This window comes from Tubulanus polymorphus, chromosome 6 (assembly GCF_964204645.1).
Source record: "Tubulanus polymorphus chromosome 6, tnTubPoly1.2, whole genome shotgun sequence".
In the NCBI taxonomy this organism is placed as follows: Eukaryota; Metazoa; Nemertea; class Palaeonemertea; order Tubulaniformes; family Tubulanidae; genus Tubulanus; species Tubulanus polymorphus.
In genome coordinates, this window is record NC_134030.1 from 4724591 (window position 1) to 4796679 (window position 72089).

General features: G+C 38.6%; 6 protein-coding genes across 6 annotated transcripts; 2 read left to right on the plus strand and 4 right to left on the minus strand.

Annotated features, from left to right (window-relative positions):
• Nucleotides 1-1927: 1927 nt before the first annotated feature.
• Nucleotides 1928-3366, minus strand: LOC141907231 (uncharacterized). The gene is made up of 2 exons (XM_074796814.1): nt 2498-3366; nt 1928-2012 (listed from the first exon to the last, which is right to left on the minus strand). Exons 1-2 carry the CDS (start codon nt 3364-3366, stop codon nt 1928-1930), a joined length of 954 nt encoding a protein of 317 aa, XP_074652915.1.
• A 727-nt stretch (nt 3367-4093) lies between these two features.
• Nucleotides 4094-6535, plus strand: LOC141907493 (4'-phosphopantetheine phosphatase-like). Its single transcript, XM_074797156.1, has 8 exons — nt 4094-4447; nt 4639-4736; nt 4813-4991; nt 5069-5300; nt 5390-5482; nt 5550-5727; nt 5920-6107; nt 6194-6535. The coding sequence occupies exons 1-8, from the start codon at nt 4336-4338 to the stop codon at nt 6281-6283; spliced, it is 1170 nt and encodes a 389-aa protein (XP_074653257.1). The 5' UTR covers nt 4094-4335; the 3' UTR covers nt 6284-6535.
• Nucleotides 6536-6546: 11 nt separating this feature from the next.
• Nucleotides 6547-9531, minus strand: LOC141907497 (uncharacterized). Its single transcript, XM_074797161.1, has 6 exons — nt 9438-9531; nt 9165-9197; nt 8864-9040; nt 8470-8619; nt 8162-8343; nt 6547-7925 (listed from the first exon to the last, which is right to left on the minus strand). The coding sequence occupies exons 1-6, from the start codon at nt 9472-9474 to the stop codon at nt 7674-7676; spliced, it is 831 nt and encodes a 276-aa protein (XP_074653262.1). The 5' UTR covers nt 9475-9531; the 3' UTR covers nt 6547-7673.
• A 1646-nt stretch (nt 9532-11177) lies between these two features.
• Nucleotides 11178-12513, minus strand: LOC141907232 (putative methyltransferase-like protein 24). Its single transcript, XM_074796815.1, has 4 exons — nt 12401-12513; nt 12069-12140; nt 11671-11842; nt 11178-11501 (listed from the first exon to the last, which is right to left on the minus strand). The coding sequence occupies exons 1-4, from the start codon at nt 12511-12513 to the stop codon at nt 11178-11180; spliced, it is 681 nt and encodes a 226-aa protein (XP_074652916.1).
• Nucleotides 12514-16453: 3940 nt separating this feature from the next.
• On the minus strand, nt 16454-35847 carry LOC141907233 (cell adhesion molecule-related/down-regulated by oncogenes-like). The gene is made up of 19 exons (XM_074796816.1): nt 35784-35847; nt 30893-31204; nt 30266-30421; nt 29840-29983; nt 29041-29325; nt 28654-28809; nt 27606-27768; nt 27207-27499; nt 26436-26837; nt 25487-26335; nt 24802-25029; nt 24508-24689; nt 23942-24161; nt 23426-23610; nt 23172-23337; nt 22391-22650; nt 21740-21887; nt 20761-21114; nt 16454-20313 (listed from the first exon to the last, which is right to left on the minus strand). The coding sequence occupies exons 1-19, from the start codon at nt 35845-35847 to the stop codon at nt 20123-20125; spliced, it is 4758 nt and encodes a 1585-aa protein (XP_074652917.1). The 3' UTR covers nt 16454-20122.
• A 34878-nt stretch (nt 35848-70725) lies between these two features.
• Nucleotides 70726-72025, plus strand: LOC141907234 (uncharacterized). Its single transcript, XM_074796817.1, has 2 exons — nt 70726-71623; nt 71717-72025. The coding sequence occupies exons 1-2, from the start codon at nt 70726-70728 to the stop codon at nt 71812-71814; spliced, it is 996 nt and encodes a 331-aa protein (XP_074652918.1). The 3' UTR covers nt 71815-72025.
• The last annotated feature ends 64 nt before the right edge of the window (nt 72026-72089 follow it).

A 72089-nucleotide genomic window follows, 5' to 3' on the forward strand; every position in this document is an offset into this window, starting at 1 on the left:
CTTCCACGAAATTCCAAAGAATACAACCGACGCTGAACGTATATGCCAACATTTCGGAGGAACGCTAGCAATGCCAAGGATTCCTAAACAATGGGCCTTTCTAAGGACGATAATAACCGATACGCCATATTTGCGAAACGTCCCGCTGTGGTGTTTAGGCTTCGTCGATCCTTACAACTATGGGCAGTTGATAGGCGTCGACGGTTCGTACGTCTTGCAGGAAATAATGATAGACCCTAACACTAGGGGGCACTGGGTGTGCATTGACGTCTGGATGAATTCGACGAACTATACGACCAGCCAAACAGCGTCGTTTATTTGTCAGAAGCCATCAAGTAAGTACTAAATACGAATTTAGATATGTATGTAATATTTTCTATCAAAATATTTATATATTATCATTGAAAAGTAAACTCAGTTTCTAGAGGTGCAAGACAAATTCCTACTTCGCATAATTTTAGGTACCCGCGGTTGTGCTAAAATACCATCTGGTCCCGTTGATACTTACATCCTGAATACGTCTGTGACGTTGTGTATTGAATATTGCCGTACATTGAATTTATCATCGGAAGTCTACGTCACTGATACCGGATGTTCGTGTAAGCGAATGAACCCAGATATTACACCGTGCCCAACACCGCTGAGTGAATGCCCGGGCACCTACGCCGGACGACAAATATGTGGAGCAAATAAACTGGCGGTTATTCGTGACATCAGTTAGTATACTAAACTTGAAATTCTAATTGAATCAGAAAATACAATGTATATTTCTAAGAGTGATGCAGGACTTCTGATTTTTGTAATTACTCAATCGTTATCTCTTCTATTCCGATTTTAGGTAAATACCCGATAGCACCGTCCTGCAGTCTGCACACAATCTATAAGATTGCAGATAAGGTTAAGAACGTCACCGTACGCATCAATGATCGTATTTTATATGTAAATTGCGAAGATACGACTGGTAAGTCTATACACCTTTTGTCATTCCATTCGTCTTATACCATGTATAAAGTGCGTATTATTTCAGGCGTTTGCGAGAATCAGTTGGGATCTTATGAAAATGGCCATATTCAACTGAAATCCCCATATTTGATTATTGGATTAATCGGAAAAGGTAACATGAATGTCGTTGTGTGAACAAAAAAAACTTGCAGATAGGCCTACATATATTCAGAAACATTTATTGATTTGTTTTTCGATCGCCCATTCTCCATTCTATTTGGGACTCATTCCTTTTTTGTAAATTGTAGCTTTCTTCGATGGAGACATCGCGGAAGAAACGGCTGATTTTACATTCGCCGTGGATATTCAGACGGACGGCCAGTGGCTACCCGCGTCACAGGCTGGCCGGCAATCTACAACTTTTACCATGGTGATAATTACATGTACTCTACAGTGAAATTTACTTTTGGAGTCTTTCTAATAACCGAACAAATTTAAGCTTCAAATACAAATCATGATGTAACTTTCTGCCGTTCTTAGTTCACATCCGTCATTTCTTTTCAGCCAAGAAGAAATGTCACGAAGCATTTCTGGTTCAGCGCGCAATACAACACTTCAATGTTACAGATCAGGCCGATTGGTAACGTTAGCATGGTGCTTAAACATCAAATGTCGTTTTATGGAATGGGCTGCATTAAACAGTTGAACGGTGACAATCATTCGAATTTTTCTCTTAAACTTTTCCTCAAAACCCTATGATCACATTTTGATGATTCGATAACCACTGCCCGATATAATTATACAAGACATCGCTTTTTAGTAACAAATGGATACATGGTTCAGCGTGAAGGCTGCTTTGTTGACCAGCCTCCATTTGAATCTCAGATGGTGACAGTTGAAAACCTGCAATCGTGTCTGGAACAATGTCAACTTTTAGGATATCCATACATTTCTTATAGAGGTAGTCATTATTTCCTATTGCATACTACAGCAACATCTCTAAGGCCAGCGTATATTTTCCGTCGCGTATAACAACAATCGTGTTCTGTTTTACTGGTTTCACGTACATGCTGAAATACATTTGCAGAGAATTCCGAAGGTATAAGATGCGCTTGCGTAATTGAATTTGGTAAATACGGTCGTTTGAGCGATTCTGCCTGCAGCGGACATTGTCCGAGCACTGATTTCTGCCCACCGGGTAGTCAAGTTTACACCGCGTTTCATCTACCGGGTAAGTATATTATTTTAGTCGGTGCTGGTGACTCCATCTACTTAGATTACGATCATAATATCTTATTTTTGATTAAGAATATGATTTAATCATGTACATCATGGAAGGCAGTTGTGCATTTTTTGTACCGTAAGTATATATTTTGTTTACTATGTCTCGCAGAAGTATCTTTAATACGAAATATTCTGATGTAGTGATGTTTAGGATATAGCCATTATAATAACCAGTCAAAGCCAGCCGGTAGGTATTTCATCAGTCATGTTTTTTGGTATACTAAGGTTTGATATTCACCATTTTCGCGTACCACCGCATACGAATATTGACCTAAGATCATTTCTAAAGCGTTTTCCACCTCCGACGCAGTACAACAAAAAGTTAATACCGTGGTTCACGTACAACATGTCATGCAAAATCTTTTCGATGGTGCCGTGGAACGTAAATGTTGCGCAGTTGGTCCTTTTAAGTTTAGGGTATATCGAATTGTAGACGAGTTTGATAGTGAACGGACTGACTAGAATCGTGAAAGTTATAGACACTAATAGCAGCGTCCTTGTTATTTGCGTTTCACTGAAACTGTCTTTGCCCTTAGCGCCCAGGTGTCCGTCGCTGGTTCGTCGTTTCCTGATACTTGCGATGATCAACACGTTACACATGAAGACGATCGCGCACGGTCCGACCGTATCAAACGCTAGTTTGACGACGGTGTCGACAAAGCGCACCGTAGCGGTAAACAGCTCGGAGCCGATGCACGTGTTCCAACCGGATAACACGTCGATTCCAGTCGTGAATACGAAAAAATAATGAAAGAACCGCGCCACCATGACTCCGTATAAAACCACCACTGAAATCTTGACATTGCGCATTCTGCATATTCGCATCGCTTTCAGCGGAAAAAGAGTCGCAATACTCCGCTCTATCGTCATGAAAGCTACTAACCACGCGGCCGTCGTGACGCCAAAACTGCCCAGAAATACACCCAGCTGACAGTAAAACGGGTGCGTATTAGTGTCGTGAATACGCGCCGCCCACAGATAGTTGTGCAGGTACGACAGAAGTGGAATATTGTCGACGAAAGCAAGATTCGCCATCAGGAAACAGATCGAACTCGCGCGATTCTTCTTCATAGTCATCACAGCCAGCGCCAGACAGTTACCGATAATACTAGGCACGACAAGCCCCATACGAATGTGCATGATGATGCCTTGGACATTGTCACAGTTAAGCCGACTACTTTTCCCGGTTGTGGTGTTCGGATGCAACATCCTCTTTTTCAAATCCCGCGCGAATGAAGGTGGAAGATCACTCTCAGTGTAACTGAGAATGCGAACACGTTCTAATATCGGCGCATATTTACCCGTGAACGCCTCGAGCAACGGAGCTCAATAATTGCAGTCATTTTCGCAATATCGAAAATCATTGAGAACAAAATTATTGCCATCTTCTAAAACGACGTATAAATAAGTACCAGCCAGTTTTACGACGTAAAACGTCAATCCAACCGGGTACGAAAAAATTATCATTACATGTTACTTTAGAAAACTTCCGCGGGGAAGAAATCTGTACACAAGTGAAAATCAGGATCGATAACAAGGTGCTTTACCATCGTGTTGGAACCTAAGTAGCACTATTCATATAACATTTTCACTTTAAGTTCAGTAAAATGACAAAGCTTTACTGACCGTAGGAAAAGTGGTGGCGCAGCCGAAGTTTATTCCTAATAAAACACATTACCTATGCTTTTCTTTTCTTTTTAATGAATATGTGGAACTTTGTCCTTTCGTTTTTTTTAAGTATCCTTCAGATATGTATAGGTAGTAAGAGATCTAGGTCATTTCAAACGGGTTAACTTTTTAATGATTGCTTCGTACTGAAAAGACCAAAATATTCAAACTCGTAATAATTTTCATAATTGACCGTGTATATACCAGAGTATAGATATACTCGCTGGTAAATCTGATAGGCCTACACGCTGGATTTGTAGATATTAATCCCTGCAGCTCTGTGTGATATATGGATTAACAATTCCAGTCTAATTAAAATCCGCACCGATGGTTTTGCAGCAGTGTTCTGGTATAAATAAAAGTTTGAATTTCCTCACGGAAATGCGCTTATAGTTAGGGACAGACCTCCGTTTGAATAACTCGTTGGCCTATGATGATATAATGCGATGCAGTCAAGATATGTCAGGAGAAAGTGAATTATTTTGTCCTGAATCGGTGGAGTGGCCAGGACTGCGTGTTCCGTGCGGATCTATAGTAGTGGCGATAGACATAGGTAAGTGATAAAAACGTCAACACTTAGAAAAATTTGCTCAAAATATACCCGAGGTTCGTCTTAAATCGACAAAAATGCAAGCGAAGATTTAGGGGAACTTGGCGGCGAGATACGACGATATTGATACTAGCCATCGTATTGAAAGAATATTTTCCAGGGAAAATCAACAATTTTTTTCCTCTAAATCTTAGGATGTAGTCTCATAAAGCTATGCCATTTAGTGGACGATTTGTGTACTGGTAAAAACGCAGCGGCGGACCTGCAAGAACCGTGTATACATTGTGAAAAGGTATCGTACATATTTCATTTACGAATAGATTCTTGAATATCAACATATGGTATCAAAGAATTCATTCAATTTTTAGCAAGAAATCGGGTCAAACGTTCGAATGAATTTCATCAGTTTGAAAAACTCCGACATCGAAAAATGCATGCAGTATATAAAACAGTTGATGGAAACGACAAGAAAAAAACCAGTGATAATCGGGCTCGGAGTTGGCACGTTAAAACACAGAGAACGAATCAAATCTGAACTACGAGTCGAGTAAGAAAACCTCGGAATAACCTCGCAATAATCTATTGCGTTACGAATAATTATACATGCTAATTCATATTCATTAGGCTTCAGGAAAGCGATGAATTCAAATGCTTCGCGAAAGCATTTCACAGCATCTTGGAAAATCAACAGTTGGCGGCATCGTTTGTGCTGCCTTCCGTTGATCCTGTAATCGACCACAGACAGTTCGGTCTGGCTCAACCAACTCCGGATAACTCTCAAACGAACGACGATCAAGCGGATGAAATATTTCCTGCCATATTATGCGTATTGGGCTCCACGGCTAACTTTCTCAAAGTATGTCCTATACGTGTATACGTTGAAAAAAAATAACCGTCAATTTCCTTGTTATTCCAGTCCCCCGCAAAATTACATTTTTCATCCAGATTGACGCCGATGGAAGTTACACATATCTACACAACGTGAAACGGTGCGGTGTATTTTTCTATTCACTAGGCAAAATACTAACTGGTTGTGAGGTTAGTTAATTCAAAATTCGTGACGTGTCACATTGCAAAGTATGACGTCATTGCTCATAATTTTCAGACCTATGAAGAGTTGATGTCGCTGACGCGTGAAGGACACGCCCCTAATTTAACAATCTGCTTGGACGAAATACTGACGGAAAAATACGGCGATGTTGATGGTGTTAGATTGAGCAAATCGCTTCAAAGTCTCGATTTCCGGGCAGAAACGTTGCCTTTCGGTCGGCTGATAAAAGATGGTCAGTTTCAACAGGTTATTCCCATAAACAAGAAACTCGATGACGCTGCTATGCACTATAATCGCGAAAGCTTGTACTTCAAATAAATCTAGTTAACTTTCAAAGGTCTACTTAAAAAGAAACTTTTCTCGCAAAAGGCCGCTTTATTGATGGCGCATGGGTCTCCTTCGTCTGAAATTTATCATATTGTAGATTCATTGAAACCAACTAGAGAAGATATGGCCAGGGCTTTACTTCATACAGTTGCTGACGGTGTTATGGACGTAGCTGTGTTGCTCGCGAAGGAAACACGACTACGCCGGGTGTACTTCGCCGGATCTTTCCTTCGCGAAAATTTTCCCGCACGAGATTACCTTTCGCAAATGCCATACGCATCTATGGTGAGACCGTACACAGATCGAAACTTTCGCAAATGAGTTTAATTGTGGACTTTCTTTTTCACTAAATGGGTTTTCTTACATTTCAGAATCGTTGGATGGTTAATGCCCGGTTTTTACGCCATGATGGTTATATTGGGGTGATGGGAGCCGTTTTGAATTGCGTAGGAAGTCAATGAAAGACACAATATCCGATATAACGATGAACCCGCTCATTTAGAACCATCATTAAAAGACTGAATGAAACTGAATGCGATATTTATTCATGGAATGATGTGAAAAGCGATAAAAAAGCGAATTAGATAATGCAGGAATATATGCAGATATACTGTATAAGCATTTCTAGCGTTATTCACGTTTACAAATGAGAGGTTTCACTCTATTGGATTCCCGAATACATCTGAATCATCTCATTTCAATCGCTAAACAGTCTCCAAAAAATAAATTATTGTGTGATCGGCATAATTGTTTCGCTAGTATATGGAATTTGGTGTCTAATACAGGCTGATTCTTTATTTGCCATAAGTAGACAGAACTTTCTGAAAAAATACCCAAAGTATTAACTTTGGAAATATTTCCAAAGTATAAGAATTTCACTGATCCCATATCGGCATTTAAACTACTCTACAATTGATATGACATGACACGACATGCGGCAAGGCCAGCAATAGTTGTGACATTTTCCAGCAGCACTTGCTACAACGACCTTCTGACTGAAGATATATATTCCGGATTTGATTAGGCTAGACTCGAGACACCAAAACAAGAAATCCTGTATCTCTTCTCCATCCAAACTTTGGTGATTCAAATTTCCGAATCTCATTACGAAGAATGTAATCTATCAATATCAATCATAAGAAAAATTTGAAAAAGAATTCCATTTTTAAGCCAAGGAAATCCTTCATGTCATCTGTAGCCGAACGGCCCGAAGTGCATGCAGCTGCTGCCCACCAGTACGTGCGCGGTGGCTCATTTTCTCAACATCTACGCTCAGAATATGGAACAGGTAATAAATGCTATTATGCACGATGAAAATTGCGGTGCCGAATCCCAACCGTGCATTCACCTAAGATAAATATAGATATTTTACATGAATAAAATAGATATATATGTATATGCTGTAACCAATGAATTAATTAACTTCATGATTCGTGGAACGGATATCTATACAGAAAAAAATATATAACAATTCTATAGGAAATCTAAATTACTCGTATCCAAATGACTGGATTATGAAATTTGTCACGAACGCCAAAACACTGCGAAAAGGGTATTTTATCCTTCGTGTTATTTGATAATTATTTCATTGTACGAACCATGAAGTTAACTCTACCGAAGCGCCACCTACTGTGGAGCTAAGGCGTGCCGTGAGTCCTTATATGGGATTCTCTCAATATCCAAATTATTTTTTTTCCTACAGCTTAGATTCCAAATCGCTGCGAGCACAATCATTTCGTTTTGCAGATAGGTTCTTTTCTTTTGCTTACTCAAATCGAAAAGACATTACTAAAAATAATTATAATGATAATTTTCTCTGAAATCTGGGGTGTTTAAAAAAGTATATTTAGCTTATCGAGAAAGGAATTTCATTAAACCCGCAATGCACACCATCAGCGACCAAGCAAATGGTAACGTGTTAGGGGCAGCATTTTCAGTCGCGGTTAGAGTGTTAACATTGCATCCATCGCTATCATCGCAACATTTCACGGTTACTTTAGTCACACCTGCTTGAAGCGGGCTCACTATTTCGCTCGGGCAGTTGTCGTAAGGAGCGCATCCTCTTAAGTAGAACTTGTCGGTTCCTTTCTTGTATATTGCAAACTGTAAAAAAAACATTCGTTCTCATGTATGCGATTGTAAATTATGTATATACGGGGTCACGAATTCATGGGCGGTATAATCAATCTCAATTAAATAGTCGAAAAACATAGTCTCGAAACTTCTGACAACTAAATGAATCATGAATCATATTAAAACTGAACTTAAAGTCTATATGGTTTTTATTAGTTCAAAGCCTATGTTCTGTCTTATTTTCAACATCGAATGGATATACTTACTACGCATTGTTCAAAAGCATAACACGATTTCGGTGGCGGCGATTTTGCCTCTGCTACACAATTTGGAGACAGTGAATGTGTATTGATTTTTGCGTCAGTTATCCCGGTGATCTGACCTGAAACAGGCCCTGTTTGGTTCCCAGTCGTCCCGGCGCATTGGTAACATTTCTTGATAGTTGGAACTATTATTACAGAAAATGACATGATAACAATGCATCTTACCACTCTCAAGATGGATTCTATAACTTTTTCGATGGGACACTGCGCGATAACATACACTTCATGCGTTTGAAGATTGACTGACTAACCTGGCGGGGGTGTGTACCCAGAGCAGCCTGCAGCCGGACAGCAACCTTGTTTTACAGCTGTAATAACGCCCGGTAAGATAGCTTTCGAGCATTGCGCCTTGGGGACACATGCCTTGATGACAAGGGGTTCTGCGTTAAATGTGTATTCGGCTACCTAAAAAGACACATTGAACCTGGGCGATAAATATTTCCTGCATTTCGATGGTGTCCCATTCTAAGAGTGCTACAGTTTCATCCAGTTTCCACAACGGGAGGATGAATTTTTTGGAAGTTGTCTAATGCTTGCGTGCCATGCTTGCGGATGGTTACGTTTTGAAATACCGATCCGCAACGATGACTGACTACAAATATTAACAATATAGAATCTTGATCTAAAGAATTACTACATTTTAACCTACCAGACATTCATCAGTTGCATTTGTGCAATTTGTAGCGGCAGCACTGGTACAATTCAGGTCGTATTGAAGCGCTGCAACTCCTGTGCCTGCAGTTGTGTTCACGTGGCTTGCCAAAGTCGTAGCCGCTGCCACTGTTGCTGCACTGGTTGTGTTTGACCAACATTGTCGACAACCTTTTCGAAAAAACAAACCATTTATTTAATGGAAGCGAGTTCTGTGGTAGCGATTGAATTTTCTCCCGAGAGCTATTGGGGCCATTGAGAAAAAACTACTAATTTCCGGTTTGCATAAACTCACTTTTTGCCTGGACTAGAATTCCAGTGCCTACAACTGAAAGAAGAAGTAAAACAAACAAATTTATGACATGAAGTGTCTTGCAGATGAAAACTTTCGTAAAATGTAGAAGCTATATTGTTTTACATAACATACATAATATAAAAACCCTATTTCAATTATTTCTTCGGGCATCGATCTATTTCAAATCTTGCTTTCTTGTAAAATGAATATTTGCTTAATTCGATGAATAAAATCGTTTTTCTTTTATCTTTTCTTTCAATGTTCTCAACTCACCCAACAGTAACACGGTAATAATCCCTTTATTGTCCATTCTTGTTGTTTTGTCTGCTTAGTTTAGTTAGTCCGTGTCCTTGCACTGCGCTGGTTAATGTGCGACAACGCCCTAATGGCGAATCATCGGCTTGATATACAGTTTACGAAAAAAAAAACAACCATACTCTAACGCATACTTCAAATACACTTCAAAATCATGTGATCGAGTTATGTGACTTCACGCAATAACGTATGACGGAATTTCTTGAATTGTAATTGTATTATATTATATTCAGCAATATATAGATACCGCGGTACGCGATAGGAAACACCTTTTTGGTAAATCTATTTACAGATCGTTAGATTTCGGTTGAACATCATGATTGATTCTTCTTTTGAATGGCCGTGAAAGATGTTAAAATATGGTAGAAGCCATAAAATACGTCGAGTGTAAGAGAAAGCTATTAATGGGTAATACCGAGACATTCTGGTCAATTATTGCGTCTTCGTGACTTCTTGTTCTGGGAGTAAACTTTCATTCTGCGTAAAATCAACCTCTGTCCAGAAATATATTTTCATTTTCAACTCGAGGGCTCGACAGTTCAAAACGAAATTGAAAATTCGCTCAACTAACTAAATACTTGAGAAAAAATTTAGAGTCTTGTCGTTTCAGGTGTTTAAATCTGGAATGAAAAATCCAATCGTTTTGTGGGTCAGGTACTATCATACTGGAATGTATGATTAAATAAGGGTTAACGCTCAATATAGGATAAGTGTAATTATCGAAACCTATTCATATATATATATATATATATATATATATATATATATATATATAAATCGGTCAAGATGATCTCAACTAAGACGAGTGGGCCTATACGTTTTTCGCTAAACGTGGGTAAATTTTGTTTTCCCTGTCACTCATTTTGTGATCCCACATTCCACATTAACACAACCGAAACCAACAAACAATTATTTGTCATGTCCCTGGCGAGTCGCTATCCCAATTAAATCGAAAAGATTAGCACGAAACTGATTTCAAGGTGATAATTCGGCTTAAATTAGTTAGAATATATAGAGAATTTCAATAAGAATAGAATTTTAGATAATAGAGAGGCAAAGGATGACATCGTGAAATTAACGAAAAATGTTTGTAGCCGAGATAGGATACAAAAAACTTCCGTGAAGAAAGTGCTCGAAAACTGAGGATGTAAAACAATAGTAATACTTTTCATTATCATTCACCCGATGAAGCACATTAGTAGCGAAAGCCCGCGCGTCAAATCAAATAACTCCACCCAGTTAATACGGCTCCTCTACGAATCTGCTTTGAACGCATGCTTGTAGATATAAGCTAAAAAAACAAGACACTCGTTTTTAGTATTATTCAAGTTTATTGAACAATGATAAGTATTGAAAATATGAATGCAAATAAGGAATCGGACAGTCGTTTCTAAAGTTGAAATTACGGCCCCTGGCGGAGCGTGTCAGGGGACCGAATATCATATCAAATGCAAAATACGTTCATTCGGCATCGCCCGTGAATGACTTTGGAAACGTTTGGGCCAGAGTACGATCAACTTAGGCAATAACGCGATACAACGGGATGCTACATTCGCTATAATCTCAGCCAGTAAAAACAATTCGGTCTCGTTATTCTAAATCCCCATTCATAAAAACACATCACAATATCGATCGTCATGAAGGTCTTTAAGTTCAGTAAATAGCCGATCGATTATTGTAACATATCAGAAGTCCGATCTAGTAGGTTGAAGTCGAAGAAACATTACTATTTTTACTATGAGGAAAGAATTTCGTGTTTATGAAACCCATATCTGCTTGCCATCGATAGTTATCGCTATTAGTATTGAATATCTTATTCAGGACATAGAACGGACGGAATCCAATTTCTAGGGTTTTTTTCATATCTGCAGCGTACTGCCCCATGCTGAATCGTTTTTCTCCGAATACGTGGTATTCGACTAGGTACTGTTTTACGATGTTTATCGTACCGTCTGACAATATATTATGCAGGACGTCGAATTCTGTGCCTTCGATATCGATTTTAAAGAAGTCGATAATCCTCTGAAAATACAACAAATCAACGAATAAATCGAATAAGGAATTCTTGAAATACGATTTTATGATTTACGTTTTTGAAATGAAGGATTCGAACCTGAATGATCATATATGACATAATTCCGATATATCGGAAAGAGAATTGCAACGAACATCTTCGTTCTTTTGAACTTACGTTCTCCCGTTTTACCATTTTCAGAATGGATCTTACAGTTCGAACCTTCCATACTTGATCTGATTCGACGTATTCATCCTTTCTCGGAATAAAACTATCAGTGTCTGATCCACCAACTCCCAGATCGTAAAACCAGACTTTTTTCGAATGTCTATGATCCGGTTTATTCATGCTATGATTAGGACGAAAAAACAAAATATAAAGAACATGTAATTTGCGTGTGAACGCGCTCTCTAATTAGGCACGGTCCAAATTTGGCCAGAGCCTGATCGGTGTCAATTTAGCCTGGGCCAAATCTTCTCCGTGTGATCGCGGCTATAGAAATGTCTTAATCGCACATTAATTTTTGGTACGCGTAAAATCAATTTACGGGTATTGCTTATTACGGGTTTTACTACCTCGGATCAAACGCGTAGACTTCACATCCGAATTTTTCCATTTGATCATCAAACTGCCATAAATTAGCGATCCTGCGTCAGATAGAAATAAGAAACAAAATATGATATATAAAATATATGCGCCGGGTAACCCCGGAAGCCTTCTTTGTGCTATAGGGATCGGGACACACGTGTTTCGAGTTCTGGAAACAGTGCGGAATAGTTGAATGAAATATCAAGTGCCCAACACACACGAGGCCCGGAACGCTCGGAAACATGTTTCCGTCTGCTGTTTCCGTGTTTCAATGCGTCGTTTAAGTTGGGCTTAATCAAGCTATTACTACATTACGTACCCGAATGAAAGAGCCAAACAACCAGGTTTAGGTGCAAACGGTTCATCGTGACAAACGTACCAGCTTCCTTCTCCACCCTCGCCATAAATTTTACGATTTTTACACGTATACATGGGGCCTTTATTCATGTACCTAGTGTTAGAAAACAACGCAATCCATCAATGTAATAACACTAATTGTTATAATTGCTCACTCTTCTGAACCCTCTAGCTTACTCATATAAACTCTCCTGAAATTATCAAAAATCATCAACTTTCATTTCCTTCCCCTTTATTTCTTCATTTCCCTATCGTTTTTTTCCCTGGGTGCTTGCGACAGCGGCCTAAAGGCTTTGCTTGGCCCACACTGAAAGCTACTGTTCTCTCTCTCTTTTTATAATTGTGCTTTGTTTAAAAAAATTGTAAATTTTATTTTCTCTCAACCTGTGTACATAGCCTGTCATGCTTTCTGTGAAATAAATTTGAACTTGAACTTGAACTTGAACGCATTGTTAGAACTATACGATATACACGGAAGCATAGATACATTGAGTTTAGAGGCTAACAGAAATATTAATCATCCGCTCTATAAAACACACACACCCTTTGATTAAAGCCTCGCCTTCCCACCATTTCAGCGCAGATACACTTCCTGAAGAATAAAGCGAAAGAAATATTTCGAGATGTTTTCGCGGGGGTGAACCTAGATATTTTGAATTGGACAACACCTCCTAGGCCTTGTACATACATTACAGTACACGAAGAGCGAACACAGATAATGGGGTTTGGGCCCTCCCCAAGTGAGTATGTATACACATAATCGTATGAAGCTTTTATTCGATAAAAAATAGCGATTAAATGCGCGATAAAGAGTAATAGAAATTGAGGAAAAAATTCTTTTCATTGATTTATAAAAAAATGGCAAATGAATAAAACTTTGAATGTAACGCATATTTCCAGAATAGATAAAATGTATGTGCACAATCGATCTGCCGTTATTTACTCATCTGTCATTATCGTTATTATTTTAAACAGCTTTAGCAAATGTAATACGTGCATTCTTTCGACAAAATGTGCATTATCCTGGTGATACAAAATGTTACCTTACCGGGTTGTTGAGCTTCTGTAGACTTAGCACCAGCTAGATTGATAATGGCATACCGTAACGTCGATTCTTTACTTAGCAATTGCTGTGTCGTTAGAAAAATATAAAGAAAACCGAGTTTACGCGAAGCATCCAACCCGGAACATGTGTCACATTAAGACGATTGATAAGTCTTGGCTTTCGTGTCAGCTGACACTATATGAAAGTTAAAGAAAATATGTGAATAATTCTGAATTCCCAATGGTGGACGGCACCATTCGGTAGGAGGGCAGAAGTCGCGGTTGTCGAGTGTCTAAAGCCGGGCGTAGGTTGGCCTTGCGACGCGACGCGATCGTCGCGTTGCGTCATAAGTGGCCGCGCAAGTCGGTTGCGATGCGGTTTTCAGCGACTGTGTGCGACTAGTTGCTGCACGGTCGCGTCGCGTCGCAGAAAGTAGAACATGTGCGACTCATTGCGACTGGCGTCGCTGGCAGTCGCAACCCCGCAAGGTAGCGTAGGTCGGTGAGTCGTTGCGACGCGAACGTCGCTGGCGGTCGCAGTGAGTCGCAAGCCGTCGCAAGGCCGACCTACGCCCGCCTTAAGAGGAGTGGGTAAACCTATAGAAAAGTTCGTATTTCGCATCCAAATGGCTAGAGTTATACTTGATCAAAAGCTGCCACTTGGATGCGAAATAACTACTTATCTATAGGTTTACCCGCTCGCTTAAGGCGGGCTTAGGTCGGCCTTGCGACGGCTTGCAACTCACTGCGACCGCCAGCGACGATCGCGTCGCAACGACCAACCGACCTACGCTACTGCCAGCGACACCAGTCGCAATGAGTCGCACATATTCTACTTTCTGCGACGCGACGCGACGCGACCGTCACAACCGACCTGCGTGCTGTTGCGACTGGCAGCAAGTAGTCGCACACAGTTGCTGACAACCGCATCGCAACCGACTTGCGCGGCCACTTGTGACGCAACGCGACGATCGCGTCGCGTCGCAAGGCCGAATTGTACCGACCGCCATGGGAATTTAGATTTATTTACATACATAAGTTCGATAACTCGTCTCGCCGATGCAATAACGATAATTTGATATAGATCCTGCACTGTCACCGATTGAGTAAATATGATTCCGATAAACGATATGAGATACAGATTAAGTGTAGATTACTGTATAATTCTTTGATGACGTACGTGTACAAAAACTGCCACAACCATGAAAGATATAAGCGCAAGTATGACCACTACTTTTCTAGACAACTGAAAAGACATCCTGCTATCACTCTTATTCCTCAGCGTAATGAAATCTGTAAAATGATGAGAATGAAAAAGAAATTCCAGCTGTCACCCGAAGTCACAGTCATGTTATTGTCAATCTTAGAGCGTATATAAGTCTACATGTCCCGGCAGTTTCCATTTCTGATGGTAAACTATAGTAGTTGTTGTTTTATCTATATTGAGACCTTAGATAAAGACACATTATAGAATCAGCTATCATAGAAAATACTGTCAATTCTAATACAGGTTTCTCCCTATAACAAACTCTAATAGAATATATACATATCATCTTGTATGAACATATGATATTAAGTATGCCCCCGACCTTCCTTGGTAATAACTGTATTTTCAAATCACGTAATGCATTATTATATCATTCTAGTTACTCTGATGATGGAGTTTAGATCCGAAAATCCGAAACTGTCAGACAATAGACGGTTCGATATGAACTTTGGGTTTTTACGTGTGATTAATATTAGTCTTCAAGTCGCCCGTGCCCGTTTAACTTCAAACAAATATATGTCTTACCTGAATCACGCAGGTTCTAACAGATAGAGCCACAGGTTTTAACAGATAGGCCATGTATCTACGTCTGATGTCACGTGGTTATTTATCTATTGAAATTCAGTATTGATCATTGCCTCTGAAACTATACTGGAAAATATGGTGCCGATTCTACAAATGATGTCACATACTTGCATTCTTCTGCAAATATTAGAACACAAGTCATTCTTATATTCAAAATGTGATGCTAAGATTCATCATTTTCCATTTTTGTGGCATTTAGGGTTCATATGAAATTCCGTGTTGTAATTGATGCTCCAGTCATAAGTCTGACATTTGATAATGATATTATTGACCTTATTATCGGTAGACAGATTTTATGTCGATACCGGAACACAGATGGATCGGTTCATTCGCGTTCACACACTCATTAACTTTCGTACCTGGAACTGTCCAATTGGAACGAACCAAATCACAGTGCGCTAAATTGGCAACATGTAGTTATGACTTGCCCCACAAGGTGTCGCCGTGAGTACTTTAACCCGAGATTCGTTGAGTCCCCTGACTGTTATTCATTCAAAAAACTTTTTATGACAGCAGTTTATCATTATATTTGGACACATCAATCAATTGTGAATTCTAGGACATTTTCAAAACAATTAAAAGGGCAACACACACGATAGACATATCTGTTTGCCTACATTCTAAGGCGATGTAGAAATTAAATGTTGTGTGAAAACTAGAAAACGAGAGTCCATGATTTATCGTTTTAGATTCCATGTTTTATCATAATAGTAAATCTGAGTAGTCATGATAGTCCAGAAGCTTATCAGTATAGCGCCTTGGACCAACGATGCTTCAACTTAAAGCTTGATAGATTACGATTTTGGACCGGTAAAATAAGTGTTAATGACAGGAAAATACGTAAGGAACTCACAATCAAAATCAATTAATTCGAAGTTTCGAGTTATCCATGTCTGAGTTAGGCGAGGTTTACAATAGAATGAATATCTTTGACAGGGTCATTTTCCATTCCGTCAACCCGATCAAATCATTACGGGGGGAGGGGGGTGCAGCGACGGCCTTTTATCGACTTGACTATAAAGGGGACTGGGAACTGAGCAGACAACAACGGAGGAAAAATCGATGAACAACGTTGAAAAATTGCTATACAATTTCTTAGAATTTTTTATTTTTACTCTTCATTTAAATAATTACAATATATTTCATTACATTTACATACACATATATAGGTCGTGTATATGTATAATTACACACGATTGATAGAACAACACTTACAGCATATACACAATACCAGTTACTATTGTAAACAAAACTCGGCTGCTAAGAAAAAACCAATCTCGATGACAACTTCAGCCAAATTAAATAGCAATCTTGTTTATCGATATCTTCAAATCTAAAAACTCGAAGTAATTCCGAGGTTTATTGTATTTCGATTTAGGCAATGATATCGCCATCTTGAAGTTGCAATCAAAAAACTGAATGCACAAAAATGAAATTAAAGTCTTAATAAAACAACATATTAATCAAACACATATCGGATACCGAGTCCCATTTTCAGAGGCAAGTCAAGGCAATTAATTGTTCTATAGTTCTATCAACGCTCGGCAGCTGTAATAATATCAATAAAAAACTACATTGTACATACAAAAAGCAAACCATTGTTCACAACCTTTTGTAAAATGAGGTATTTAAAATATTAACGAGGGCAAATATATGTGACTTACATAATCAAAAAAATGTCATCAGGCTATTGCAAAGTGTGGATGAGTTTACTAACGAGCAAAATCTTAAAATTAAGCTTCTTGGTTGGATGATAATTGAACGAAGGTTTGGGACCCGACTCTAAAAGAACATGTAGTTGAAAAGTACTAAGAAAAAGGAAAGCAACTTTTAAGGTTATCAAGTAACCAGCTCAAACACTGCATGAACAAGCAATCATACTACAAAAGTACAAACTAACTTAGGTTAACTTAGTCACTTTCATTCATCCTTCTGACCATAGACTACAGAAGAATTCCTCTTCTATGGTCATGTTCTGACTGTTGTGTCATGTTGTTTGAATTTCGGCTTTAATTCAGTATTAACCTTGGGAGTATCATCGATAAAAAAATAATTGATCTGCTAAGGAAACAGGTTGTTCTGTTCATTCACTATCAAGCAGTTATTGTTACATTCAGTGGTAGCAGCATTTTTTTTAGATTTTTATCTATTACTTGTATAAACTGTTAAAACTACATTGTGAATATTCTTTCTTTATTTTCTTTATCAATATGTCATTATCATTATGCATTGAATTAAAAATCAACCACTCTCTGTAAAATGCTTCGAAATGTTCAGCACAGTAAAAAATGATCCAAATAAGAGCCAAAAATCAAGAAAACTGATATCAGTAACTTGGAAACACAGTAAAAATAGATATAAATGCAATTGTCAATTACTCTGTAAGTAAGTACAATCATTGTTTTAAAAAGATTATCTATCGGTCAAAGATTCAAATGTAGTGAAATTCGCCCGATCGCTCTGCGTGCATAAATACAATGCTGAATTCTCTTCAACATTAAAAATGTAGCAACAATAAGTAGATACGAATTTAGAAGATTGCACCAAAAAGTCAAAATGCAAAGGCCACCCTGCCCTACCCCAACCTTTGTAAGTATCTAAAATCAACTAATGAATTGAATGAGTAATAAATCAATCTCTTAGAAACTAATCTCATATTATTCAGAATAATTGCCATAAACGTCACTTTCAGATCAAAAATTAGATACAAACACCAGGGGCCAGTTGCACAGTCGTGACTTAAGTCCAAAAAGGGTCTTAAATCTTAAGACTGATCTTAAGTTGTTAGATTGGCTATAGAACTAAGTTGGTCTTAGACTGGTCTTAAGTCTAAGCCATGACTATGCAACCGGCCCCAGGGCCCAGTTGCACAGTCATGCCTTAAGTCCAAAAGTGGTCTTAAATCTTAAGACTGGTCTTAAATCTTAAGACTGGTCTTAAGTTGTTAGATCGAGTATAGAACTTAGTTGGTCTTAGACCAGTCTTAAATCGAAGCCATGACTATGCAACTGGCCCCAGAGTGTTATATCAAAACCAGGGTGATTTCAAAATCGTATAACTATGAAGTGATTACCGATGCAACATTTAAACTGCAGCCGGACACATAGCTACAGCCAGCATTTATACAGAAACACACTTGACACGTTTACTTGTACAGACTAGAATCAAATAATATCACCAACATTTAGATCACTATGTACACTACAGGTGGCAGCACCACTTGATCAGAAAATGTCGACTTACGATGGAAATGAAACATTTTATGTACACAATTCTTTCTATGATGGTTTAAATGCTCGGTTTTTCTATCAGATATTTCTCCATATACATATATCGTATTAAAGCATTCATTCGAACCATTCACTCTCAATGTCACATGAACAGTGTTGTTTTTCAGAAAATACGATGCACACCTTATCGTTGCGAAGATATTTCATACCTCCATGAAAAAAATAACATACAATTTCTAAATTCATGATTTCATTCGTTGTATAATAAATTACAAATATGTAAATACGATGATTCCGCCCCATAACCTTACTGCAGTGATCAGCGGTACTCGCATACTGAATATCCAACCACAATTACACTGTAGACAACATCAATTTGTACAATTGTTTTTTAAGTACTGTTTCCGCAGGAGTGCCAACAAGCTCTGCATTGACTTCAAACTTCCGATCCATATCATGTCAATGTTGTACTTAATTGAAGAGTCGAGCTTTCCCGTCTATGAACCTCTAGAGAGATCTTTTATTTACAAATGCTGTTTGCATGCTTGGGATGTACCGGTAGTGTCCTTGTGAAGAGATTGGACTTAATCGTATAGATCATTTACAAATGAATATCAATGTCGCTTTTTGTTAAAGCTCTGATCGAGACAGGATTACAGCAGTCAAGAGGTTAACAGAGATTCATAGAGATCGCAACGACCAAGATCAAAAATCCAGTCATAGTAATATAGACATTCAGACCCAACGCCACAGTTGTTGGTTTGGTCTGACTGTAATGTCAGTTCATTTTCAAGTAGTTGTCTGACGGCTGTGGAACTGGATCCAAAAGAGTTAACAATAGGAAGTCAACGAACAATACAAAGCTATGTGCATGAGCCACCTCTATATGAACATCTACAGCATTTAGTTCTAATGATATATTATTATGCACCGACATTGCGCGTAGTAAAAAAAAAGAAGAAACAAGCTTTAAAATCCGATAACAACAAAAATCTTAAAATGCCAACAACATACGCCTTTTTATGGATTGTTGAATGATATGTTTAAAAAAAACAACCATCGATCTACACATACATAATATATAAAATATTGTGTACTGAACTTTAACAGCGGACAACTGCACACATACAGTTACCAGCTACAAAGCGAGAGAGATGAGTTACATTTCTTTCAAAGGCCCAATATAAAATTGAAATGCCCTCTCTACATCAGGTTTTAAGATACGAGATTCATGTCTTTTTCGATTGCTGCGCAAAAAAATCTGTTCACCACCAGACAATTCAGCGAAGATTGAGATTCATTTCAATGAGTGATCTTTGCGGACGCAAAACTGCAGATGTTACGATTCAGTAACCGGTAGTTTGATTGATTGTACCCGGCTGTTATCCGTTGACACTAATTTGCGACGCATATTCATACCAAAAATCGGACATCGTTTATTTCACTACGGGGGCACCGTGTTTCGATCGCATCGCTAATGGCTGCCTGATCGTCGTACTGAAACACGCGAGCTACATCGACGGCACACGATATCGACGTCATGCCATCTATAGACTTTTCACGGAGTTAAATTGTAATCGCTGTAGTCGTGAACTTGTGGAATATCGGGCATACAAACGACAGGACTGCGTCTGTGCTGCATGTACGGGTTCTCATTACGCAGCGCGTCTAATGAACGATACGTTAAACTATGATGATCACTGAGACTCATGTGATCCGGAAACGGGTTATTATTTTCTAACGTCCCTTCTGAAAAATACAAGAGTAAAAAAAAAACATCAGTGGGGAAACACAAATACTCAATTCATTTTCAATCAAATTAGAAATGGCACAATCAAGGGGACATAAAATTCTTTTAGGGCCTATCCCTGATCCCTGAAATTCATGGATGGTTGACAGTAGACTCCTCCTTAATCGGTACTGTTTATCCCGGTACTCCAGTAATTCAGTGGTTTTATAAGCAAACTTTTATCCTAGACACTACTAATTTGTTAACTGTACCGAATTAGGCATAGTCTTATTTACCACTTCTGAATATCTAATTGCCTATTTCTTCAAATAAAATGGAAGGAGTTTTAATGAGTTTCAGACATTTCACTCAATTTAAAGGAGTTTCAAGCACCTTCAATAGCATTTTCCGTTTAGAATGAGTTTTAAGGAATCAAGGAGTTGTAGGGACCCTTTAAAGAATCTTACCATTGCTTCCGTCTGTGTTAGTTGACTGATCTTTCATCGGAGTACGATCGCGGCTGCCATGACGTTTCTTACGTCGTTTGTGTCGTAAATGCGGCGAATCGAGGTCATTACTGAAGTGGTCGTGCGACCCGCTTAGAAAGTTATTCGGTCGCTGATTCGCGTATTGTTCGTGCGACCGCGGTATTTGGTCGTGCGACCGGTAAACGGGTAAATCACCCGGTCTATCGAGTCGTTCGTTCGAACGGTTCGGTATTTTCGACGGATCAGGCGGCTCCGGTTTAAACGTGCTTCCTCGTATGCGTTGATTCAGCTGTGAGTTGAATGTGTTGTTATATTCCAAACGATTAATGTCTTCTGTTCATGAAAAAAAGCAAATAAAACCATTTGTTACATGAGAATAGAGAAACAGAAATTGGATTTTCGACTCCAGGGGTGTTCATTAAGCACATTTGCCAACTGTAGGTCCGGAGATGCTAAGCTGACTTGGAAAGTGGTAGTGAAACGCTCAACAATCTGACCATTTTATGACCTCCTACCTAATGTATGCACATACTTATGAGTACCAGGGTACACACACAAACAAAATCATTTTTGTTACTCAAACATACACGTATACCGAGTTATTTCAACGGTACGATTATTGTTAATTTTTTACAATGTTCTATTACTTTTATTTCAATAGCTACCTATCTATGCAGATCAGTTCTGGGTAGATATTGAAATAAAAGAGATCATAGCTTTTGATTTTTTTGGTCATAAGCAACAGCTTGCATATATGCTTTAAATGAACACTGCACAAAGAAAAAGATACAAATATAAAGATCAAGATCAAGATAAAAATATAATAAAATATGGGTCTAGCGGCTTGAAGCTTCTATATATCTGATTCTGGAAACACTGGATATCAGATCATAGATATAATCCAATAGATACTACATGAAGATTGACAACTAAAATAGCGACCTCTACTGGCCCTTACCTGCACTACTATTACCAACTATACTATGATGTTCGTATTGATGGCGACGATCTAAACTATTATAAATACCACCGAGATCCTCGCGACGTCCACCATTTAATATTTCTTGTAGACTATGAGCCAAATCACCATTTGACTGAAAATAACCGTATTGAAGTATTGAGCGCATGAACTGTGCAAAACCCTTCCAGAGGATATCAGCATATCGCATACGTATATCATTGAAAAAACTCTTAATATTGCTCCTGCATCATAAATATGCCATTATAATCTACCGATAATTGAATGAGGTACTAATCAATGTAAGAAGTAATTGAAACGCAGTAATCCGTTAAAAATATGATTGAGGAAACAACCAAAACTTTGTGGTCACAATAGACCTTCAATTTCTTAAACTTTTAGTCTTTACAACTGAGGGATTAATCTTAAAATTAATCAATACTCTTTAACAACAAGATAAGGAATAAGGCCATGCTCAAAAGGTAGTTAGTTAACTGGTAGACAAATACCATGGTAACAATGCAATTTCGATTGTCACAATGGCATTTATCGACTGGTTAACTCTAACCATCTACCTTTGAGCAACTAACCCCAAAATGGCTTCACAAAGTCAATCATGATTCAGTAAACTCCTACCTGTACATTTTGTATGTTTTCATTCATGAAGGAATGTGTGTCATATTGCGTCATCGGATTCACATTGATGTTCACTTTACTGCCCAACGTGCTGCCACCTAGATACCCGTTACAGATACTACCATTAGCGTAATGTCCCGGGCTGCCGATCGGGTTTATATCGCCGTTCAGGGCGTTCAACGCGAATCCGCCGTTCATATATTTCTTACGGATGCTATCACTATGAATACGCTGTGACGAATCCTGGAATTTGCTGCGGAAATTTGCGTCCAGCGCTGCAATAAAATGCATCAAATATAATACAGTTGAAATAGTTATCCATAAAACAACAAACAGTTTGTATTTTTTTCGCATATCTTTATCTTGATGTTTTTCAATATTCAGTCAAACCTTTCAAGGGAAACGTTCTATACAGATTCAGGAGGGGTAAAGAAGGGGTGAGAACATTAAGATACAAAATGTTATGATACAAAATCGCCACTATACTGGAAACTACTGGTTTTGGATCCACGGTCTGATTCAGGAAGGGGTGTACCCCTAAAATAAGGTATATCATATAATTAAAAGGGCACCGTGGGAAAAATTAATTAAAAAAAACTGAACTAATTTTTGGAAATACAAAGGACAAGCTAACTTTTTAGGTATCAGTTGGATATTTTTCATTTTCCCATAAAATTTCAGGGCAATCTTTAGGGGGTGCGCACCCCGCACAATCCCCTTGGAAATGCCCCTGAACTAGATGAGACAAAAATCTGTATTTTGTGTGTATTTTTGAGAAACTGTATTTGTTTCTTACCCATCATGCGTCTCTGTTGACGCTGTTTCCAACCACACATAACCATGAATATGACGAGTAGTAACATCATTACTCCGAGTACAATACCGAGTACCATATACAACAGAGTGCTACTCGACTGAGTACTCAATTTCCTCTCGACGAAATCATCATCAGTATCCTTGGTCTGTTCAAAAAGAAAATCTTAGTCTCAGAATCTCATTAACTAGCTGAAAAACTAACCATCGAAAAAAAGACATTTTTGAGAAATGTACCTTATTATTTTTTACCTTATTCACGATATCAAAAATGTTGATATCTTTAGAAATGTGGCCGTGACCGTGGCGATTGATTCCAAATGTGTTACTGTGATGATTGTGCGCGTGGTCATGGTGCGATGTGTGGTCATGTTTCGAGTCAACTACTGGGAATAAGCCTGTTTTTGGTTTGCCATCGACAGCTGAAAAACGCAAACAATCCTAACCCATTAACGCCTCATTCAGGGTTCAATGTCTGATAAGCCGCTATTCTGATAGAGCATTCAAAAAACACATGGTCCCTACTAAGAAGACCTACTTTTATGACCTTCCCAAATATCTACGTATATATATATAAGTATGAATGTAAATACCTACAGTATGTTCAATATCATATTGATTGGAAACTTTTCATATTTGAAAAAAGACATCCCCGAAGTAGGGATGCCCTCTTAAAAAAGAAATTAATAATGCAGCTAATACCTCCAACATCTTAACTATCATTTTAGAATCAAAACCTATCTGCTCACTTACGTAAAGTACGTTTAACAACTGTATTGCTGAAGTCGCTAGCTCCCGCCGAGTTGAAACACTTCATTTTGATCTGATATTCCGTATCCGGAAGCAACTGAGACAATACGTGTCGCACGTGTTGACCTCCGAATATTGTACGGCGAATATAATCCTCGCCTGAGTCAAACGGGCGATAAAATATCACAAATCCTTCGATAGCCATCGTGTCGATCATTAGATGCTAAAAACATTACAAAAAGCAAGAATTAATGTTGAGAAATGGGTGCTTCATTGAAGTGAACATCACACTACAGGGAGATTTCAACATTTTAGTGGTGACTGGTAGATAAAGATGATTTTCAAGAAAGATTGCTGAAGAAAGGACCCTTTGGGCAAGCAATTGATGACTCAGAACTATTATTCTAGATGGGTACAAAAAATTTTCAATATTTCTGAATATTCTGAAAATCTATCAAATTCCCAAAGGAAATTTTGAAATTCCTAAGTTTTTCCAATTTCCTAGTACTGTGGAAAACATCGAGAGAAAGAAATTTGAGTTAATGATTTCTTTTAGTTCTAACACAAACCTTCCATCGCAGTGCTATTGCTCCTCCTGGTAATGGATTGACCTCAACTATCACTGGCCCAGCTACCGGACGTTTGGGCCGATGTGCTGGTACTGCTTCCAACATAAACTTGTCAGATTTCGCTCCATCTTTGTTGTCGTTGTTGCTATAAACAGCCACAATGCGGAATCTATACGTATCACCTAAACACAGAAAATAATTGTTGAGTACAACACATACAAGATGAAGTCATATCTCTTTTTCTTGAACATTAGAGTTCAATTCAACTAGGAATGTCAATGAAATCTCCTGTACCTGGTTTTAACCCTTTCACTTCGTATTTGCGGTGACTATCAGCTATGTCCTCGTCAATTGTGTGCCAAGTCGCTCGTTTTTTCTTCTTGCGATTTTTATGGATCGTGCGGTATTGAACGCGGAAGAATGCGATCGGCAGACCGTCATTCAGCGGTACGTCCCACTGGAGCATTACCGACGTGTCTGATAGTTTACTGACTTCCGGGCGAGATGGTGGAACCATTTTCACTATGAAATAGAATATAAATTATTATGAAGACATATATTCGATATCCTGGACACAGGTTCAGGTTTTGAGTTGAGATTGTAAACTAGAGTTAGGCAAGAAAACAAGTAGTATAAGTAGGTCAACTGATCTTATCAGAAACCATGAGCTTTCACTATCAATGTGTGGTAGCTTCATCAGATGATCAGGTAAATTTCGAATAATATCAACATGACCTACATGTACCGGTACTAATTGTTTTCTCATTAAAATTGATAACCAGGTTAACATGGCTCATCTTCAAATCTACTCCAGAGGTAGCTAAATGATAATAAACTAATTCTAACCCAACAGCTAATTCACATCTGTGGAACCAGGTTACACTGAACTGTACAAAGCATCATATAAACAACAATAATTCGTATTAAGTCTATACACAGTTTCACAATTTTTGATTCACAGTTTTCATTATGAACTGACCTGGTACAATCGACGATGGATTCTCTACGTCTGCTGCGGTCGGTTCTTCATCGACGTGTATGATCGACGGTCGTCCTCGATTCCGATTTTTCTTGTTCTTTCGTTTTTTGTTCTTTTTCTTCTTGTTCCGTCGGCGGCCGGCGCCACCTCGGTTACCGCCGCCGGCGTTCTCGCCGAATTTCGCCATCGACGACGACGTAGGGTCAGAGAGGTCGTAGTCTCCGTCGAGCGATCCCCAATCGTCATCATCGATATCATCGACCTCGTCACCTCGCACAACCTCGTTATTCAACGATGCATCCGTTTCATCATTATAATCTTCCTCCCCCCAATGATCGGGTAAAATTCTATCATCTTCTTTAACTCTATTATTCACAGACTCATTATTTCCATCATTGAACGTTTCTCCATTATCATTCCCTTTATCATTACCGTACTCATAATCAGCATCTTCGTAATCATCCACATTTTTCTCTTTATTATCCTCATAATTATCAGGAACCACTGGGTCTGGCTCCTCGACTCCTTCGGGTCGACCTCGTTCGTCGAAATACTCCTTTACAAATTTATTGTCGTCTGACTCTGATTGCTCCTTAGTAGCCGGTGCTTTGTAATCGGCTTCGAAGTCAAAATTAGTCGAGGCGTTCTTTTCCGCCACTGGTAACAAACTCTCTTCTATCAATTCTTTGACATCATCAACATTTTCATCAGCACCAGAAGGACCAGCAGCCTCATCTACTGTTTCATTCTTATCACTGGCAGCATGATTTATAGACTCAGTAGTTGTTGCAACATCCGTGACCTCCTTATTCATATCTGTGACGTGGTGTCTACCAGTCACTTCATCCACTGAAACAATAATAATAATCATAAACATTATAAATGGTAAATTTCCTTCAAACTCTGTAAACTGATTTATATTCATCTGCATCTGATATTTTTAGGGTACCTTTCGGAGGCTGAACATCTTCTACTAGTTCATTGTCCTCTTTGTCATTTGTTTCACTTCCATCATCAACATCTTCCACTTTATCCTCACTTTCAAAATCTTCTTTATCTTCAGCTTCTACCACTGGAGGTTGGGCAGTTACAACATCCTGTTTTTCATTGTAAGCCTTAACATTTTCAACCTCCTCAGGGATGATGGAATCCTCATTTTCACTGACTGGTAGTGGTGGCGATGATGTTGTTGTAGATGGTTTTAATGTAGTTGTAGTGGATATAGTGGTAGTAGTCGATGTTGTTGGAGGTTCTGGAGTTGTTGTCGTTGTAACGGGCAGCTTTTCGTCGATGTCCTGGAACTGATCTTTAGTCGGTGGAATCTGCGACGGTCCCGTGTTAACGACACCAGCTGGAAATATATACCGAAATGCAAATCTAGAGATGAAACATGAATGGTGAGGTATCTGAGTTACATAAATACAATATCAGCATCCAGTTGCTCAAAAGTTTGTTAATGAATGGATAAATACCATAGTAGCAATGTTGTATCGAGTACCTGCTGATGTGTGTAGTAGTATTATAAGTGTGATTGAAGCTCTAAAGGTTTGTATGATTGGCTGTAACAAATCTTGCTAGCTACTGTGATGGTTAGCTCGCTATTTAAATCGAAATTAAGGTTGGGGATTGGGGCTTCCATGTAGTAAGAACTTAAGTTTTTTCAGCTATAGTCGGTATAGAGTTAATAATTGGAAAATATCTGGGTTAGTGAGCAACTTACGTAGTACAATGAGATAAGCAGATGCCGTGGTGAAGCCCATTCTATTGGATGCCAGACAGATGTACTCGCCAGCATCCGTCAACTGCCCATTGAATATTTGTAAACTGCCGGTTGGCGATACGTCATGACGTTCATTCAACGCGTAATCGAGCGGAGTACCGTCCTTCAACCAGCTGACCTTCGATGCAGCATCAGCGATACACAACAGCGTAATTGTTTGACCTTGAACGGAGGTCAAGTTCGACGGCCCCATCGTGATGATCGGCTTTGACACAGCTGAAAATATCGGATTTCAACATTACATGAAAATAAGAGCAGTATTAGAATAATAGTTATAGTTCAATATCTATCATTTGAAAATTACCCGATTCTGGCTCCAAAAAACGCCGTGAAAATGAGTCATCAGGAGCTATTGACTGCGGTTTAGTCGTCGGATCTTTATAGCCCCACTTTTTCACTTTCAGTCGAGCAATCGCGAACGCGTGGCCGATTTTACTCTCAGCAAAACACTGATACAATCCAGCCTCGTCCATGGTCACATCTCTGATCGTCATAGTGGTCGCTAAATGAATGGAAAAAATAATCCATGTAATGAATAAAAATTTCAATCTCGATCTAGATATTACGATCGACAGGCTTGTGGTGGGTAAGAGTTGTTTAGTTTAGTTTCATGCAAAATTTACCAAATGAACTGGATCCCATAGTATAAGCAATGAGCTTGTTTTAATTGGACTCAGAAGTCAAGGTCTAAAGATTTGCTCAGAATTGAAGTTTAGAGCAGTTTAGGGTTGATGAGGAGAGTTCCTTGGGAAACTTGGTCAAACGAACTGGATCCCAGAACAAAAAAAAAGAACAACACTGGGAAAACTGCTGGATCAGAATTTTAAGCTCCATACATAAGAATAACATGGGTGGTGAGATATCTGAAGAACAACAATGAAAACTCAAATAAACGACATTAATAAATGGCTGCACTAGTGATGAAAAGTTAGCAGCAACAGTGATTATTTTCAGGACAAGGTCATATATAAGACACCTGCCTTTTAGAAGATACAATGTATTCCATACTGAAGGCACATCTATAGAACACATTAATGGAATTAACACAAAATATGTAAATTGTGATCAAATCAGCTAAAAAGTAAGTGATTCGATACGCTAGGATTGTAAATGAAAGGGGAACACATCAACAGTTTACAGCGATATATTCCTTACCATTTATACCAAAATCCATATTCCATGCTGATTTAAGTATGCATAAATATAAAATCATCTTTATACAGAATACATGCACCTAAACCAAACATTTTCATTTCAAATTATTTCGCCATCTATTCAATCTAGTTCCAAATTATCATGATTTATTCCATATAAGTTCAAAATGCTCTACTGTTTGAATTAAGAAGTTTGTTGTCATCATGCGGGGGCTACAGTAGTAAATTCTTACCGTCAATAGAGATGAGACTGTCGCGATAAAGAGGTTTCGCGTTATGGAACCAAGAAATACGTGCTCCCGTACGAGCCTCCGGTTCGCATCTAAACGTCACTGAATCGCCTTGCGAAACGACCTGACTCCTCGGCGCACGTTTTATACTGGGAGGTTCTGTAAAGGAGGGAATAAAGAATGAGGATAAATGCTTATACATGTATACATTAACAATGCTTCCAGTCTGTGAGTATCAGAATCAGGGGCATTCAAAAAAATATTCCAAGAAATAAAAATTTCTTTTCAGAGACAGAAAACAGTTGCAGAGACGCTGATCAATTTATAACATCATCACAAAGATGGCATAATCAGGAGCATCAGAACTCGATGCTTAACTTGTACGCTTACCTAACACCTCTAATATAGTATGGCGCGATGTTGGCGCCCCCTGGAGGTTATCGGCTCGACAGACATACGTTCCGCTGTCCTGCACCTGTACATCTTTTAGAATAAGGTTTCCGTATTTTTGTTCGAAACGGCCGTCGGGTAAGATAGCGGCGACTCGCTCCCACGTAACGACCGGCACGGGAGAACCAGTCACAACGCATTCCAGAGTAACGTCCTGACCGCGAATAACAGATACATGCTGCTGCGGCGCCAACACAACTTTCGGGGGTTGATTATCAACCGGCGCTGAAAATAATAACCATTCTTTTCATGAATCTTACCGAAAACAGTATCACAATAATCAGAGTCTCTACAGATCAGTCATTCCTGTATACAAGGAGTTTTTAAGGTAGATAATTTCAGATTTTGTGGAAGTTTCTGCATCACATTCATATCTCGACTACAGTAGACATAAATTAGTACTGTTTATCTGTTTATCAGTACTGTTGATTTGATGGTTTTGTTAGAAGATTTCTATCCTTTACATTAACTAAACTCGGTTTCTAATCCAGTTATTGCTCAATTGGGTTTGAAGAAATTGTGGGCCCAACTATCAATTTAGGCATAGTGTAAAAATACAAACATTTCTAATTGCCTATTTCTCAAAATTAAAGGCGTTTGCTCAAATTAAGGAATTTCAAGCACCTTTAAAAGCACTTTCTATTTAAAGTTTTCAGGTATCAAGAAGTCTTAAGGACCTTGATGATAGTCATTTACTTCAACATTTAGGATTTCCACGAAATGAACATTGGGGTCTTACCGTGTACTTTGAGAGTAACGAGTTGGTGTGATTCTCGTACTTTATCCGTCAGGATATTCTCAGCTCGACACCGATACGTTCCTTGATCAGCCTGACGTACCTCCGATATTTGTAAACTACCCGACGGCAATATTTCATGTCGATCTGCAAGAATTTGTATTCAGAATGAGATTTCATTTTAATAGTACCGAGTTTACAATTGATCAATAGTCAAATTCTAATCCAGGCCCCAGATCCAAAGTTCTGATTTGTATAGTAATGCAAATTTATAGTGATGTCATGGAGTCAGCGTTTCTATTTGCTTATAGTTCTATGAAATAACTCATTCAAAATGAACTAATTTCAACTCCCTAGTTAACTTGAAACTCACAACTGTGGAACTGGATTCAGATGAGAGGAAACAGTGGAACTGAGGGTAGAACTTACTAGAAGCGGAAGCGTCGAAGCGACTTCCGTTTATTTGGAATGATACGAGAGGTTCAGGTAAACCGTAAGGCGGGTGACACGGTATCAAAGCTACGTTGCCTTCCGTCGTATTCACTATTAAACTAGGTTTCTCTTCGCTGTCAAACTTCTTGATATCTGAAATGATGAGCCAACGAAAACATGAAGAATAGGACTGAAGAATGAATGAAGCAGACCTGACTACCTGATGACTGTCACAGGATTGTCAACTAGTGACGGAGTGACGTACCGATGTCGATGTGGATATCTTAAACTAACTGTAATAGTTTTCCTCAAAAATGAGAGTAATTTGGCATCAAAAATTATAATTCAATGGATAAAGAACTAGAAATCATCCCGATCATGACAGGATTTTGACAACTCTTACAAGGCTCTTTCTTCCCATTTACAAATACCCTGATTTTTCCATGTGATTACACAAAATTCCCTGAATAAATCTGAGAAATTTCTAGGTTTAAAATGTAACAATTCAATTATTCCCCGAGTTTTCCAGGTTTCCCAGGTTAAAAAGAGTAGAACAACTCTCAAATAGTAGTCGTAGTTAGGTATTTTTTATAGGTAGCAAAAATATCATATAACTACACTTACTAGCCCTGCGGACCTCGACGGGTCGACTGACGATCGATCCTAAAGGCGTCGTAGCTACGCAGTGATACGTGCCCGCGTGCGGTTTATGACTACGCGTGTGTTTGAATGATTTTATATGCAGAATACCCTTCGTGATGATGACGCCTTGGTTTTCGTTGGTCGAGATGAAGTCACCGTTGTAAATCCAACGAATACGCGCGTCCGACGGGTGGACTTTACAGTGCAATACGACTTTACCGTGAGGTCGCGCCGTCACTGAGTCCGGCTCACGGATAAACCGAGGCAAATCATCTGAAATATAGAAAAAATATACTCAATGATTGTCAAATTCGTTTCTTTAATTTCTTTATTTGCTATGGACTGGATACAGCAAGCACCTTGCTTTTATCAATAATAATCAGGGTGGCCACTTTTATTTGAATTGCCCTTTTCCTGACTGGATCTGCTAAGAATCTAATCAATTAACAGAGTAAAAATATGTAGACAAAAAATGAATAGATGGAAACTTTTTGAATTTACACACGATCTAACTTTCTCAACAAATTCCCCTGACTTTTCCCTGATTTTTAACTTTTTTACAAAAATTCCTGACTATTCTCTGACTGTTTTAAAGAAAAGAAAAGTGGCCACCATGATAATGATAATAAATATAGCTGCAAAGCAGGGATACTGGTTTTCTGCCTAGCTGCACTGCTGTCAGTACAACTGAAGGAAAATACAGAAAATTGTTAAGATAATGATGACAAAAAATTGAGTCCTCATCTGTATTTGGATTTCCTTTTTTTAGAGAAAGCTGTCATTTGGATAATTCCTTTTGATTGTTCCAACTACGACTTTGACTAAAACGAGTTTCAACTGTATTCATTTAATACACCGACTACACTTGATGGAGACACGAGAATCGAATCAGGAGTAAAAAAAAATCTCCCGACGGATTCAATCATCAATCGCTCTAACAGAGAGAGACATCGAATCTATCGATCGCGTTGACATCGACGACGACAACAATGTCAACGTTAATCGCCGCGACGATGAAAATAAGATCATCGATCGGCGTGTCTGAATATCGTCATAGCGATGACAGACGGATCCGATTGAAAATATCCCGATACTTATCATTATAGATAATCAATGCATTTTGTTATTAGATATTGAATCTAAGTCTAGTCGATGTATAGGGAATTTATTAGACCTATTTCAATAACTCAGATGACGGATCCGCCGATGGAAATTTTCGAATAAATGAAAACAAATTAAAATGTTTGTAACTTGCTGAAAATCTGATCGACTTCTTTGTATATAATACATATTCTGTTTGATGAATTATACATATTTTCATCACAATTTCTTTCCCTCCTTTCGGGATATTTTGTCCGATAGTGTTGGTCAAATATACGTTGTTTTATCATTGAGACAAACTCACAATATCAACTCAAACAGCTGTTATTGTTTTACTTTTTCTTACAGTGGAATTCTTCTTTCACCCTTCTCCAGATTTTATTGGAAAATAAACTCATTTTCAAATTAACTCTGAAGAAGGATGTAAGGAAACGTAAGTGAAAACAATAACAGTTGCTTAGATTGATATTGTGGGGTTTCTCTCAATGATGTTCATCAAGACTGGAAATAGTCTCAACTTACTATTTACAAATATGTCGTTTTATTTTTCTTCCTGCTCTGGAAATATGGCTGCTAGAATCCCCTCATGTGAGGTTTTTTTTTAGAAAAACCGGTTCACCGGTTTTAATTAGATAGAATTGTGTCTACTTTGTTGGTCGTTAATCTTTATTACTAACTATAAAACAGCTGTTTCAATATACAACTCATTACGAAATTATTCATGAAATATTCATTCACATTTTCCTCTCATCCACTTATCATCATCATCTTCGACGATGATGATAAGTTTGACCGCTTATCGGCAATGACGTTTTTTTTCTAAATCTGTTTTTGTTTCGAAAAAGAAGGAAAACGTTGAAAATATTCCTACCGTATATGAAAAGTGGTGCCAAGAAAAGCAGTTCGTGAATAAATAGAAAGCGCAAACATTTGTTTGCAATAAAATAATTACAGCGGAGCTCAGACTTCTGACTACAAACCGAACCGCTATACGCGAATAGTTAGTTTTTCTTGCCATGTTATTTGGAATTCAGAAGCATAAAAGCCGTCAAAATAGCCGTGATAGTCTTACGTATAAAAGCAATTGTAACGAACTAACACAATTTATAAAAAAAACTCGAAGCTTCTCATAAAACATATAACAACTTAAATTTACACAGTTGTAAGACTGGAGAAGATTTATTTACGAAAAGAACAGGATGACCTTGGACAATCTGGCATAGGTTTCTACCACCTAGCTCGCGGCAATTAACTTTCTGGCAGATGCACCTCAAAAAACTCAGATGAACAGGCAGTAAAATACCTTACTGTCAAAGGCTTTCACCTTCCTATTTTCTAACTGTTGAACTTTCATATCATATCACGACCATAAACATACTAAGAATCTGCATGAATAGATTGAATACAGCTAATGGGCCTGTGCAGAATTTTCCCCAGGAAGGTATGATGGGTATCGTTGGGTGCGTTTAGTGAATTGTAATGATTTAACATAATAGATTTGGCTCAGAAAAGTAACAGCTGCTGTAAACATTGTATTAGAAGACTCAGTCATATCTAGATCATAAGGGCAGGTCTGGTCTGCCTTTCCATTGAGATTGCCCGATTTATCAAGACAGAGATTTTCAAAACCTGTAAGAACATTCATCAACTCAGAAATTGCATCTATTGCATTCAAAGCGGGGGGGGGGAGCTATGGAATGGCATGCCTCCAACCGCCCTTCTGCCCACCATCCTTTTTTCCTAGACCCCCTGTTCAGTCCCTATTGCAGTCCCCCAGGAATGAATGCTATAAGTAACAAAATTTCAATAATTACTGAAATCATTTATTTTAATCTATCCAAACTTCACAGAGTAAAGCGCTGTATTTTTATATTGTTGTTGATTTGTTAGCAGCTGGTGTAGAAACTGTATCCAATAAAGACAGGTTAGTCTGTGTAATCTATCATTCACTGACAAACTCAATATAACCCATACATCAACATATCTCCCATCAGACACATTCACACTGGATATTGGAACCGTTGGTGCACCATTCTACCAACCAGTAAACAGGGTTGATAAACTTTAATTACTGCTATAATGGGTACAGTCTGATTTGTGGTGGACTAAAAAGCCCGGATCACAAAAGCATTTTTGACCCAGTCCAAATTTGGTCCCGGCCTTGGTCTGTACCTATGCAGGCCAAATCTGGTCTAAAAATGTCAGACCAGACCTGTGCCAAGTTTTAGCATGGGTCAAATTACTTCATATGAATGCTTACTGCTTCTGAAAGTCACTCAATTTCACTTGCTTTTAGAGTAACCAGTGACTGTTAATGAATTGGCTCTGATTTATATAAACATGGGCCAATTTGACTCGGGTCCGGTCTGGGTTAATTCCACTCAAGCCCAAATGCCTCTGTGCGATCAAGGCTTATAGTCGACAAACCTTGCAAAAGCGATTAATGCTGATGAATCAATGCGAATAATTGTTAATGAACTGATAGTTGATTTAGAAAATCAACACCCCTTTATTTTACCTGCAATTGGCCAAAAAATGCTAGAAATGCGAACTTCTCATCAATGGAAACTCGACTCTCGGCGGTTTGATGGGAATTTTTTTCACTTTAGTTTGACCAGTGGGGGTTAATACGTTATTTTGCCTTCACCGAAGCGAGCTGACAGCGCGAGCTCGCCACGACTAGAGAAGTTTCGCCGGGCCCCGTCGAGTCAGTAATTAACCCTACCACGCTGTAGCGAACATTGCTTACATACCAACATCGTTCAGCATCGAAGCGAAAGAGACTAAAATTAACGATCTCCGTTTCGGCCTTCCGCGGAATCAGTGAAGTGTTATCAAACCCTGACTGTATTTCAAACTCATTGAACTTTTCAGATTTTTTATTCTTCCTGTTTTGCAAACAACACCCTGTTTAACCCCTGTTTACAACTATTTACGCGCGTTTGATAGATTTTCAAATTTTGGTAATCTTTTTTCTAATAACAAATACATAGGTACAGAAAAATAGAACAATTTTCAATAAACGTCAAGACAAAAACTATAGCATACTTCTGTCTCCATCTCTCTCTCCCTCTCTCTCCTCTCTCTCCTCTCTTTCACTCTCACTCCCTGAGAAGTAATGAGAAATGTGGGGAAGGAAAGAAAGGTAGACGCGGCATACCTCGAAATCACAAACTGTATCTAACCATCAGCCGTGTACATATGCTGCCATCATTCACGGCGAATTCCAAAACTTCATTAAATAACAGTTATTAATTACGCGTGTTGCTACAGCAGGGCAATAACAGTCAAGGGCACGACAAAATCATACTAAAATTATCCCTCCTTAAAAAATTAATGCCAAATTTTTCACCTCGAGTATTGACCCCATACGAATATCATGATTCTGTTTATCATTTCGGAACAGTCACTTTTCAAGTTTAGATCATTGATGAGAAATTGATGGTGAAACACTCCGATATAGAATATCACATTAGTAGAAAAGGATATCCTAAATTTTCTCAAAAAGAAGGAGAGGCTGAAAAAGCTTTCTTGAGTGAGTTATGCCTGAAGATGACAATCACGAGATACCGCTGCTTGAAGAATTGAAAATAAATCACTTAATTTAGGGCAACCTTTTCGGATGGCTTTCTGAATGTGGAATCATTACAACATGGACATAGTGATTCATCAGTGATTATCTCGCCATCATTGCCGACAAGCATATCTAAGATAGCTGAAGTCTTAGGCCTATATGATATTGTCAAACCCTGGGTTAATCAAAATAGCTTACCGTGCACGGAATCCACTACGGACAACGCTCCGATCACTAACAATATCGGCGGTAAATCAAACATGGTCGACATTCATCATTTACTTGCGACAAATCTGGAGAAAAAAAATGAAAAATGTCTTAACATCATATCATTATTGGTTAATACTATGAAGACTTAACATGAAAAGTGATGAATAATTCAGTGGAACCAATATCCATCTGTTAACATCTTCAGAACATCAGCCTGACCTTAGATGTTAATGTCCTCTGTTCGATGGAGTTATGTGATCAGCAGTAAATTATGACCAAATATATACTACATATAGACCTTGATACATGATACACAATATACAGGAATCTTTACAATAATGAATGCACTAATTCCACTCAACAGATAATTGAATAATTAAGTGCGCATTAAATTAGCTGATTAATTAATAATAAGTGATTAACACGTCTGTATCAGTAGTCATTGATCAAGTGCTGTTACCAGACAATCTGATAGGTAACTTCAAACAACTGCTAGATACTAGACGAGCCCTACCCACCTAACTGTTGATCAAACATTTCACCTGCGTTGTGACAATGATACATAAAGAATACCACAATAATCACGAAAAAAACTTAATATCTTCAACTGTGAAGTAATAGAATAGATTGAATCAGAAGAAAATGATATCGAAAATGGGTGTCTTCTTCTTAAAACAGTGGAGAATGTAGCTGAATTCCGAATTGCAGAGTGCGCTTTTTCCGAAAGGTTTCCTTACACTGTTACTAATATTTTTCTGATCATCAGAAGCTTAAGCTCTTCTCCCTCCCGGCAGCTTATAGCTGTAGATGATGCTCGAGAGTTGATATTATAAATGACATTCGTATATTTACTATTAAACCCTGCAGGGAAAAGAGATAGTTCGCACCAAGTATTAGACAGTTTTACTGATAACTTCAAGTGATATACTTCACCGAGGTCTGATCTCATCATCTCAATAACGTCTTCTTTTACTCTACAATCCACAGAGATAGAGAGAGAGAGAGTGGAAAGAAATTGTTACAACTATCGCGGATAACTTTTTTTGTTTTTCGAGTAAACCGCAGCAGCGGAGTTCAGAGTGAAATTTCCTCACGTACACACTCCTCGCTAATTGACCTGTTTAACCTAACATACCATTAATTACCGCTTACCGATTTTAATATCTGTGACATACGTAGAAAAACCTTCAATTCGACTTCAATGAACATTTTCAGATGCACTAGACACACCTTCCAACGCAATCGTTGTCTTTGAAGTAACATTAATGTACATAATCAACATCCAGATTCATCCAGAAAAAAATCCATAATCTAGCTGATGATCTGAGTGATAATTATACAGTTGTCGGTATATGGTATTGTCATCTATCGTTATTACCATTTATGGGTATTAATAGCAGAAGACGCCTGCGACTATAGCAGGGTAGACACGGTCGATAAATCCATAATTAGCATCAAATTCTTACGCTGTATTTCAAAGGTAACGCTATAATATTATATTACGTAGGTAAAATACGTAGCTAGTAACTGAAATATGACAATTTCTAAGTAAAAATGTATATAAATAGTAAACAAAGTAGTTTTGAAAAGTCTAGTACAAGCAAATAGCACAGCAAGTAATAAAAAATTACTAGATAACCGATATGGTTTTAGAAAGGATTCTTAGAAATTGACATTGTCTCAATAACAGACACAGTTTTATTCATGCATAGACAACAATGAAATCTGTCAGCGGAATTTCCTGTGATGACATTGATTCAAAAAAGTGAGTTGAGTCCAGGATCTTAAGTAAGATGATAAGTAAGCACTAATCAGGGCCTGTCGTAAATTAAGCCCTTAAAAAGTAAGCCCTTTTCAGACTCATTACAAACCCCGATCTATGATAACGATTTGCTCTCCACCTATTTTAAAGAAAATCCCCGGAAAATGTAAATTAAAATTGTTGATTTTCCGCGCTACGCGAAATTCTAGACGAGAAAATAATCTTCGACCGCGGTGAAATTAAACGCGTCATAAATCAACAAACTGCGGAAATCATCGGCTCACGGTAAATCCCTGCGCAGATATAAATCTCTCCCGGATTAATTCCATTTATAGACGAAATTCTTTATACGGATGAGAAACTGCATCGCAACCTGGGAATACGTGGGAAGGGGATAGAATAACAAAGCTTTTTTTTTAAAGTGGAAATTAAACAGTTAAATAGATGAATGTGGAAGCATTTTCTGTTGTTGTTCTACCTGGTGGTAAACTAACAATACCTAACAAGTTTCAAACACATCAGGCTCAGCAGGGGTATCAGTCAATGTATATGTAACATTAACCAGGAAGAGTCATGGTGGACCTGTACAGAGTATTCCTAATCTGTAAATGGCCAAATAAGCTGTATCAGTGGTTCCGCTAAAAATGCTCGAATCTTTAGACTGGTCTTAACAATAATAATAGTAGGTATGTATCTTTTTTATATCCTTTAAAACTATATTTTTCTATAAACAGACCTGGTAGATGAATGGGAAAGGACTAGGCCCATTGCCTAAAGAAATATGGGTTTGTGGTTAAAATCCCCTCGGTAAAAATCCCCAATTATTCAAGGTAGGTCATTTCTCTCATCATTTCCTTTCATAAAGAAACATCGAGCTAGTTAGCCTTCTTACTATTTTGATCAATAAACAAATATTGTCTGTTAAAACAGTTATAAATAGAGCAAGTTTCAACCGGATTCAAAATACAAGATTTGTCTACATGACACCGAGCACGTAGTGAGTAGACCACACTATCCTGCAGCGAGTAACCACGATCCAGCCATCAATCCATCCATCCAGCCATTCATCCAGCCAGCCATCAAACCAGCCATCCATCCATCCAGCCAACCATCCATCCATCCATCCAGCCATCCATCCATCAAGGTATCCATCCATCCATCGATCCAGCCATCCATCCATCCAGCCATCCATCCAGCCATCCACCCAGCCATCCATCCAGCCAGCCATCCATCCTGCCATCCATCCAGCCATCCATCCAGCCATCCATCCAGCCATCCATCCTGCCATCATCCAGCCATCCATCCTGCCATCTATCCAGCCATCCATCTAGCCATCAACCCAGCCAGCCAGACATCCAGCCAGCCATCCAGCCATCCATCCATCCATCCAGCCAGCCATCCATCCAGCCATCCATCCAGCCATCCATCCATCCATCCATCCAGCCAGCCATCTATCCAGCCATCCACCCAGCCGTCCATCCTGCCATCCATCCTGCCATCCACCCTGCTCGATTTTTTTCTACCAACGTCAAATCATAAGTTCGTGATTCCTACAGGTATTCAACTCACACACACGAGCACTGCATCGTTTCTATGGTAACATGCATTTTCTTCACACGGGAATGATCATGCATAATGCACGCGGTGGTCGTTGATCATATCATCACGACAATGAAGAAACGAAAGCATTACCCGTATTACCAGTATTACACGTATAGACAATGATGATTTACTGATTCAATCACGAGTTGCAAGAAAATCTTAAGCTCTATTTCACTATGAGACTTTTTACTCGGCTAGCAATGAAAACCCAGACCGCATTAAAAATGGCTGCTTCCATCATGGTGAAAACGTTTTTTCGTACGTTTGGTGAAGCATTGAACACTTCGCTGAGTGAAGTCACGACTTAGGATTAATTAACATGTGATTTAAGATTCCATACTGCAGTCATCCTTAGATCAGATCATCCTGGTCTCTAATAGCACACCTGACTACCCTTTTAAGTAGTTTTTAGGGCAAATGATAGATATCAATAATAGTAGTTTAATTGAAAATGAATTCTAGTATCTTAATAATTTTGAGAGTAGTTTTGATTTTGGTAATAAATGAGCCCACAAAACTACTATCAGATAGTAATGGTATTCAGGTTTAGTAATCAGACTAAGGTGCAATACTATTCCTTATGCATGTTGTCGTCTTGTACTCGTCCGTCGCTAGCGATGACTCATCGCTGAGATTATTGATTTATCTTCCTCATCCTCCTTATCGATTTTCACCTGACAAATTAATACTGCATTCCCGTCAATGGCTGCTGCTGCAGTCTGTAACAGTCCAGTACTGTAGCCACACATAGCTCTAGTTAGGGGCGTTACCAGCCGCAATGCTAGCGGTTTGTTCTGGAAAAATGCCTTTCACACTTCTGTTGTTCATACTAAACTTCCAGTCCAGAATTATTTGAAAATTGATCTTAAATCTAAGGACTGATTTTAAGTTGTTAGATTGGCTATAGAATTAAGGTGGTCTTTGACTGGATTTAGTCTATGATCTGACTATAGAAGCAGCATCTGCAAGACGGTGGGAATCTTTTCAAAAACGATAGGTCTATTATACACAGTAAAACTCCCTACAGATCCTAATCTATATTTCCAATTCACTTTCCTTACGGTAAGTCATCATTTGGACAAGTCGTCAACATAAAATTCATTCCAACCAAGACATATTTCATGGTCACATTCTTCACCTAAACTACCATAGGCCTTTATTTAACCCTATGAACCTGATCGAGAATGAACTGAACAATTCCCAGGTAAACAATAAAATTGCAGTACTTACCGTATTGAATAAACACAAGTCAACAACTAAACATATTTCAACACACGACTAGTTGATTCTGCAAAACATAAAACATGAGAAATTTGATTAGAAAAATTTATCAAAAGAAAGTTCCATCCAAGATGTCAGGGCTTTTGTCGTAAGCAGCTTTAGTTAGTCCGTTCTCATTTAACCGATACCAATTTAGAATCAGACCAAATCACTGCTTTTAAATACTTGCTGAGCGTTGCTAAACAATGTCACAATTAACAGGCTATTCACAGAGAAATGGTCCATTTCAAAATTCGAAAAACGGACCACACCTCGGTCAGTCTTTTTGGTTAGTCTAAATTGGTAAGTTCTAAAATGGAGTGGACCAATAAAGAACAGACTTTTACAACAAACTGTGAAAACTTCACTCGGTCCATTTTAAATTGGAACTGACTTAATTTAGCCTGTACTGAATAATGAAGTTTGAACGTTGCGGCTAAACTCTCGGTACCTGTCCCCGCAAATTGTTTCAGATCATTGTAATTCCACGCACACATACGACCAACAGTTTCTCTCTTAAAACATATCAAGTGTCGGTCGTAACAAAACACTGAACACTTATCATCCGCGCCAACAATAGTTATATCACCCATGGCAACAATAGACCGTTGTCGGCAATGTATATAAAATGTAGCAATATGTCACCGGATGTATGAAGAGCTCTCAGCGCAGAATATGTGGCGAGCATAGACAATCTACACCAACCCTGGTTATAGAGGTATGCGACGAGTTAAACCAGCAACGGTACGATTATCGTACTGCCACGATGAAAGATGTCACAATTGTCCCGTACAGAGTCGGTCAAACTATTCCAAAATTCTTGGTTGATACCGCTGTAATGTTCGCTCGGACATTACTGAAACTGTTCCCAGTTTATGTTTATCTTGCTTAACATCGTTTGGATCTTAGTTTCCCAAGACTAACCCTATTGGAGTTTTCGCGATGATGGGACCACAGCCTTTCAAGTGTTGCCCGCACACTGTAAGCAACCAGCAGTAATCAGAATGGTAGATCCATCTAGCTGTGGTCACCAACCCACATACTCAAGGCCAATACTAACCACTCAAACTGTAAGCAATATGAGCATAGTAGTCTTCACGAGAATTTTTCAAACGTAACTGATATTATAGAAAATATCAGAAAACAAATCACGAAGATCATTCGTAAAAGTTCGTAATCTATTGGTCAGGCATGAAGCAATCGTATACTGCTGTACGCAGACCTTTTAGCGAATTAGCTTCTAGAAGTTATTGAATTGATTCCGAAACTAAAATCCTGAGAGATTTAGCATCTATACTGTTGTCGAGCAAAGAAACCAAGACGACTCACCTGGAACTCACCTGGGTAGTGAACGACACCTAATATGATATTGAATTACAACTACATAGGACCTGTGCTCCTGTGAAACCCAATCCCTAGCATCACACGTTCTATTCATATTCATAAATTACTCAAAATTCTCTCCTCAAAAATACAAATCACACTGATTCGAGTACCGCTCGAAATAACTGCGCAATATTTTCGAACTCATTTTCATATTGTTTCATCACGAACTGAACTCGCGATCGAACATTTTTTAGCAAAATGTGTCGATATTTTTCGACGACCCTTCGGCGTGCGATAACTTTGTGAAATGCGTCGAGAATTTACCTCGAAAATATCGTTACGTCGAAAATTTCGGGCCTATCGAATGATTGAAAATGTAACCAGATTCCGATGAAGTATGTTAACGTGAAGGACACTCATATCGTGTCAAGATTTACACACATCGTAGCACTTCAAAAAATAATACCTCGTAACCAGCACGTTTTAAGTGAGATATAGGCAATATATATATCACACTAGATAAAAACATCAACGTATCAAATATGCCCCGTGTATTGTCCTCGTATAGCCATCACTTTCTCAACAGCATCAGCCGAACAATCGCACAGGAATCTACTTCGGAGGATAGTTCTCTCACGTTCAAGCAGTTCATATATCCAAACTTTTTTCACTCAGACGGCATATGATACAAAACTGCATGCCCAAGAAGATGTCATCAAATTCGAATCAAATTCTTTTGGAACAGACCCAAAATCCTTGGGGACGCTTTTATGCATTCGGTCCTATTTTCTAACAATTCCCACTTCATGAATCCAGCCTCCAGTACTTCATGAATCCAGCCTCCAGTACTTCATGAATCCAGCCTCCAGTACTTCATGAATCCAGCCTCCAGTACTTCATGGATCCAGCCTCCAGTACTTCATGAATCCAGCCTCCAGTACTTCATGAATCCCGCCTCCAGTACTTCATGGATCCAGCCTCCAGTACTTCATGGATCCAGCCTCCAGTACTTCATGGATCCAGCCTCCAGTACTTCATGAATCCAGCCTCCAGTACTTCATGAATCCAGCCTCCAGTACTTCATGAATCCAGCCTCCAGTACTTCATGAATCCCGCCTCCAGTACTTCATGGATCCAGCCTCCAGTACTTCATGGATCCAGCCTCCAGTACTTCATGCATCCAGCCTCCAGTACTTCATGGATCCAGCCTCCAGTACTTCATGAATCCAGCCTCCAGTACTTCATGCATCCAGCCTCCAGTACTTCATGAATCCAGCCTCCAGTACTTCATGAATCCAGCCTCCAGTACTTCATGCATCCAGCCTCCAGTACTTCATGAATCCAGCCTCCAGTACTTCATGAATCCAGCCTCCAGTACTTCATGGATCCAACATCCAGTACTTCATGAATCCAGCCTCCAGTACTTCATGGATCCAGCCTCCAGTACTTCATGGATCCAGCCTCCAGTACTTCATGGATCCAGCCTCCAGTACTTCATGGATCCAGCCTCCAGTACTTCATGAATCCAGCCTCCAGTACTTCATGGATCCAGCCTCCAGTACTTCATGAATCCAGCCTCCAGTACTTCATGAATCCAGCCTCCAGTACTTCATGCATCCAGCCTCCAGTACTTCATGAATCCAGCCTCCAGTACTTCATGAATCCAGCCTCCAGTACTTCATGGATCCAACATCCAGTACTTCATGAATCCAGCCTCCAGTACTTCATGCATCCAGCCTCCAGTACTTCATGAATCAAGCCTCCAGTACTTCATGCATCCAGCCTCCAGTACTTCATGGATCCAGCCTCCAGTGCTTCATGGATCCAGCCTCCAGTACTTCATGCATCCAGCCTCCAGTACTTCATGAATCCAGCCTCCAGTACTTCATGGATCCAGCCTCCAGTACTTCATGAATCCAGCCTCCAGTACTTCATGAATCCAGCCTCCAGTACTTCATGAATCCAGCCTCCAGTACTTCATGAAACCAGCCTCCAGCACTTCAGATGCGCTTGTCGAAAATGATGGTGTCTGCACTCAAGGGTCAAGTCATGTCAAACGACTGTACCTGAAAACAGCCCTAATCGATTCACTCAGATTAACCAATAATTAACCCTCTCCTCACCAATCATAACTTGTTTCATTTTCGCGCGGCTTCATGACATGTGTTTTAGATTTACGCATTATCATCAAATCGTGTTTTAAGTAATTACGATGACGACGATGGATTGAGTTAACGATGTTAATTAATACGTCGTATTACTATGAATAACGAGAGGAATAAATCGGTTAATTAGACCGTATCCTCATCTTGAATAATAATTAACACAATTCCGACGCGCCGCGCCGATGATGATTTCCGCGGTTTGTTTGTGCAGTGTCAGATTTTTTCCCACTGAAAGAGCGACGACGGCATTCTCAGAAATATAACATTTTAATGAAATTTGAAACGCCATAACAGAAACCTTGCTGATGAATGAGGAGCCATTTGGATCTTGAAATAAGGAATTGTTCTTATTTATCTGATTGATTGATTTTGCGTCCACCACACGTTCCAGAAATGAAACATGTTAACCCGAAGTCAAATAAGTAAATGCGAAGACTAGTGGTAGAAATTTGAAGGTTAAGCAAAACTCAGGTGGCACTTAGATCCGATCTGATTGCCTGCGATTCGATATAAGGAACACTGATGTCTCATTCCTTACGACCCGTCGATTGATCAGATCTGATGCAACCTGAGTTAGACTCTAGGCTTGATTTAATTAAAAATACCAGGTATCAATCAAAGCGCAGTAGCTTCATCGGGTAAATGAGGAAATGAGATCATTTACCTGTTCAATGAGAGTAAAGAGAACAGCCATTGAAGAAGGATCAGGTCATCGCAGGGAAGTTCCAGGCATAGAATTTTTGTAACAGCCATCGTCGGGCTAGGTGAAAATGAAACATAATTTTCCCAAAATGAAATTATCTATTCGCATTGTTCGGTAAGTGCTCAAAAAAGTGAACAACCCTTATTAACGCCGCTGCTCCGGCAAGCGAGCTGTAATGAGTAATTATGTTAAATATGTAACAGTATAGAATTACAGTACTAGGCACAGTACAGTGTAAAGCATAGTTGTTTAGAGGGGGTTGAGTAATGTTACTGTTGTATACATCAACCAAGTTTTCAATAAACACAACTCGCATGCCAGAGGTGGCTCCATTCTATATCAATAATCATAAGCAGCATCCCGAACCTAGAAATTCACAGAGCACAGCGTTCCGTAATTTATGGACCAAATATCAGATTTTATACGTGATCATTTTTTCACGTCTGGTAATTGTTTATTCTATAGTACTATACAATGGACTCCGGACGCGACGCCGATAAACTTTCAAAAGACGCCTCCCGAAAGATTGATACATTTCCGACAACAATCGCTAATAATAAGACAGTAGCGAAGCGAGTTCTTCGAAAAACGCGGGTTTTTCAATAGAAACCATCGCTCAATAAGACAGACAACCCACATTATACTGCCACCAGAAATAACCACGTAATTTCAACAACAAAAATACATCCGACCTATTAAGCCTGGAATGATGACGATTCTCGTAGTAGAATTAATACGATTTCAATCTTCTGATCGAAGTCTCGATAAAAACTGCATTTTTCTTCATTCGCGAAATGAAAATAAGACGATTAAATCGATTCGATCGATAGCGTTCAGACGCTGTTGAGTGTAGTTATTGACGACGACGATTTCAGACCGGGCGAACGAAACGAACGAACAATCTCGATCGAGGCATCCTTCAAAAACCAGTTAGCCATTACCCCTGACTGACTGTAACCACTAGTTTCCATGGAAACCGATTAAAGAATTCATTATCTATGCGAGGGTGCGGAGAAAATATCTAAACTCCGGGAAAGGTTTTTCCGTATTATAGCATTATTGTACCCAGAATACCTCGATAAACTGATACTTATCTGAAATTACCAAAGAGAGAGTAAAGAAGAGAGGCAGGTGCACTTACAAAATCAACATCTTAATCAACGATCAATTTCAGGTCTACATCGATATCATACTCAACAAGGTCATTGAAATTGGGACCTATAATCCTAACAGAGTGGGCACTTTTACTTTCCCTGACTATTCTACTGTTATTTGACTCGTTTTTTCTCGTTGACTATTTATTCCCCGACCTGCATGTTGTTTTCCCTGTCTTGATCTGCATAGAATCAAAAATTCATTAAGTCTTTACGGATTTTTGATAGAATGCAATCATCAAGTAACACGGTCAGAATACGTAAGACATAGACGAAAACTGTTTGATTCAACATGCGATCTAGAAATTTCAACAACTTTTCCCTGATTTTCAGCTTATTTACAAAATACACTGACTATCTTCTAACTTTTTTAAAGAAAAGAAATTCTCTGACTTTTTGCTGATTTCCAGGTAAGTGGCCACTCCATCTAATCATATACGAAATAATCCGGGCAGTAAATACAAACTAAAGGCAGGATGAAAGTTTCAAATAACAGTAGATTAATATCAGCCTGCGGCAGGTATGTAACTAATTTATTAATATCAAAGTCGATGGCGGATTGTTTTTCACGACGTCGCCCTGTAATCAAATTTCATTTCTCAATCTTGAAGATCAAGGTTAGTGAATTGGTATCCTGCTGAAGGAAATTAGTGATTTCCTGATTTTAGCCATTTTTTTCATCATTAGTGTTCAATAGTTGCTAACAATAAGCAGACTGAATTCCTGAGGGTATGAATTTGGTGACAAGGTAATGATGTGGACTTGACTGATGACATCAAATGATAACCAGGGTGGCCACTTTTTATCAATTTGACTTATTTTTTCCCCTTACTTTTGCCTGATTTTTCCCTGACAAATACCTTGACAAAATATAAGACATAGACGGAAACTGTTTGATTTTACGCAATCTCAACAAACTTCCTAGAGTTTCCCTGATTTTTAGCTTTTTTTCACAAAATTCCCCGACTATTCCATGATTTAAATAAAGAAAGGACATTTACCTGATTTCTAAGTAAGTGGCTATCTTGATTATAGATTTGACGATGAATTAAGAAAAGTTGTCAAAGTTCCTTAGATTCAAGTCAAATCATTTTAAAGAACTGTTCGAGGCATCGCTATTTCAGATTTCTGCAGGGAAGTTCAACCCAGAGCGTGGTTAATTTGGCAAATTTTTATACGATGAATGTTCGCATGTTTCTTCACGGGCGTCGGAATTCTAAAGAAATATTTCAATACGGATATAGAAACGCTACGGGCTACGAAGATGTAAAATATATCAATTACCGGTTAGCATTTTCCTCGAATTCCTGTCCAACCGAAAAACCAGATCATTTCCGCGTATAGAAGGTCGCTCCGTAAAGATTTTCATTACACGTGGGCGAAAACAACATACCTTACACGTGTTAAACAAATACCTGCTTTAGGTGATTCAAGGTATCTCAGAAAATACCGAAACATTCTCAGATCAGTGCGGATTCCATTTATTTCTCATCGAAATTCAAAACTTATATGTTTAAGACACGAATGAGATCATACAGTATGAACTATGTGAATTGATTATATTAGAATAGCCACACAGTAAGACGTGCAAAATAGATTATAAGATTAAAACCTAATAAATGAAATCAATCTATGAAGAATTTAAATCTAAAGCCACTATGCATCTGCGTTTGTAAATAATTGAAATTACTTCCAGTCTTGATGAATAATATCATTGAGAAAAACCCACAATAAATTCGAACACCTGCAATTGTTCTTTTTTGATATTTTGGGCGGAATCCTTCCAGTCACATTCAGAGTTTATTTCAGAGTTTTAATTCAAATAAACTCCAATGGACGGAAGGATTGCAACCAAAACATCAGCTAAGAACAATAACAGTTAAATTGATATTGTGGGTTTCTGTTAATGAATTTCTGATCTCTAGAGAACATTGTCAGGGGTGAATAAATAACTTAAGGGGGGACAAATCAATTTGAGTAAATAATTGAGTGAGCAGGCCACTCAGTAACTCATTTGTTCCCCCTCTCATTTAGTATCACTTTACCTCAGATGGTGGTCAATAGAGCCCAAAATGCCTTGTTTCTTAATTCTAATTCTTGGTAAATATATTTCGTTTTTTAATCTTTCAAATTCTGCGTACAGTGGCTTTCAATCTGATTGTGAATTGATTACTTTCGAAAACGCTTGATTACTGACTGCGAAATCGACACAGAAATGAAACGACGACAACGACACTGACTGAGTTTCAATGATTGATAACGCTTTGTTATGAAATCACGCGCGATTAATTCCTCGTATAATCTTATTTCGTCGCAGACCGAATCGAATTAAATTTTCCGAACGCGTTTTATGAAATTTCGAATCCGTGATTCATTCCCCGATTCACGACGTGATCCGCCGTATATAACACTGATGGGAATTAGACGTTCTGACGGGTAGATTATAAATGATCTAAGTAAGCCACAGATAAAGATTCGATCTAATTCCATTTATGACAATTACTTGCTTTGTTTTTGTTCACAGAACTATAAATTATGATCAGAGAGTCAAAGATAAAACTGAAGATGCTTCATCCAAACGTGACAGAAAACAATCATTTTTACTGTTTCTCATGAGAATCACTTTTGGCGTGAATCCAAAGCAAGTATCTACACTAATCAGAATTCTATTCCATATATCCTAATATAAGGATCCCTTCTCCCTATCCCAATCCATTCTCTCCCCCTTCTCTCTCTTAAATCTATCCACCTCCTCTCTCTCCCTCTCCCTCTCTCCCTCTCTCCCTCTCTCCCTCTCTCCCTCTCTCCCTCTCTCCCTCTCTCCCTCTCTCCCTCTCTCCCTCTCTCCCTCTCTCCCTCTCTCCCTCTCTCCCTCTCTCCCTCTCTCCCTCTCTCCCTCTCTCCCTCTCTCCCTCTCTCCCTCTCTCCCTCTCTCCCTCTCTCCCTCTCTCCCTCTCCCTCTCTCCCTCTCTCCCTCTCTCCCTCTCTCCCTCTCTCCCTCTCTCTCTCTCTCTCTCTCTCTCTCAACTGGGATAGCTAAATGGCTTCTCGATCACCAGCTCATCCAGAAGCAGCTATCATCCAGAGACACAGAAGCCCTCAGCCACCCAGCTTTCTAATCTGAGAACTAAGACCCTTCTATTCAGCTGTCATTGTATTTTCACTAAATCAGGAACCCAATTATAAATTGCCATCATCGGTCGATGTACACTAAGAATTGAACAACAATTGCGAGCGAGTACAATAATAAGAATGATTACTAGGAGACAGATATCGACGACGGATATTACCGGAATTCTGATTCAACTTCGATATTATTGGACCTGACTCAGTCGAATCAGATATTAGGTTATAGTGTATACAGCTATAATCCGGCAGCGACGATCTCTATCTCTATTGTTCGTCTGGTAAGAATCGCGCCATGTCACAAGACAGAATCGATAGATTCATCCGCCGGTGACAACTAACGTCTCCCGATTGAATGTTATATAAACGGCAAACTCTGTACAATAACGAGCATCTGCGATCTTGAATAAAATGTCGGAGAACATTCCCAGATTTTTCTCCACTCATTCGTAGAGAAAACCGTGGATAACGGATGGGGCAGCATTGCACAGAACCACCTCATGGTCACGGTCAGAACCACCTCATGAAATCACTTCACCATTTTACAAGATATATTTCATTGACTGAAGTGAACTGATATAAATCTCAATATATAACGATAATGAGGTTTAGAATTAACCTCGAAACCGTTAGAAAATAATATTTTTCTATGAATCTACTGCAGATTTCTTTTTGATATATTTCATTATATCAAATACTCACACGTATTTCATAAATTCTGTTTGACGCTTAATTCATGAATAAGTTCATCGAAATATTCCTAAAATTGTTGAATATTTCGTAAGAGCATTTCCCCCTCGCTGTGAGAAACAGACTCTTCAAGTTCTGAAGCACCAGTCCTTTGTTTATGATTGATGTTAAAATCACATCGGCCAATTTCCTGTCTCGGTGTTTGTGCTTTCGATGCACCGCAGAGAAAAGAGAAAATAACCATCTCTCAAGAAATCGGCAGTCGTAATCACTGAGGAGTCAGTATGCGTGCAACGGTCATCATCATATACGCAGTAAACAAACACCCCAATCAGTCGCCTGTCAGTTCTGGCTGGTTGGATGATTGTTCGAATGAACCGCAACCAAATTTCCAAATCATGTACTTCGATTTAAACAAAATTCTCTGTAAATTCGACTGCAGATCACACAACTGTATCTGTACTTTGATGTACTCCCATTTCCGATTTTCAAAATCAAACCCCCTGTTTCGCTCCCGGCAGGTGTGGTGGGTTTGTAAGAGACACCAAATCAAGACAAATGAAATGAAATCTACTGATCAATTAAATGACATTGATAAACAAGCTGAAAGAACAAATTTACATACGAGCTATGAAAGGAATATGTAAAATTGATAACCGAAAAATCATGAAAACAGCGTGTAACTGAATATGTGAGAAAGGTCGTTTTGCAGGGATCCACTGTAAACACAAGGCACAAGGTAATCAGTATTCGAAAAAGTTTCGTTAAACTTGGTCCAGCAGTCGATTCGACATTCTACCATCGCAAATGGTATTTTCATGTCTTTTGACTATCCCAATCAGCGTCGGGTAACTTAGCTGTTACCCATATCAATATTAGACCCGCCGTTTTCGTAAACAGCGCCAGTGTTTCACATTCTATTGCGAGATAGTTCCCAGCAGATAATCCCCATTATTATCATAACATATAAGCTATTTATTTAGATATAATAGCGTTATTTACCAGCGATGATAACCGCGCAGTTGCTCACGTAGACCGAAGAAAATAAATTTTGAAAAAATTTCCTAATGACAATGTTTATTTTTCTACATTGGAATAAGCTCGCTGCTACGAGGAAGGCATTATTCGAATATGATTTCACGGGTCATTTAGTTTTTTGTTATCACCGACTAAGGACTGTTTTCCTTAAAGTACATCATATTTTTGTAGCTCGAAATAACAAAAGCAGCTCTTAACATAGCGTCCTTTGGGTCCTTTTTATAACGCAGTTGTTGGTTCCTCCGGGCAAACCGTTTCTTTGAGCAGTGCCAACATTCTAACAACAGCACATCCCATATGAAGCTGCTTCATCCTTAAAATCAAAATTCAATAACAATTTTTTCCAAAGGGATTTATAACAATTTTTCCCTAAATCTTTCAAATGACATTAATGTTATTAGACTGAAGTAGACCCTAATCTCACTATCAGCGCTTCCTGTCCAAGGATGGCTTCGAAAAAAATGTGAAAAATATTGTGATTATCATTCAGATTCGGCTGCTGTAGTTTTAATAACAGTCACAGTAAGTGTGTATCTGATTGTTATTAATGTTCAGCTGGGGACGACATTTTTATGTTTTCATGATGAAATCATCGTTAAAACGCTTGAGATTATTATCGCTTTATCAGCGAGCCATATGTCAGGCGTTAGGGCCTGTAAACTAGTTGTTTTATCGGAATATGTATCAGATATATTCTATCATGTTCAACTCTAGTTTTATTACAGAAAAGGCTAATTTTAATTGAGATATATATTTTCGCTTATTTCAATCCTAGAATTACAGAAAATGCCAATTTCAGTTTAGTTATATGTTCAATCCTAGTTTTATTACAGAAAAGGCCAATTTGCAGACTAAAACTCCGTTGCTACATAACCTAACTACCAACTACTGAACACCACCTGCCTGTGTCCATCTCTTAGAATCTACAGGGTCAGCTCTGGACCTAACACCTGCTACCACAGAGGTTTGCTATAACTTCACTCCCAGCATGGACGCACAATGTTCCCTACATCTCAACACAGCATCTATACACAGCATCCCTACACAGCATCCATGCACAGTATTGAGAGGTCAGTAGGATAATGTACTAAAATATAACTGGTCAGTGAGCAGAGATTTCTTCTTTCCACCTTATTGTTGTATCCATAAGAATTCTTGAAATTGCTCAGTAAATGAATAGAGTATGACTATCGATGGTAGGGTTTTTAGAATTGAGAAGTCCTAGCGCTGTTCACCCTGGTCCAGGTGAGCAGGTGAATGGTTATTTGTATGAATAAACTGCAGAGTATTATCAGAATGAACGTTGTAGATACAGTTACGAGCTGCAGAGAGAGAGAGTGAGAGTGAGAGAGAGGAGAGAATGAACAATCTACAAACATTCCAACCCTTAACGTGTTTAAAAGAAACAAACCCACATCTGAAGAGAGAGAGAGAGAAGAGAGAGAGAGAGAGCACACGAGAGAGTGAGGTTAAGAAACCTATAGGCCATTCAGTACATAAATACAGGGGACATTTAAGTACATTTAGCAATGTAGCTTCCACATATCCTAGAATATAGGAAGGATTACCAAACTACTAGACCTAATGATTTCTAGTAAAGGAATGTAGCATCGTAAGGGAACTTATGAAAATTCCCCGAAGCATATAAACCGGCGTAATTAGCTAATATGATTGAATTTGACTATGAATTCATAATTAAGACGGTATTCTGTGGTACATTGTGAGAAATGTTTCAATCCACTGGTCATCGGTTTGTAACACGATTACTCAGACTGTTTCTCAGAATAATCGACCAAACAGCCATAAACACAAACACTGCGGCGCGAATATAGTCAATTAAACTCATAAAATACCCACGAAAACCTTAAACACTAAAACATCGACGGCTTTATACGAACCATAAAAATCCAATCAAATCCACGCTCTCAACATTCCAATTTGTGCATGTTCGTACAGATTTATGTTGGAAGCTTATAAGACGTATTTACGAAGAAAGCTTAGAGCTTTAAGATCCATATTCAATGAAAATGTCATACGTTGACATCATAATTATTTGCATAAACTGAAGTCACTTAACTACTATCCTCTTTCTTTGACCTTTCTTACAATTGATACCATGTAAATCTGGGTAACTTTATAAATATGATACGATGATAAACGTAATTTCATACAGTTGATAGTCATAATGTCACCCTCAATATCTGGAATCAAAACTCGAGCGTATCAAACAATCCCTCTCGAAAATAGCTTACCTACCCCGCTCACATTTCATTACTAGCCCACAAAAAGGCTAGATGTAATTTCTATGGTAACAGTAAATACTCACTTCGCACTGGGTTTTTCGCGGGGATATCTTTTGTCTCGTCTCGAATAAAACTAATCGAATAATCCCGAGTCAGAAACAATAACTATCCGATATACGAACAATGAATCAGGAATAACGGTTCATATACCACTACTCTCCGCGAGTCAAACTTATCTTCGCTCTCCGAATAAAAATACGATTAAGTATTTCACTTATCCGCTTTCCATTCATGCGATGATAAGCTCTACGGTAAGACGACAACCGCGATAAGTTTTTTATTCCCAGACTCTCGGCGGTAAGAGAGAGATAGAGTTATATGAAGAGTTAGATCCTCAGTTTTTCACCAGCGTTGTGATGATGATGATGATGATGACGATCTGATCGCGTGGTGGATACAACTTCTTCTATGCCGGGAGTATCTTTTGTTGCGTTGCTAACACGCTCTATAATTAAGCACAGTGTGTGTACACGCACTCTCTACACACATGAATGTCAGAATAGTTCGTTCTCTCTCGCGAACTCATTATACTCCGTTTCCAATTCAATACAAACTGATACGTAAACAGCCGTGTGCAAAACTAATTCCTTCACCGGCGCGTACAGCGAGGTACAAAACAGACCGGCGCGCATTTTGACCACGGATTTGAGGCCTATAGCGAATTATGTGACTACGATTAAGACATGAATTGTGAACAGGCTTAACCTATAAAGAACCGGTTGGTCACCCCCGTTGGCAAAATCTAAACCGGCAACAATTTGACCTGGTTTTTTTTCGGCACGGGATGCGTCACTTTTCCTTCGAAGAGTTTGACGCGTTAAATTACAACAAATGAACAATGTCGCCATCGTCCGGGCGACGGGCGACTTACAGACTGGTATTGTTGGACTATGGCAACCGCTATTGTCAAACTAGGTCGACGCGGGGTTGTCTCCTCGCGAGAGGCAGCCACGAAAAATCGGAAAATTTCTCATTCTTCTGCGGCGACAAAAAACGAGACAGTTGGACATTTTTAAGATTAAAAATCCATCGCTAATTCAATTTAAATCCGGGAGGCAATAAACACCGTCTCTTTTTATCACGCTTCAGACTTCAAAATCATTACATAACAAATAGAGAATAGAATCGCGTGGTTCCCTGGATAGATCAGCAAATATGAGAACGAGTTAGGATTGATTTACAGTTGTCATCACAGTCTATACAAAAAACAACCCCACAATATTGACCAAGCAACAATAACGACACAATCCGTTTCACTGACTTTTCCAGGATAGAAAAAAACTCAAAACTTCAGTTTCTGAAAATGGCTCATAGATTTGAGACAAAATGTTAGAACCAGGGGCGGATCCAGGGACCACTGTCGAGGGTAGCACAACTTATAAAAAGGGCATTTTGAAATCTAAAGGGCTCTCTGAAATGTTAAAAATCTGCTTTTTGCTGCAAATCCCAGGCAATTAAAGCCCTGACGCGAAGTGCTTTCTAGCATTTTAACTGCATTGAGATGTAGTTTCCAGGAAATAAAGACAAAATCTTGAAGAATTATGTGCTTATTGTTTAAAATCATCTACCTCGTCTATTATTTACATTGGACTCGTCAGAAACCAACAGGATCCATTTCCATATTTGTGAGTTAGTGTTAACTCTGAGTTAAAGTTAGTTCATTTTCAATGAGTTGACTTGAGTCAAATCTTAACTCAGAACTGCGGAACTGGATCCAGTTGTTTTAATTGATATTGTGGGTTTCATTTTATGACATTATTTCTATTCATCTTCAGAGATTAATTCAAGCGAAAATATTTTTTTGAATAATTCTCAGAAAATGGATAGAAATGTCTACAAATCCAAAACATCGAAGTGAAACAGATCGTTGTTTGTCAATATTGTGGGATTTTTTTATATACGCAAGAATGAGTTTCTTATAAAAGGCCAGACATCGCAAAAAATATGATTTCGATTATGAATCAGACCTGATTTTCAGATGCCGGGGAAAAAAGTTAGCTAAGTTGCGTGGAAACTACTTGCTGCGCACTACATTCATTAACCTAACCCGTAATAACAACATAGCTTTATAAACAGTCAATTATACGTTGAAACCTCACATGTAATTAACCCCGTTCTGATACAATTACTATATTAATCACTTTGATTTATAACATCTGTACGGTTTAGGCCTATAGCCATTTTTCCGCCGAAGTACTTTTTTCAGGGCAGGGGTGGATCCAGGGTCCAATTTAGACGATCTCGCCAAAGGAAAAAGTGGTTATTTTCTGTAAAAAAAGACGCATTATAGGAATCAAAGCCATTCACAAAACGGTATTAATATCAAGCGGAACCATGAAACAGTGGCTGATAGAAACTGCGTATCTAACTAGTGGAATGTTGGCCAAATGCCCGTATGCTGTTTCCTGGTGCAATTTTTTTTAGGGACAAGGGCCTCGATCCTCACCTATCAACTCATTGGATTTGATGCGCTTCAAAATCTACTCCTCACGTGTTAAAGATTTCATACACGTTGTCAATTATTTTAGCCTAACCTGAAAAAGGGCATTTCAGATTTTTCCTCCTGGCAAAGCACCCTGGCTGCAACCCTGCAGTTGGTGAGGGTAGACGTATTTGGCGGATGCGATGCGGAGATGGGGTATAGATCCAAAGACACAAACAAACACGAAAGGGCCCCTATGGGTTGAAATATTGAAAGTTTGCAGTAGTGACCAGCGCTGAACTACAAAACAGTATCCTGGACCAGTTTCAAATTACAGTAGATTCTGTTTAGCCCGAAGTCCTCGGATTAATGCGTGCCCCGACAATATATTACAAATAATCTCACTCCAATTCACCGTGATAATGAACAAACCCTGCTCCAAACCCTGCTCCAGAATTCGTATCCCTCAGAGAGAATTAATCGGTCGCCCTAGAGACAAACAGAGTCTAATGTATTCAAAACAATTTGGAAACAAACTAACTTTAACTGCAGGACCTCGAAATGTGGAGATTCGAGACCACGAGAATAAGTAAAGGCAACAAAACTCCTGCCTATTATGAGAGATAAAATCCCGATCGATAGGTTTACTCGGTTCCCGAGTTCGAAGCAGCAGGTTTAAATCTTTTCAAGAAGTGAAACGGGGTAAATAACTGTTCGATTCATTCCTGAAAACAGCATTAACAACCAACAAACAGAACGAAGAAGAAAAAATAATTTACGAGTTAAAACCAGTTGTTTCAAGGATAAATCATCGACTCTTTTCAAGTTTTTCTCCCTCCCATGTGGCGCGGAAGCCATGAAATGCAGATTTTTACCGACGTGTGGAAACGTGTAACAGAAAATAGCGCACAAGCACGCAAACCGCACTAATCCGATAGTAAATAATTCTAAATATAGAGGGCAGTGTTGAAACGCTTACTCGAAGAGATGGAAATCTCGAAGATGTTTATTGATATCTATTGGCAGATTTACGTGCTCGCCTAAAAGTGCGAGGAAAAGAATTTGTACCAATCAGTTCCAACGCAAGTGTGTCTTCAAACGAGTTGCCTTCTTAAGTACTTCACTTTTCCACATAATCTGCAGGGAGACCCAAAGACCAATGATAGACAAAATGTCTGACCACCGACGTATAAACTAGACCAATGAAGGATCCGGCTTGATTTGGTGCTCCCCTGCATGGGCGTCACTGAGGGAGTGCAGGGGTATGAGCGAACCCCTATTTAAATCCAAGTTCCGCATATTTTCTAGTTCCAAATTTCGTATTTTCACATGCCGGAAATTTCAGAGATATTTTACTCTCTCGAGATTCGAATTTCAAAAATAAAGACAATAAGAACATTCAAGCATTTTCGATGATTCAGAAATGCTCGTTTGCCTTCGACGCTCGGCAGATACAGCGCAAAGTATGGCATACAGTTCCTCTTGTATTACATCTGGACCCCTTTAAAAGATCATAGTGACGACCCTGCCCTGATATCAGGGTACAATATGCCCTCTAATGCAGCATCAGCGTTGCTGCTGAGTCGCAGTCATTTACTATGGTATTTTTATTTGTTATGTAATGGAATTGACGTGAGATTATTTATAAATGTCACTATACGAACCTTATCGAATTATACAACACTGATTCAATTATGCACAACATACATATACATATATACCGGTGCTACAGGAATACACCCTGTTTTATTTCAGCCCTAGAAATAAAATAAATGTTCGCTTTTTAATCTAGTCAACAGGCGGGACAATAGACTTACAGGACTTCTACATCGACGTATACCTGAGAAATACTACAATCGGGCTATTTACACGTGAAATACAACCAAAAAATATAGAATTGGACAAAATGCTGTAATCATTTCCAAAATTGTGAGGTATCATTGTGAGGCAGCCGACATAATTAACCCCAATCAGTTGTTTGCCAGTTCAGGTTGGTTGGAGATTGTTTGAATGATCAGGTTGGTTGGAGATTGTTTGAATGATGCGGAACCAAATTTCCTAATATGTACTTCTATTCAAACAAAAAATTCTGTAAATTCGACCACCGATCACAAAACTATGATTCTCTTTCAGATTTCAAAATCAAACCCCCTGTTTCAATCCCGGCAGGTGTGGTGGGTTTGTAAGAGACACCGAATCAAAACAAATCAAACCAAATCTCCTAATCGAAAAAATAACGAGGACAATCCCTATTTCAAGATTAAGAAAAATAAATTTTCTCAAAGAGCGTCAAAGGGCGTCGTTGTAACGATGCACTTTTTTCGCGTCGCGACCAGACGAAGGATCGGCCGCTCGAAGTTCGGTGTCATCGAACAAAACCCGACTGCCGATAAAATACACCACCGACGACAATACGAACCAAACACCCGACAACAATAAACCAACAACTTATACCGATTAATAGTTACCCCCGCTGCCTCGCTCAAATTACCCTCGCCTAGACACCGCCTACCGTCGAATCTGTCTTTGAAAATTGAAAAAGATTTATTCATTCGCGTTCGAAAGGGCGATGAAAAAAAATCTGGAAGCGACGATGAGATTTCAATGAAACTCATTATATTCGGCTGAGAAAATCAACCAAATGACCCGAACTACGACTGCTGTTCAGCCTCACAGCCAGTCAATAACAAACAAATTGTTGCGTAATTCGTTATGGTGTATTATTTATTATTTTCAATTGGAGGCATTGACCTACACTATAACCATGAATTTTATAAGCCAAAAATCCTCACATAGCGACCTATTCATTATTAATAAAAATGTTTGCTTCCAAAACACCTCCAACTAGTGAGAAGAACTGGAATGGAGAAGTTAATGAAAGCTGGACTGGCTAACTTCATAGAAAGATACAACCAGTCCGCACCAAAATATGCATTGATGCTATCAGTAGTCTTTCCTAATTTGGTCCATGCCAGGAATGGACCAAATGAATGCTGTCCTTTCTAAATCGGACAGGCATAACTTATAATGACTGCATCACGCGAAAGCAGCTATAGTTTACTCTGATCTCATAAATCCCCGCTTATTCCGGGGGCTGAAGACGACAACGTTCGGAAAAATAATATTTCTTTTATAAGCGATGTCAATGACTTCTTATTAAAACAGCTCTCTAGGCAGCTCAACTCGATCAGGCAAATATAAACAAACCGTGTGAAGAAAGTTATTATTAGTAGAAGACACTACAGCTGATTTATGACTAAGCTATTGTCTCAGGGCATGAGAATCGACTAACGAATGCAACACCAGCCGCAAATATTAATTAATAAAACTAATTCACAAGAGGTTTTAATTGATAAATAGCTTTCGATTAACCCTCATACAAACGGAAAGACTTTTGTCGATTTTGCTGTTCATCTTTGTAAGTAGTTTATTACGTGTGTTTTGCGAAAATGTGGTGTGCCTGATAATAATAGTAGTACATACCCCTTTAGCAGCGATTGCTTTAGGAACGATGATACATCCAGTTTTAAGCCCTAATAACATTAAATGAAATTTTCCTATTTCACAAAAGAGTTTTCGATTGGTTCAGTCGGTTTTTATTTCGAGTCTCGTCTAGCACATGTTACGACATCATGACAGATGCGAAATTAAGCCATAAATGCAATAAACGAACTTTGCCACAAACAGTATTAGTTTTTAACCCTTATTCAGGAAGCACACGTGACAGGAAACGATTTCACCAATCCTTTTAAAAATGGTCACCAAGAAACTGAAACCTTAGAAGTTTCGAATAGTGTTGATAATAATAATTAACTTTCTTATAGAGCGCTTTAATAATTGAAATAATCACGGCCCTTTACACAAAATATGAAAGCATAAGAATCATAAAGATACAATAAAACATTGAGATATTAAGAAGCAGAAGGTATAAAAAAGCACTTCAAATGTTGTTCGAAAAAGTTTTAAGATTACGAGGAATTATCAAGGAGTCTTAAAGAAGGCAATTTCAAGGAAGTATCCGTATCACTGTCCGTGTCGTATTACCATGGACTCCTACCAAATCACTACTATCTCTATCAGTTGTTTTGTGAACAATTTTTTATCCTTTACGCTACCTAAGCTAAGTGTCTAATTTTGTAACTGCCTAATTGGGTAAATAAAATCCTGGTCCCGATTGTACCCTATTGCACTAGGCATGGTCTACTGCATACCTACAAATTAGACAATTGCCAATTACTGAAAAATTAAGGAGCTTTAAAGGAGTTTCAGGCATTTTGCTCAAATTAGAGGACTTTCAAGCACCTATAAAAAGCACTTTCCATTTTGCAGGAGTTTTCACACATCAGGTTCGAATCCCTGCCGGGGGAGGATGGAGTTTTCAAGGAATCTAGAAGTCGTAGGGCCCCTGACTGGGTATGAAAGGGTTAACAATGGCGTCTGGTGTCAGTTGACAGTGTGGTTTATTCCTCAGAGCGCCCCCCCCCCGCCCCGACCCCCCCCCCCCCCGACGACATGTTTTACCATCATTAAAGGAATCTCTCCGCCATTTACGGCATAGAAACATATAACACGGGATACACTGAGAACAGATACCACGCCAGACTTGTCTCAACGGTATGAAAAAAATATCCTTCATTCATTCATTCATTCATTTCGTTGCATTTGTCCTGATGATGACTCACACACGAGTCTCTCCTCACCGCAGTCTGTCGTAACCATGGTAACTCCTAGAGCAAACGAAATCGAATAAACCGGGCCCCTGAGAGCCTCCAGGGTATCTCTCTCATACGACTCTAATAATGCCAGGTGCCGATAATTCGTAACTTTTATAAATGACAACTTCTTTATAGTTTCCGAATCATCACAAATGCCTTCAGCACTTCTTTTAACATTTCATAAATCTATTTTAAGTTCTGCGCTTAGCTTCCAAAGGAAATCTAACAAACGCAAATCTCAAGATTGCAGCAGTTTTCAAATTCTAGCCCTTGGAATTGCATGGACTAAAGCTACAGTCCACAAGAATAACAATTACTCAAGAGGCAACTCTTCAGAAGCTAATGACGATAATGACATTTTTTTTGTTTTTTCTAAATCAAATATAACCAATCCAATAGTCTGGTCGGAAAAAACCTATCCCAGCAAAAGCCAATCGTATACTGCTTTTTAAAAAAAATTCTAAAATCTGTACAGTACATACGGGACATATGGTTCTCGGCAGGTTGAAACAATCGAAACGTACTTCATTTATTTATAAAACAAACAGAAACATTCCATTGTGCGTCTGTTCACAGTCTATTGAAAATACATCAACTGTATTCATTTGTAACAACCGTATAAAAAGTTCGCTGAACTCCAAAAAATTCGAGTTTCACGACGGATAGGCCTACAGAAGCGGATCCAGACAGGAACACAAGCTGTCGTAATTTTCCTGTGCCCTTTTGAAAATACAATGGCATTTTTTCAGAAGACTTTTTCTACCCACAACTAATAAGACAACGGTCCGCAGCATAAGATTTAGGTTGTATTATCTTTAAAGTCCCTAAAGTGCCTAGAAATTATAAGAAAATGCACGGGAATTTCAAAATTTTCCAGACCCCTCTGTTTTGGCTTGGTACTCGCGCTGCGTTGAAATTTGCCCTTTTTAACTGTATGCCCTTTTCACTTTTTTGTGTTCCTGTCAAAGTCTGCCTCTGGATGCGCCCATGGTATGAGATGCCCGATGGAAGGGCATCCCTGTATTGGTGAATTTTGAGGGCATTAGAGACAAATTTGGCCAGTATCTAGGAGGCACACCCGGGTATTTGGCACTGGTGTGAACAGTTGGCCGAGGCCTTATCTGGCATGGACAACATTTTGCCAGGTCAAAAAAACTTTAGTGTAATTGCGGCTCGAGGTCATACCGTCACAATTTTCGCTCCAAATGTTACGAATTCGACATTTCTCCTCATTTTTATCAACTGTCTGCCGCCCAACTAAATTATCATTATTATCAAATAAATACCAGTGGAAAAACAGCGCGGCCAGGTTTTATTTTGGTAACCTTGAAAGTGATTGTTTTGACAAGGCAGAGGTTATTGCGGTACTTCTTCGAGTGACTGTTGGTTTATTCAGACTGTTTATTAAAACACATTGTTTCGATATCTTCGACATCCCTTTTCAATCAGATAATCACTTGCCACAGCCGGCTCACCTTATAACTAATATATAAGTCTTCATCGCACGCGGTTCTTCATCCAAACATCATTCACTCGGGAGCAGATTCTTAGCTTTAATCTGAAAAAGATACGTATCTGATGTTTGAAATGTGCTAATGACAGCCACGCTCATTAGAGCGAACATGTTACATAACAGATGAATTATTTTGACTCATCGCCTTTAAAAATCATCTCGCCGATTTCTACGATATGAAAAGAGAGCGCGACGCGCGATAAGAGAAATTCGGTTTCTTTCATCGACTGAAATCAGTGACACTTGTTTCTGCCAAACGGATGACAAGAAATCGCGTATGGAATGTCGATGATGTTGCGCGAATTGATGACGAAATCTTCATTAACTCAGAAAAATATGTACGATGCAGAAAATACGTATTCAGTAAAGAGCAGAGTTTATTCTGTACGTTAGGGTTGGTTCTGTAGGGAAATCCAAATGAATTCTGAGGCTGTTCCTTAAAAGCTGCAATCACGAGTACGGCCTTGAATACGCGTGCCAAATGGTCCCGTGCCTACTTGGCCCAACCGATATCGTCAGACCAGGCCCGAGGTCAATTTGGCCCGGAACAAATCATCTCCATGTGATCGCAGCTGTAGGTGCCTTTTTGGCGGAAAGCTTCACTTTTGGAATTAAGAACAACACTAGAATTTTCTGAAGGGCCTGGAAAGAAGGAAAGTCGCACAGAATATCTATTGTAGTAGTAGCCTACGATACAGAATACAGATACGGAAGTTATTTGGCCTTGCGGCTTGACTCATCAGGAAAGATAATTAAAACCGAGTAACAATACACGAGTAATGAAGCATTAAAATGACCTGGAGACAACAAAGGCAATCACGGATTGTAATGTGTCCCTCGGGTAAAACAGTCACAGTCACGATGACCTCACTACGCGACATAACACACTGAGTTATAACCGAAATATACACAGCCAGTTCGACATGTACATCGCGTTGACCAAGCGCTCTTCACCTCAGATCTATGAATTCTAATAATGACTTGTTTTTAGTCTCTGCTCATCAGGATAACTTACTTATCAAACCGAACTAGCCGAGCTTTATCAATACTGGCCTCAAGCCTAAAGCCAAGTTCAGGTGGAATCTTGAGGGGTAGTTTCACAGTCGTAGCTTAGAATCAAGACCAGTATTAGAACACCTTACTTCTAACAACTTAAAAGACTCCTAGTCTTGAAATTCAAGACCACTGTTGGACTTAAGACAACAAGATGAGAACCTTCGTTCACAACTCAGTTTGTCACAAATTGGGTCTGACTAATAACTGTTTTCCAATTTACCGAATAAGGCACACATTTTCAAGTGTACTTTTCTTAGCCAAGCGCAGTAAGAGTATAGAAATATAGAATAGAAAAGGGTTAAAACTGGCAATTTATTTGATGCTTAATGCGACGTGTAATAACAGTTTTCTAGTTGAATTGCTAACAGTAACCGGCCAAATCGTTATACCTAATATCCGCTCTGTCAAGGCTACCAGGAGATGTATTCTACCTTAGACACGCCCGCAGAGAAAAAATACATTCCTAATAACAGTTGGCATATTTGTTCATTGAATTCACCGATCGAGCTACGGTGGTCCCAAAACCCGCCAGAAGGCACCGCATAGTTTAAGCTCCAATGATTAAGTTGATTCATTACTTCAGACAACTTAAAAAGCTTTTAATTTAATGCCTCGCAAATATTTCCATAGCTGAGAAAAAATTAAGCGCTGGAAAAAACTATACCAATCCACATGTTTATTGCGCCTAACAGTCTGATTTTCTAATGGGGTACCATGAGGTATATAATCCACCCACCCTACAGCCGCCATCACATGAGTGTCTCCGGCTCAGGACAAATTGGACCCAAAACCACGGTGGTACACACGGGTGCCAAATTTGGTCCTAGTATGTATTAAGTGGTTTATGTGTGAATGCACTCTCTAATAAGCCTTTTTACAGTTTCGAGGCACCATTTTTTGGGGTACCCGCTGGGTCCGCATTGTTGAATTTTTTGTCCCTATTTCCCCCCCCCCCCCCCCCCGTTTAATGTTTTTATTTCGTTCATATCTCTGGATTGGATTAAGATAGAAACAAAACAAAGAAGAAATATCAGATGAACTCAGTTGATAATTAAGTTTTTTATGATATTACTCAATCATAATGCAACAATACGCGCAGGTGAAGCTATAAACATTGATATCGTCTTATTAGGAACGAGCCAAATTCGACTCAGGTCTGATCCGGGCCAAATCATCCCCGTGTGATCATAGCTTATATTGCTTTTAACCCGTGGTGCAGTGTATCCATGTTATTATTGATTAGGCCTAGTTTAAATATATATTGAAAGATGGCAGCACCTGTCCATCATGTGAAATATTAGGATACACCGCACAGTGGGGTAGGTCTACATAGTGGCATCCCCATCACAAATACATCGCACCAGGGTGAAGTTTTCCAAAATCATCAAATCATCTCCAGCATTTTAGGGTTAGAAGCTGTCAGCACTGAAAGGGTTAAGTAGCTTTTAACAGCAGATCTGATATGAAAATGTCTAATATCTGAAGTCTAAAGTCTGAATTCGAAGATCTCTCGTCTTCATCTACATAAAATGATTCAGACGACGCATCAAAATCATTAGAATCTCGAACTAAATTTAATCACCATCGTCATCACCGTGGAAACGTAACAATTATACGGCGTTATACGAATAGATACGAAGACCGAAGTCGGACTATCTCGAAATTAATAGTCAATACAATGACAATTTCATGCGTTAATAAATGCAAGATAATTCGGTTTAAGAATATCGCGCGTCGGGGAAAACTATGAATAATAATGACACCAGCGCGCTGTCGCGGGTGAGTCAAAAACTTGTCAGTGAAAATCCGGCAAGTTTTCGAAAACTATTCCGACGAGATGATCATAGTTTATGCTACGATTATTGGTGAGAGATGATTGAAAATGTAGAAAACCATAAAAGCATATACATTACAAATAGATAACAACGATTAAACCTTGGAAGTAATCATTAATGACATACTTGTAAAATGGTTAATGAAATGACACACTTATAACTGCATTTCATTCCCATTGGTTTTCGCTTTTAGTGAGGAAATGAATCTACAATGCTTTCAAATTTTCAAAATTTTCTTGGGGAGGATTGTGGCACTTGCAATTGCTGGCTGTACCGGCAAATGAGTTCCATCCAACCTATATTCGCACCATCCTACCCCCTCCTAAAAAAATACAGCGTATATGGGCCCGCTTACCATAACAAGTATAGGTTGGACAATTGATATATTTTTTTGCAATAGGCCTACAGAGATTATTACAAACATAGATTGGAACTGGACAGAGATCACATATAGCACATGTCATTATACATTAAGACCTCTGCGATAAAAACTTAGACGTTAAATTTTGGTCACTGAAGTACTAGACAATTCGCAAAATTTCTACGGACGTCATTTTCAAGCTTATCGGGAAGAAATGTAGCGTAGTGTCGCGGCGAGCACTTCCACATAAGAGGTGGTTTAATGTATGGACACTACAGCAACTACGAATGAGTCACGCCTATCACTCACAGACTTACAGTACCTGGTGACAGTTCACCTTAGAGATTGAGCCACCACAGTACTACACCTAACATTAACCATTATCCATCCTGACGACGCAATATTAACCCTTTAATTGCCAATATAACCATACAAGATATCAACCCTTTAATTGCCAATATAACCATACAAGATAGATGATGGCTATTACTAAAAAATCCTAAGGCTAAACAAAAATGATACCTTGTTTCTCCGCAGCGGCCGGGTCATTTTTGTAAAATATGATAAAATTTATAAACAGTTCATTTCTATAGCGGCCGGGTCTGTTATGGTTTAATTGATCACGATTTTAAAAAAAAGTAATGTATAGGGTAGATAGGCGGCCGACCGGGTCAACATTTAAGCTCAGCAGAGCGGAGAAACAAGGTATCAATTTTGTTTAGCCTAAAATCAGTTTTTATACTAACCATACAACTTAATTAATATACAATACCTTCAAGGGACCAAATAATCTTGTTTGTTATAACCGTTATATCATGTATGAAATGATCAAATAGTGCCATTTAGAGATCAAAATCTAGGTTTGTAATAACCAGTGTAGCCTATTGCAAAAAAAAACATCGAGCCTTCATAGCATTACAATGCTCAATTTTGGCTGAAACTTCTCTTAAAATCTGCTCGTTGAAAAGCAAACTATAATCGATACGACTAAGAATATAGAAGAATTGTTTGTTATGAAAACACCTGTCCGTACTGAAATCAGGGAAAACATTTCACGCATCATTGATACATTCAATCATCGCAAAATTTCAATCCAATCGAAGATAACGTCAAGAAAAAAATTGCCGCAAGGCGCAAGAATTCCACAGATACTTGAAAGTTTCAATTTACCAAAAAGGCACTCGATCAATAATCAGAGTACCGCGATTCATTGAGACCCGCAGAGAAATTCTACAGATTGATTTTAATGGGATTTCGATTCTCCAAATGGTTTATTACTGTGGGCGAATTGCTTAGTACTTTAAGTTAATTTAAGTCAACCAAATCTGCTACAAACGATGATAACAATGCCGGTTTAAATGTCACTCTGCCAGTAATCCACTGGTTACCTAGTTAAAACTAACATTCGGGCTACTGGACCCCGTTCAGTGGAACTGGGTCCTGGAGCCGGTTCAATAGTCAGGGCTTAAACATGTCTACGATAATCTTAGTTCTAGAGTTAATCTAACAACATAAGACCAGCCTTAAAGTTTAAGATCATTTTTTGGACTTTAAAGTGGTCCACCGTGGAAGCGGCCGCTAATTCTCGATTCGTCAAGATCGCATATACGCCTACAAGACAAATATGGAATGAGCACGGATTTAAATGCTTTTGGAACATGGATGTATCCGCTTTTTACAGTACAAATATTCTCAACAAGTCTCCCCCTACGGTACTATCTGAAATGCATCGCAAACAAATTTCCATCACTTCGTAGTTGTGTAGAGCGATACAGCAGGACACAGGACAGTAAAAAAAAAACGACTGAGTCACAGAAATGAGCCTGTTGACTCAGCGCACAACGACTCAGTGAGTTGTCCCGAGCAACCACTTGATAGAGCGGGGTGATTTATTACTGAATATAACCACCACGCAACTCTCAAACTGACAGATAAACTAACTCATAAAACCCCTAATGAATTACACACATATCAGCTACGATATTCATTCTTTCCAGACTCACGGGCTTGTGACACAATTTTATTTACTCCAGTATCCTAGGTACCATCCATTAAAAAAATTGTGTCTTTTTTATTTCACATCTATAGGATACCGAGTAGGCTAACTGAAGTTGCGTTACAGGTCCCTATGCCACAAAGAAATAGTAGAACGTTAGCCTCCAGTGACATGACACGTCGCATCATGCAGAATGACTGGTAATAAAGGCTTTGAAGACTCACTGCCTACCACATCACATTTCTATTCTGTAGTATTCAAAATCATATAGGGGGCCAAACTTTTAACCAAAATTACTGAATTAAACAGAATAAACACCTTTTATCACATCATTTTTTAGTTCAATATAAGGCAACATATTTTGTGAGGTATCATTTTGAAGATGAATAACTTTAAAGTTTAGCGCTCAAATTAGATGAAGTTATAACACTTTTTTGGAAGTATGAATTCAGTTTGAAGGGAAGGGAATATTATACCAATACAGCAGTAGGCCTAACTTTATCAATGATCTAGATCATTACGTTTTTTTCAAACAGTTTTCATGATCAGTTTAATTTGTGTAGGCCTATCCGTCTATTGATTTGGGAACTAGTCTATAGGCTATGAATTCCTTTTCATTAAAGCAGGACATGCTCCGTTTAACACTTTTCAAACTTGTAGCCAATAATGGTTGACTTGCATTCTTATCATATTCATGCATGATTCGATTGTATATTGTAATACATGTAGTAGGCCTAGTAGGCTCTACAGTGTGTAACCGTGTAGGTTTCTGGAGTCAGTAAGACTCTTTCTTCAGTTTCAGGGCGAATAGACTAATCTAGGATTACTAATGGTCTCAATAGACGTCTCTATTGAAGTTCTATAGACCATTTGACTTGTTATTTGAGTTCACACTGAATTTTCGTTATCAAGAAACATATCTATCAATTATATGTCATTGTCATTTTACGCCGAAGCTAAGTAAATGTCAACAAAAAAAACAAAAGGTTTGCGTCAGGCGTGAGGTAATTTTATCAAATTCAAATAAAATCAATTCAATTCACCAACAACAACAAAACGCGATCTTTTCTCTCCAATTAAACAAAAAACATGTAATTAAATAAATGAAAAACACGATTATATGCGACTCAATGATAGATTGATTTCCGTACGGTTTTCAAATTTGCTTAAAACGACCCAGAAACACTGGAAAATCGAATTTTCTTACCCTATTGTCGATTTCTTAGGATTTCTTTTAGAACTTTTTGTTGTTTATCGAATTCAGCGCCATCTTGTTTTTCCCGGGGAACTAAGGTGGCAGCATCATCTTACGGAATACTTGTGCCGACATCGTTAATCGTCATTCGCCAATCGTCAATCGCTTTCGTCATTCGTTGATCGTCGAATGCGTCGCACATGCGCATATACACCGATGTCGGCGCTATTAGCGGCAATTCAAATAATGAAGCAAACCTAAGAGCTGGATAAGTATGGAGTACGGAACCGCCGCCTCCCAGAATTCTGCAAAATCATCAATTTATAAAAAAATTTCCTTAGTTTTCCTCCGTGTTTTCATCACAATTTTTCGTTTGTTGTTTTTTTTTGATAATCCGTCTTAATATTCAATCTATTATTGATTTCTAATTAATTTCTAATTTTAGTATCTTGTAGAAGGTAAGTACATTTCAATTTTCAATCTTATGATTTGCAAGTTTAGTTTTTTTTTTCATTTCTCCCATCATTTGAATGAAATTCATCACAATTTTCACACAATCTTACTTTTTTTCTGCAGTCCTCCCGAGGTTTTATGTGGAAAATACTCAAATGACAAAAAGAATTTTGTGTTATGTTCTGTTCCCTTCCATAAAACGCCTATTAAATAATTTGATTTTATTTTCATTATTTTTCCTTCGCCCTCCCACTTTTTTGCACGTTTAATTTCTGTATAGTCCGGTAATCATACTGTCTAGATCTTAAGTCCCTAAAGAGATTTGTCGGTTGTGATATATATTAAGTGTTTCTAAATATTCCAGAAACCACAGTTAATAGATCCAGTTTCCTCTTTAAAGTTCAATTGACTCGTGTTAAAAGAGTGAACAAAAATAATCTAAGGCTAAAAGTCACACTGAACCGAGAAATGCGGAGGTTGAGTCCGGGACAGTTGGACTGGGTCCACTGAACTGAGAACTGTGGAAGTCGAATCTGGGATAGTGGGACTGGGTCTAGGACTGTTTACGACGTACATGGACTTCTAGTTTTTCTTACTTTCCATACATTCATTTTTTTCAATTTAAAATGTATTTTGTGAAATCCTGTACAGAATACAAGAAAATGAAGTGCGAAGAAATTAAAAGAAAAAAAATAAACATTACAAGTTACAAATAAACGAATCTATGTTCTGACGTGCTTGATCAATGATCAAGAGTTACCGCCGTTAGGGACCGAGCAACTCTACCCGTCTGTGGACTGGTTTCCTGTCCAATTCAATCTTATCGATCGAAGAAGGAGACCGGTAACCAGTCTATCTTCATCCTAGACCCAGTCTAGCCTTCCTCATAATATCTACAAATGCTATTTAGAGAAATAGATTTTCAGGAAGGTACGAATATACAATAGCACCCTGATTAACGATTGGCAATAAGTGAATGACGAAAAGTAATTGACGATTGATGATAAGCGATTAATAGCGAATGACCGCTGACAATGTCGGCGCAGGCCGGTGAACTGAATTGAACGTATTCCGGTATTTTTTTACCTTGTGCTATTTTTATGAGGGATTAATATTACCTGTTACCTGTTTAAACCGGTATTATTTGTATAAACGATAGTCCTGTAGATCAACATGAATGAATTTCTATCATATTGTATATTGTATATATTGCATTGTATTGTTGTGTTAAAAGGACTTGTATATATTGGATATCGTCGCATAATGATCTGGCCCGACCGCGGGTTAATCTTTTAAACCGCATTGGTATCGATTATTGGCATATGTGCGACGTGTAGTTTTGCATTATATGCGTGTGTGGCTCTCATGTAAAATGTAAGTTCACTTTTATCAAAAAGTAAAACGAGACGGATAGCACTTTGTTAATTTTTTATAACTTGTTTTTTTTATAAGTGAGAGCTTTCGAAGGCCTTTTTAATCTCTTGGAATACGGAATTTTTTGAAGAAAACATTGGATGGCGAAGGGATACAAAATAAGAATGAAATTTCCGGGATCTAACAGATCGAATTTATATATAAATTCGATATAAGACACGAGGAAAGAGAAACGGATTATTGGCGAACATTTTAATATTTCAAGCCACACCATCAGTAACTTGGAAGTGGTGGCATTACATACAATCTGAACACTTCCAATAAACATTTGCGCGAAATTATGGAAGAAAAACTCATACTACAATGCAGTGATACTGTGTTAACCAATTAAATCTATATATGTACAGTCTCTTGCCATGACTCTCTGGACTTATTTGCTCGCATTTATTATCAATATCTCTCTTTCACCATTACTATCTCTTCCTTTTATGTATATTCAACTCTTTCATAATCTATTTTACTTACATTCATTTTATCGTTGTTCTGCACTATGAATATTTTGGTTTTAGATATTGACCGAAAGAATGATGGCGGCACCATTGACAAGAATAGCAATTCTATGCTCGGGACGAGAGGAAGAGGCGTATGCTGAAGATATGCTCGGAAATATTCCACAAGAAATGAAGACGGAAAATGTTAAGTTTGTCAATATCCTGCTGAAAACCGAGGAGAGTCTGCTAGAATTTACGCTTCGATGTATAGAGCAAATAAAACGAGAAAACTTCGACTTCGTCATATCATTAACCGACAGTACAGCGGTAGTACACGCTAAAATCCATTCCGTTTTACCAAAGATTCCCGGTCCGTCGTTGGATTCGGTAATGGCGGCGTTTAACAAGATACACGCACGCAAATTCCTAATGAAAGATGGTGGAGGCGTGAGGTATACCCACTTAGACGTGAATGCTAGTCCGCAAGATATATCAGATGCCGTCAAACTGGTCGGTTTACCGGCGTTCATTAAGCCAATTTGTTTGCACGATTCAATAGGTGTAGCGAAAATCAAGAATGAAAATGATATCAAACCGTGTTTACAAATCATAGAAGAGTCGAAAACACGGTACCGGAGGAACGATTTTATTGGAGTGGGTGAAATTAGACCTGGTGAAGATGGGGCTATATTGGAAGAATACATCGATTCAAAAGCAATAGCTTCAGTTGAAGGGTGCGTTGCAAATAGAAATATCATTCATTGGTCAATAACGGATACGTTGTTTTGGCCCAGCAGACCTAGTGCTGTTCTAGGCTGTACATACCCCCCTCCATTCTCACGCGCTCTTCAAAATGAAATATGGCATGAATTTGATGATATTGTCGGGCGTATGATTGAACTAGGATTCGACAACCAATTCGTCCACGTTGAAATGTTTATCATGGCCGATAATTCGATCAAAATAATCGAAATAAACCATCGCTTGTCGACGGTCGTAGCGCCACTTTACAGAGCGTGTCTTCACGATGGTAACGTAGGGGTCGCTCTGATGGAAATGAACCGAGGGATAATTCCGAAACACCCGCGGCCGAACGGGAAGTGTGGTCTCGGTGGACAAGTGGTAACGTTTAAATCTGACTTAGCTAAAGATCTTATCGACTTTGAATACGCGAAGTCGATTCCCGATGTTGTTATCATAAAATCACCAAATGAAAATGTAGTTTATCCTGGTGATGATGGTGGATGTTTTATAGGTGTCGTCAGCGCCTTTGGTGACAACCATCAAGGTAAACCAATGTATCTGAAATATGTCATGTCAAATATCAAGAATGCATTTACGTATGCCATGAATAATTCTACGTTTCTCTTCCACATTTCAGATGCATTCAAAAAGTTTTTGCGCATTTCTAGAATGATTTTGAAACAACCTGAATACAGCCCTTCTGAGATCACTGATGGTGAAGGCACTTCTGATTGACCCAAACTGTACTACACGATTGTCCTTCGATCACCCGCTCTACATTGCATTTCTACTACATGTAGCAGCTAATTTATTAACATTTTATTGGAAATATCTATATATCTTTCAATGAAATTCATCTTATATGAGTCGCATTTACTTTCGTTGAGATACTCTCTGCTTTCTAACCAAATGTCACTAAAGGTGTCCTCAACACGTAAATGAATGATTGCAATACAAATTATTTTTTGGCAAATAAATAAATACATGTGATCGAAAGTTTAAATTATTGA

Coding starts and splice junctions, on each gene's coding strand:
- LOC141907231 (XM_074796814.1), bottom strand. CDS start 3,366: ATGCACATTCGTATGGGGCTTGTCGTGCCTAGTATTATCGGTAACTGT. Junction 2,013..2,497: donor CGCTTTAGAAATGATCTTAG/GTCAATATTCGT, acceptor AATGTATTTCAG/CATGTACGTGAAACCAGTAA.
- LOC141907493 (XM_074797156.1), top strand. CDS start 4,336: ATGCGATGCAGTCAAGATATGTCAGGAGAAAGTGAATTATTTTGTCCT. Junction 4,737..4,812: donor CGTGTATACATTGTGAAAAG/GTATCGTACATA, acceptor TTCAATTTTTAG/CAAGAAATCGGGTCAAACGT. Junction 5,483..5,549: donor AAATACTAACTGGTTGTGAG/GTTAGTTAATTC, acceptor CATAATTTTCAG/ACCTATGAAGAGTTGATGTC.
- LOC141907497 (XM_074797161.1), bottom strand. CDS start 9,474: ATGGACAATAAAGGGATTATTACCGTGTTACTGTTGG. Junction 8,344..8,469: donor TGGGTACACACCCCCGCCAG/GTTAGTCAGTCA, acceptor CTGTAATAATAG/TTCCAACTATCAAGAAATGT. Junction 7,926..8,161: donor ATGCTTTTGAACAATGCGTA/GTAAGTATATCC, acceptor TTTTTTTTACAG/TTTGCAATATACAAGAAAGG.
- LOC141907232 (XM_074796815.1), bottom strand. CDS start 12,513: ATGTATACGTGTAAAAATCGTAAAATTTATGGCGAGGGTGGAGAAGGA. Junction 11,843..12,068: donor GTCTACGCGTTTGATCCGAG/GTAGTAAAACCC, acceptor TCCTAATCATAG/CATGAATAAACCGGATCATA. Junction 11,502..11,670: donor AAATGGTAAAACGGGAGAAC/GTAAGTTCAAAA, acceptor TTGTATTTTCAG/AGGATTATCGACTTCTTTAA.
- LOC141907233 (XM_074796816.1), bottom strand. CDS start 35,847: ATGTTTGATTTACCGCCGATATTGTTAGTGATCGGAGCGTTGTCCGTA. Junction 27,500..27,605: donor CAGTCAATAGCTCCTGATGA/CTCATTTTCACG, acceptor CATGTAATGTTG/AAATCCGATATTTTCAGCTG. Junction 23,611..23,941: donor AGTTGTTAAACGTACTTTAC/GTAAGTGAGCAG, acceptor TGCGTTTTTCAG/CTGTCGATGGCAAACCAAAA.
- LOC141907234 (XM_074796817.1), top strand. CDS start 70,726: ATGGCGGCGTTTAACAAGATACACGCACGCAAATTCCTAATGAAAGAT. Junction 71,624..71,716: donor CTTTGGTGACAACCATCAAG/GTAAACCAATGT, acceptor TCCACATTTCAG/ATGCATTCAAAAAGTTTTTG.